Below are 67,457 nucleotides of genomic sequence, written 5' to 3' on the forward strand. Positions count from 1 at the left end.
ACTATTTATCGCAGCACTCAGTATAATAGCCAAGTCTTGGAACCAACCTAGATGTCCAACAACAGATAAATGGATCATTAAGATGTGGTATTTATACACAATGGAATACTACATGGCAGTCAGAAATGATACTATCACAGACTTTGCAGCAACATGGATGGACCTAGAACATATTATGTTAAACGAAGTAAACCAGAAGACAAAAGATAAGCACAGAATCATAGCGCTATTCTGAAGCACCTAGAACACCTTATATACAACTAATACTCAACAATCAAATAACAGGGTATAATAGGATAGAAACTCCAAACACGGTAATACTCAACGTATACTCGGGAGCAGTGCCCAAAATACATGAAAAAAGAACAACATTTGAACAACAAACTCTTGAATACGCATTATACCACAAAGAAACCAGCAACAGTAGAAAGAGCAGCATAGAGAGAACAGGTAAGTAATCAGCCTTCTACTAAAAGGCCCATAATAATCCCTTAGGGATCTTATACAGGATCACAGGTAAAGTATACCATGGGAAATCACTGACTCCAAAGGAAACATCCCATAACACTATGTTTTAATGCCTTAATCTTACTATATTTAAAATAACCTCTCAGCTTTTCTGTCCACAGGCATTCTTGGATACAAAGGGTGGACAAACTAAGATGGCATCTCGGTGCTCACTCACATGAGATACCATACCCAGCTTGCACTACGATAATGTCCTGAGAAAACTCTTTAACATACACTTTATCTCTAGGTTATATCTTCTTTTAGGATTTGAAGCATGTGACCAGTCAGACCACCAAAGCAGCAACCGTGACATACAAACTTATACTACAGGCCCTACTCATTGAACACATTCAAGCAAATTAGCATTTCCTTGTTATTATCTCCTTTCTTCTCACTACTTTTTTTTCTTTTTCTTTTCTTCTCTTTTCTTTTTTTCTTTTCTCTTCTCCCTTTCTTTCTAATGTATTTTCTCTTTTCTTCTTTCCTACCCCTTCCATATACTTTCCCCTTTCCCCCCTTTGGAAATCCAACTATCCCTTCACCCCTCAATCCCACCCAGACCTCCCACCGTGTTAAAATTCTTCACCCTTAGTTCTTAATCCATTAGGCATCAAGACTGACCTCCTACCCCAACAAACCAATACCCAGCACCCAAGCAAAAGGACACCCAGTCAAACCCACACCTCGCCCCCGCAAGAAAAGGCAACCAACTCCCCTGCGAACTCATGCTGCATGGCCCTCACTACCAAATCCCCCTACCGTGGACTGTTACTTGAAACCGGACTTAGCTCTAAAAGTATCCCCAATGCAAGAACTCCTACAAGACCTCCCTGCCGCAAATCCTTTGCCAATCTCAAGAGGGTCAGGGGGAGTGATGGAAAGGTGCCTGGGAACCCATGCACCACAAGAAAATCCCAAAAGACAATGGGGAAACCTATACTTCCAACATAGGTATAAGACCGGTATTGCACCACCTCTTTACCTGCTTTTCCCCAAAAGTAAGGTAGTCTCATGCATCACATGGTTCCTTTAATTATTTTGTTAATTCATTTTTTAAATGTTTGTTCTACATATACATATGTGAGCACATATACTTTTATTCCTAATTTTATCTTGTTTGGATGTGTGACCTGTTTCTGTTTTCTTCTCTGCCCAGCCCCAAATGCACCGACAATATAAAGTAGCACCATTTCTCCCTGCAAAGGCACACTAAAAAAAGGGGAAATCTTACATATAAAAAAGAGCTCTTATCTACTAGAGATAAGAACTCATACTTGTTTACAATACAGGGATATCTCCCACCTTGAAAATATGTTACGCGAACCCAACTTAGACCTCATGTGATTAGACACCATCCATCCAGCCTTGAACCCTGGATCCCAGACATAGAATCGACACAGTTCTTCACAACAGCTACAGGAAACAAATCCCATCCGGGACAACCTTAATACCGCTGGGCCACCAACAAGTGCCAGCTCTAATATGATATCCTGACAACAAAGAAAATGGGAACAACTTGACCTAAGAACAGGTTATCCTACCTCACCAGCTAACAATAAGACAAAATCAGAAGACTTGTCACCCTTTGATCTTTCCAAAAGCCAAGATCGCGATTTACAGATGACTGGCTGCTAGAACCATGACTGGACTGAATATATCTTGAGACCAATAAAAAGCCCTAGTCTAGAGTTTGAACTATGACCCGCACAATAACCATGATCCCCAGTTCCAAAGGTCCGGCAGAGACAATCGCATTGGAATGGGGCTTCTGGAAACACAATAAAAGACGCTGTCCTAGGTTCCATCCTAGGATCAGTGCAAAGACCAAGACCACCAACCACAGAAGATGGATTAAAATGACACTGAGGGAACAGAACTTCTAGAACCACAAAGAAAGACTTCATCATAAGTCCCACTCCTGGACCTGTGCAGATACTGAGATCTATAGATACAGAGGTCTTATTTCATCACCCAGGACGGAGCAGAAGTTTTCCAAACACCACGAAAGCACCACCGGTAGAGTAAAAGAACCTGAACGGAGTCTATAGGTAATCCCGTGACAATATACCCCAAGGGTGGAGAAACCCCATAGCGCTAAGGCCAAGTGAATTCCTTTTCAAATGACCCCAATATTTACTGTGCCAGTGCAGGAGGGGAAAAAGGCAAAAAGCACAAAACATTTTTATCTTTTATATATTTTTTCATTTATTATTTTTTTATTTTTACCTATCTACTTTTTGTCGATTTCTTTGTTTTGGTGTGGTTATTGAAGTTGTTGTCCCCATTTATATTTATATTGTTTTTTTTCTTCTTTTCTTTCTTTAGGCGCTCTGCCATGTTTTTTAACTCAAGATCATGGCTTTTTTTTTTTTTTTGTGGTGCCTATCGTTATCACTGGAGTGCTCACTGGATATTTGACTCTCTTTTTGTACTGTTGGGGTGTTTCATCTTTTTCTCCTTCATCTCTCAAACCTACGATGAGAGCCTCTAGAAGGATTCCCCCCATTTTCGGCATATTAGACTTTTACCCCCATTTATTACTTTTCTCTTCTTCAAATAAAACCACATAACTTGAAAAAAAAATGATCAGACTTAAACACCAAATCCAAAGCCAATGACAACAGAATCAATACCCAATACAACAAGCTAGACACAGAGGGGACCACTTATACTAGCAGCTTGGGGGGGGGGGTGGTTAAGGAGGATATGGGATGCATACTGGGAACGGGGGTGGAGGGAGGACAACTTTGGTGGTGGGAATTCCTGGATTCAATGTCAATATGTACCTAAAATATTACTGTGAAAGATATTAATCCACTTTGGTCAAAATAAAAATTATTATTATTATATTTAAAAAGAAAAAGTCCCTGCCAGTTTCCCCTGTCATCAAAATTTGGATGCAGGTGTGCATCTGATTCAGGGGTTATGTGAGTTGTGTGGGAGGTGCAGTGACCTAGATGAGAAAGGAAAAAAGAGGATGGCAGAAGGGCCAGAAAAAAACACTCCCCCCGGAAAAAAATAGTTGGTATTTGTTGCTTTATCTTTACTGTTAGTGGGCCACTCCAGGCAGAAGTAGGAATCAAACCCAGAGCCTCACACAACCAAGGTATGGGCTCTGCCTCTTGCATGTGCACATCCCTTACTACAGACAGCTTCTGTATTACAGCGTCAGTGTGATTTTAATGGATCCACTTCAGGAAGAGTGGGTTGCACAGACAGCTAAATATGAACTATGATGAAAATGATAAGAGCATACACGAGGCATGTATGGAAAACAGTGTTCTGATTTTAATATCTAAACTAGGGTTTTTATAAGGGGCATAATACTAGTCACAGGTGTTTAAAGAATGATCACTTTCTTTTATTGTGGGCAAAGTGAATTACAAATCTAATGATCACATTTTTCTTTGTAAAGTACAACAGAAATTTATCAATGTACATTGTTTGATCTTTAAAACAATACACATGTCTCTAGGTGGTTTGTAGTCTTAGAATAGAATATAGTTCAGTTAGGAGTCTAGAGGATAAAAGCAAGGCAAACTTTTTTTGTTTTGTTTTGTTTTGGGGCCACACCCAGCAGTGGTCAGGGGTTACTCCTGGCTCCAGGCTCAGAAATCGCTCCTGGCAGGCTCAGGGGCCCATATGGGATGCTGGGATTAGAACCAATGACCTTCTGCATGAAAGGCAAAGGCCTTACCTCCATGCTATCTCTCCAGCCCCAGTAAGGCAAACTTTTACATTTCAAAACAGTTCCTCTCAGGCCTGGCCCTAAGTGTCATACTGATGTAAATTAAGAGATTAGCAAGAAGCCAGTTTTCCTATAACAAATTTCCTTTATCTAAGAGAACAGGTTTCTAGTTTAGGGGCTAAGACTAACTTCCTAAATTCTGGTTTTGAAAAAGATAAAACTTAGATGAAAGAGGTACAGAATCATACCTAGTCAATTTAATAGCCTAGTGCTATACTGGAGTGTAAATTAGTTGGTAGATATTCAAGGTGACTAGAGGAATTCCCTGAAGCAAGGCAATTTTTTCTGTTACAAACTGCTATGTTTAGAGACAAGAAGAGAAGAAAAGGTTTTTCTGATGCTGAGTATTCCAGGTAAAGATCAATTTAATCAGGGCTATATTGACTGTAAAAATCCTTATGTTAGGATGAGAAAAGTTTGACTTATATACACAGCAGAAGGGAGTAGATAGATAGATGATAGATAGATAGATAGATAGATAGATAGATAGATAGATAGATAGATAGATAGATAGATAGATAGATAGATAGATAGATAGATAGAGATTGAGAGATAGATAGAGATATAGATATCAATTAAATGTTTGTACTAAAGAAGGCAGAATGTCAGTTTCATTAACAGAACATCTCATTCAATTATTCACACTGAAAGGGAAGACTCAATAGGCCTATTGATGAGAGATCTCTCAGGAATCTTCCAGCCATCCACACTTGAGGAAAAAGACTTTTCAATGGGCCTGCTAGTAATATTTCCTCAGGAACTTTGATCAGCTACCCACGCTAAGTGTATGAAACACACTGCTGGTCTTCTGACTGAATTCCTCTAGAAATAGTAAGATTCCTATTACGTTAATGCTGTGACAATCTCCAGTACAGAACAGCTGGTATTAAATCTGGGATTAAGAGCCAGAGAAGAAATAAAACTCTCCAGCAAGGAAGGGAAGAGGAAGAACAAGGAGGAAGAGATGTACTTGAAACACGCTGGCAAGGGTGTATACCACTGGTGGCACACACCGGATATGGGTTCATTAGCACAAGATGCAGTGCCAGTGTGTCAAGAAATACGGCAATGTAGCAGGCGACAGTGGGAACCTTGGCCGTAGGAGGCAAACATGGTGACCTAAAGAGGCTCTGTGCACTCTGGGCTAGTGGTTTCCAAACAGAATAATTGTGCAAGAAATTTACTGAGACACTTACCAAGAAGGCACTGCCCAGGAACCCAACTTCTCAGGGAAAGACCTGGGTGTCGAGACTTTCAACAGGGGTCCCCAGAGATTCTAATCATAACCTGCCAGTGTGTGGACCACTGGTATGTCACAGCGCTTGTCACGTTTTCACCCAGATTCCTAGGCCAGATCTACTGTAGCAACAACCTGAGAGACAGTATAAAATATCCAGTAGTGGGGCAGAACAGAGCTAAAAATAATTTGGAATCAGAAATGGGGATGTTGGAAGTTTTCCATAGAGAATGTAACAGATCACCAACATTAGTTACATCATCTGGACTGGAAAGGTGAGTATAGACACTGAAAGGAAATTTCTAGAAATGGAGTGGAGCCAAGACAGACAAGAAGTGAAGCTCAGCAGAGGGTCTTCAAGAAGCTTCCAGGTACCATCTCAGGAGCATCCTTGATCTGGCTCAAGACTTTCACCTGGAGCTCAAGAACTTTCCAGTTCAATTACAGTTTGGAAGGGAAAAAAAAAACTAAAATCAAAAGACTGGAATCTGGAGACTATGGCGTGATAGAAACATGATTTTTAGGAGATGAGTTGGAGAAAAAGGACGCTGAAGCACATTCAGGGAAGCAAAGGACAGTAAAGGCATTATTTCTCTTCATTTTGAAAGTGACACTGGCCTGGATTTAGCCACCACTCCTTGCCACAAAGCATGTCGAAAAATTCTTTATGATACCAGTAGATGGCGCCATGGCTCGGCTAAAATTAACACTGGGAATTTTAGTACCATGCTTAAAAAAAGAAAACAAGTGATGGGAATGTTGCACTGGTAATGGGTGGTGTTCTTTACATGACTGAAACCCAAACACAATCATGTATATAATCAAGGTGTTTAAATAAATTTAAAAAAAAGAAAAAAGAAAAAAAAAGAAAACAAGAAAAAAATGTTAAGGGAAGACTAAAAGATAATTGTGATACTGTATTAATATGTTAAGGGTTATTTCTTGTTCCAGACTCATTCTTGTCCCAGATTCATATTTCTCAGAATGTGATACTCTGCTCATTTTTGCTTCTGACCAATACACTGCATCGCCCAGCCAGATGTGCCACAGATCTTCAAACCCACAAACATTAACACTAAAGTAGGGATGTGGTTGAGAAATATTTGCTGGCTGTGAGAAGTAAGATACTTTATGAACGTTTTAGAGCTTTTATGGATTCTTTGTTGTCTTTTGGGACTCACCCAATAGTGCTCAGGTTACTGTCCCTACACTCAGGAATCACTCCTGGAGTTGTGCAGGGGAGCATATGGGATGCTGAGGATTGAACCCAGGTTGGTCACGTGCAAGGCCAATGCCCTACCTGCCACACTATTGCTGAAGACCAGCTTTTATGGACTTTGTCCACTACCCCTACATATGTCTTTGCCCCTGAACTAGACTTACATCATCTTCGTGCAATCCAGGCATACGTGCTATATACATACATAATCACCCAGGACAAATTAATTGTTCCATATTTTATTATAGTCATGTATTCCCTTTAAATGGGGGAGGGAAACTACATTTCATGAACCTTACTCACTACACCTAAGGTGCCTATTAGAAAAGTCCACCCTGGTGCCCTAAACTCATCTTGACAAGGACAATTGAGAAGAAATACCAGAGAATAAGAGGACTAATTAATAAAAGCACTCATTTGTCCAAGACTAATGTGAGTCTCTTTTTGCTTCCTGTGTTTTCCTAAAACTATACTCAAATACTGCAAGAAATCCTTATTTTGTTGGCTTGGATGGTTTGCACTGCTGGAGGTATGGTGCTTGCCCACTCCTGGCTGACGCACACAAGTGGACGGTTTTGTTTGTTCAGAGTTTGGGGCTGCACCCAGAGCCATCAGGCACTGCTCCCAGCTTAGTGTTGGGGGATCGTTCCTGGCAGTGTTCAGGGGACCATGCAGTGCTGGGGATCCAACCTGGCCCACCTGCTTGCTTAGAATGTGCTCAGCGGCGCACTTCCGGGTGTTGTCTGTCCGGTCTCTGGTCTCCAGGCCTGGTCGCATCAGCGTCTCAGCTCCGGGAGACCAGCGCGCACGCCACCACCATGGCCGGCATCAAAGCTTTGATTAGTTTGTCCTTTGAAGGAGCAATTGGGTTGATGTTTTTGATGCTTGGATGTGCCCTTCCGAAATACAAGCATCGTTGTCTCTATTGTGTTTGCCAGAGCACATCTGATTGAATGGGGAGCTTGTGCACTTGTTCTCACAGAAAATACAGTCATCTTTGCAACTATATTGGGCTTTTTCTTGGTTTTTGGAAGTAATGATGACTTCAGCTGGCAGCAGTGGTGAAAGGACCTTCTGAACTACTGTCAAGTAGACTTGTCATTTGTCAGTCATCCGTGCACACAGGAGAAGGGGCACAGCGCTGAGTGGTAGAAGCAAGCCTCTTGGGGTATTCTAGATGCTCCCTTCTCATTTTATTGTAAGCGTACTATTTTCACAGAGACTTGCCAAAGGATTAAAAGGATTTTCTGGGCCCGGAGAGATAGCACAGCGGCGTTTGCCTTGCAAGCAGCCCATCCAGGACCAAAGGTGGTTGGTTCGAATCCCGGTGTCCCATATGGTCCCCCGTGCCTGCCAGGAGCTATTTCTGAGCAGACAGCCAGGAGTAACCCCTGAGCACCGCCGGGTGTGGCCCAAAAAGAAAAAAAAAAAAAAAGGATTTTCTCTTTTGGAAAAGCTTGATTGATACATATGTAATCATATGTGCTTTTTGTGGGGTCCTGCCGAATTTAAATGTTTATGTGTTTTTCCCTGTTCCTTTTGTTTAAAGTCTATATGCAATGTTAAACATTTTTTAAATGTACTAACCATTTACATTGGTTAGAAATTTGAAATTCTGCTAGCTTGTATTACTGGACTAAAGTATATATTTTCTCTTAAAATTATTTAGCTGCCATTATTTCAAAAAGTTAGGAAATGAGTTTTCAGTCAGTCAGGATGATACCACTCCCAATTTTATGCAAACATGCAGACCGTTGGCATTCTTTATAGACTATATACTCAGAGCAAATATCACTGCATTTATACCTCAGAGGGCTCAAGTATTAATCCCCCTGCCCTCTATAAGGGTTACTGATTTTGCAAGTTAGCAGGAGTTTTGTGTATTGAGATTTTATGAAGTTGCTACAGAGCGTGCTTTTCTTCTCAATTGTTAAAACTTGTTAAACTTTAAGGATGTAAAAACAGATTTTTTCAGACGGTTTTTATTTATGTTTATTATAGAGTAGAGTGAGTTGTATTGTGGGAGGAAGTATTGAAATCCATTTTGAATCCTTTTTTTATTTATAAGTGAAGTTTTGGATTTCTCTCAGCCTTTGATGTTTTTACCATGGATAAAATGGACGTACATGGAACTACTGCTGGTGAGGGAAAGTTGTTTATTTGGGCCATATATGCCAGAAAACCTTTCCCTGCTTTCTCCTTTTAACTTATTTTATATGTTGTATATATTAGTAAAATAACTTTTTGAATATAGTTTAATAACACTTTAAATTAGAAGTGTTTAACTTACCTGAGATGTAACTGCTATGCCATACATTCAGAGCGTTCCTGCCCTGCAAGGCCTTAATACGATTAACAAGTGACTTGTTAGTCTTTCAGATAATTCACACATTAACAAGTTAAGACTTAGACCATGATCATTGTAGCTCTTTATTCTCTATGGTTATATCATATGTAATTTATAACTGCTGAAGAAAATTTCCTGTATACCTCTCAAATGTTTTGATTTTTATATCATCATGATAGAGACCAGCTATTATTTCCTTCTAAATGTGTGAACTAATGCAAAGTAGACAAATCCAACTGTATAGCAATTTTAGAGACAACCTGACCAAAAAATTCTCAGTAACCAGGCATGATCAAATGTAGTAGTTAGTTGTGTCTCATCATTATGAATACTTTTTTCAGAAGCTAATTACAAAAAATTAACAAAAGTTGGCCTGAGAATGTTTTGTTAATATTTGTTGATTCCAAATACTCACATAAAAATTGTTTTTCCTTTAGGAAAAAACGGGGCAATCAAAACAGCTATCTTTTTGTTTTATAAAGTTATTTCTCAAGAAAATGGGAACAAATTTGGGGTTTGTTCAGCTTTTAACTGAAAATGCTTAAAAGCCACAGTTTTTATTACTGAACCCTAATTGTTACTTTTGGCTGTGATTGGAAGCAGGGTAAATTATATGCATGTGGCTGAACCACTTACTCATTAGGCTCAAAATGGCTTAATAGTGTTACCATGTTGTAGACTTAAAATAGGTAGAAACAGGGACACAAGAATTCGAGTGCTGGGGATACCATTGGGAACTCGGTCCCTGTGATCTTGGGGAGTGTTTTTGCAGAAAGTGTACTTTCTTTGTTCCTTTTCTGTTTTCTGTTCTAGAATGTCAGTGCAGTGCACTACTACTGTTGTATTCACTTGACCATTCACTCTTTTTCTAACAGCTACATATTCTTTCTGTATACTAATTGCATTGGCAGCATTGTGTCTGTTAACCTTGCACACTTGCTTGACATAATGCTGTCTCAGATTTCTAGGCTACTTACTTGAGGTCTGACTTTTCCATAGAATATGCACTGAAACTGCATTGCCATTCTTCTATGGAAAGAAATTTTTTGATGCTGAAACAATAAAGATTTTAAATACCAAAAAAAAAAAAAAATAAAGAATGTGCTCAGCCCATTGGGCTGCCTCTCTGGTCACGACCTCTCTGCTGCTCTGGGCTTTGCTGAGGTGCATATTCATGCTCAGCAGAGGTCGGAACTCCAGACCCAGAGACTTCCACACCTCCTGAGTTCCTGTATTCACTAGCAGGGGTTACACCCCTCTTTGTGGTGCTTATCAGATCTGGCTGCAGTATGTCCAGAAATCAGAGACTCTGGGGTCACATTCTGGCCAAGTCAGCCACCAAGCCCGAGGATTTAAACTTGTCACCTGAGTAAATACTGTAAACTCCAGTGCTATTCCACACAACCTTCAAATCTTTAACTGTTCATGCTTCATACATATTATAAAAGGGAAGGGGTCATTTATATAACCGATTTTCATCATAATCTTTTAAATATTGAAGATTTGCAAAAAAGAAATAGAGGATTCCCAGATTTTTTTCTGTTGTAAACAATAATGAGCAAAAGTCAAATTGATAGTTATTTCAATTTCAAAGCCTATATTTAAATATTTATACTCAACTTTAAAACTTTTGGCATGGGGCTAGAGAGATAGCATGTAGGTAGGGCCTTGCTTGCAGAAAGATGGTAGTTTGAATCCTGGCATCCCATATGGTCCCCCGAGCTTGCCAGGAGCAATTTCTGAGCGTAGAGCCAAAAGTAATCACTGAGCACTGCCAGGTGTGACCAAAAACCAAAAAAAAAAAAAAAAAAAAAAAAAACTTTTGGCACGGAAGTACTATGTAGGTAAAGACTTCCCAGAACTGACTGCATTAATGATTCAGGGAAAATACTTAGAGGCAGATGGTTTGTTATTCAGGGGTCTATTTCTCAGGGGATTCAATTCCAGTGCAAAGTACCAGAGAGATGGAAGTGAACATCTCCACTAGGTCCTCTATGCTTTATTCTATGGGAGGGCAGATGGCAGCCCCTAGGCCCCATCTGCCTGCTCCTGCTCTTTTAGAAGGCCAATGAAAAACATTAATCTAGTGGCTTGAGCATCAGTTTTCAGGAGATGGGTTCCCCATGAGTACTTTATTAATGAGTCCAAGTACTGGAGATATTTTGTGCTTCCCCGGCACTCCCACTCTCTTACATGGAGTTACACAGGTCACATAGCGTTTAACATAATATTGCATCCTGTCTACTGAGCTGTCTCTGTCTCACTACTTAGAAGCAGTCCAATTTAGTACAACAGACAGGGAGTTGCCCACCAGGAGTGAGCCCTGAGCACAGAGCCAGAATCAAGCCCTGGTCACTGCCCCCAAAAGCAAGAAGCCAAACAAGACCCAAGATCAAGAGGCAGTTCAGGATCTGTAGTGAAATGGCACTCCTTCCTGCAACTTTCCACACCTTGGCTCTAACCCTCTTCGAACCTACTCCCTATCTTCCCAAAATGCATTAAAATAATTGCCTCCTGAACTGTCAATGAGGTGCTTGTGAGGAGGCTTGAGACCCTAAATAGCAAGCATGCATTTGATTCTTGGAGGCCTGAATAGTTGTTTCTAGGTTTAACAGCAATAGTGATGACATGCTTTGTAGTGCAATACTAAGAAACTCCTTGATATTAAAGTTTGGCTTTTGGGGGGCCGGAGAGATAGCACAGCGGTGTTTGCTTTGCAAGCAGCTGATCCAGGACCTAAGGTGGTTAGTTCGAATCCCGGCATCCCATGTGGTCCCCCGTGCCTGCCAGGAGCTATTTCTGAGCAGATAGCCAGGGGTAACCCCTGAGCACTGCTGGGTGTGGCCCCAAAACCAAAAACAAAGTTTGGCTTTTTTTTTTTCCTTTCAGGTACCAATTCTTATTTCATATCATGTAACTACAATTAATCAAGCATTATTTCATGGGGGGATACAAAACTGCCAGTGCTCAGAGATCAGTCCTAGTAAGGGTCAGGGGATCTTTTGGGTGCTGGGAATCAAAACTAAGTCAGCTGTGTGCAAGGCAGGCACCTTACCTCCTGTAATCTATCACTCCCATCCTTCACTGCTCTTTCTTTTTTTAGCTCATTTTCTGTGTATATGCTAAGCTATTCAGAGAAGTACAACATAGAAATATAAGAAATACCCCAAAACCATAAGATATATAGAACAGCACATAGGCAAGACACTCCAGGACATTACAGGCATCTTCAAGGAGGAAACTGCACTCTCCAAGCAAGTGAAAGCAGAGATTAACAGATGGGAATATATTAAGCTGAGAAGCTTCTGCACCTCAAAGGAAATAGTGCCCAGGATACAAGAGCCACCCACTGAGTGGGAGAAACTATTCACCCAATACCCATCAGATAAGGGGATAATCTCCAAAATATACAAGGCACTGACAGAACTTTACAAGAAAAAAACATCTAATCCCATCAAAAAATGGGGAGAAGAAATGAACAGACACTTTGACAAAAAAGAAATACAAATGGCCAAAAGACACATGAAAAAGTGCTCCACATCACTAATCATCAGGGAGATGCAAATCAAAACAACGATGAGATACCACCTCACACCACAGAGAATGGCACACATCACAAAGAATGAGAATAAACAGTGTTGGTGGGGATGTGGAGAGAAAGGAACTCTTATCCACTGCTGGTGGGAATGCCGTCTAGTTCAACCTTTATGGAAAGCGATATGGAGATTCCTCCAAAAACTTGAAATCGAGCTCCCATATGATCCAGCTATACCACTCCTAGGAATATACCCTAAGAACACAAAAATACAGTACAAAAACCCCTTCCTTACACCCATATTCATTGCAGCACTATTTACCATAGCAAGACTCTGGAAACAACCAAGATGCCCTTCAACAGATGAATGGCTAAAGAAACTGTGGTACATATACACAATGGAATATTATGCAGCTGTCAGGAGAGATGAAGTCATGAAATTTTCCTATACATGGATGTACACGGAATCTATTATGCTGAGTGAAATAAGTCAGAGAGAGAGAAAAAAACGCAGAATGGTCTCACTCATCTATGGGTTTTAAGAAAAATGAAAGACATTCTTGCAATAATAATTTTCAGACACTAAAGAGAAAAGAGCTGGAAGTTCCAGCTCACCTCAGGAAGCTCACCACAAAGAGTGATGAGTTTAGTTAGAGAAATAACTACATTCTGAACTTTCCTAATAATGAGAATATATGAGGGAAATGGAGAGCCTGTTTAGAGTACAGGCAGGGGTTAGGTGGGGAGGAGGGAGACTTGGGACATTGGTGGTGGGAATGTTGCACTGGTGATGGGTGGCGTTCTTTACAGGACTGAAACCCAAACACAATCATGTATGTAATCAAGGTGTTTAAATAAAAAAAAAAGAAATATAAGAAATAAAGCCTGTTTCACAATTCGTTTCCAACACCTAGTTATTGGGGCTAATAGACCATTTTTTGTAAATATCTCATCAGAAGTCCATACTTCTATCCCTTTATTTTTCCCTCACACCATCAAAATTAAAGTTGCCAAGATATTATTTTCTGAATTATTCATTCTATCTTTCACTCTTATTTGATGCTGTTCTCAACTGCCCCCACTTGAAACTTCAGAAGCACTGGGAAAGGTTTAGCATAATCAAACAAAAGCTTTGATTAGGTCATTGATTCAGGCATTGTACTAATTTTATTTAAATAGTGATTCATAGAACAATGATAGTCATAGACTCATGAGGTCTATCATAAAGGATGAAGAGATAGGAGACAAGTAAACATAGAACTAAATCTGTAATTGGTAACTATATTGAGCAAAAACAAGAACCAAAAAGGAGTATATGTGATTATGACACAGAAGCACCTGATTTACATAGGGATCAGTAAGAAAAGAAATATGTGGTTCAAAATTTTACAGAGGGTTAAGTGAAGATTTGTAAGAAAAAGATTTATAAGCAGAGCACAACACAGTCCTTTGGACAACAAAGAACTTTCCACATTAAGAAACTAAAAAGATGCAATAGGGTGGTGATCAATGGAGAGAAAATTAATAAGGACTTAAATATATATCTTTTCCAAAGAAACTGTTTAAACCAAAATGACTTTTTAAACACAACATGTAAGATTACTTCAAATTTCACAGTTAAATTTCAAGTCCCCAGAAAAATTATACAGATTAGCAATACTTCATTCCTAACTAGTATCATTCACATGCTTCCAACCGTGCAAATGTGATCATGATAAATGATAACTATAGCTTATAAACAATTCATCAAATGCTCTAAAATAAGTGCAGGATCCAAAGGAAGCCACTTTCATTTTGCCTTATTATAATCATGCTCTTTACAATTTTTCATAAAGTTTTGGAGCAAATTCCACAGGCCAAGTATCATGTCAGTTATTCATGTCTTGCCTCATCTCCAAATTAAAATAATTTTATCTCAGTCCAGTTGTGGTTGAGTATCTATCCCTCTGGGTATCTGCTAATTGGTTCAAATGATTAAGGAAAAAGAAAGACTAATTCTGGTCCCGACTTCCAGTTCCTTCTTCCTACCATGTATTTATGGAGAGGAGTGGATGCTTCAAAGAATGGTAAATGCTAGGCTCTAATTCAAACTAACAAAGCACTCAGAAAGGTGAGCTCCAAAAAATCTAATAAAGCCATAGAAAAATGGGGAAAAGAAATGAATAGACACTTCTCCAAGGAAGACCAAAAGATGGCCAACAGACATATGAAAACATGCTCACCTTCACTCATATTAGGTAAATCTAAATCAAGACAACAATGAGGTACCACCTTACACCAATGAGGATGGCTCACAAAAAATAACGAGATCAATCTCTGTTGGTGGGGATGTGGTAAGAAAGGAACTCTCATCCACTGCTGGTGGAAATGCTGCCTGGTCCAACCCCTATGGAAAACAGTGTAGAGAGTGCTCAGTAAACTCAGAATTGAGCTGCCATATGACCCAGCAATTGCTCTCCTGGGTATCTATCCCCAAGTCGGAAGGATATTCATCTCAAAGTATGTGTGCACTCCACTATTTATCCCTGCACTCAGTACAATAGGCAAAGATTTGAAACCAGCCTCGATGCCCAACAATAGATGAGTGGATCATGAAGATGTGTTATTTATACACAATGGAATACTACATAGCAGTTAGAAATGATACAATTGGGGATTTTGCAGCAACATGGATGGATCTACAAAAATGTTATGCTAAATGAAGTAAGCCAGAAGATGAAGTATAAATACAGAATGATAGCAATTTTCTGAGGTATTTAGAATGTAAACCATATATACATATAATACTCCAAGAATCTCCAAGCACTGTAGTTGTCAGCATTTACTGAGGAGAAGTGTTCAAAACAAGTGGAAGAGGAACAGCACAAAGCTTCGACTATCCATTATACCATAAAGAAACCAGCAACAATGGAAACAACAGTTTAGAGTGAACAGGTATATAATCAGCCTTTTACTAAAAAGGCCTATAATAATGTCTTAGGGAGTTTATACTCAGATACAGATGAAGAATATGATTGGAAACCAAAGACTCCAGTGGCAGTGTTTCCTACACTATGTTTTGGTGCCTTAATCTTACTAGGTATAAAATAACCTCTCAGCTTCTCTATCCATAGGGATTGTTGGATACAAAGGGTAGGCACCCTAATTTGACACCTCAGTGCTCAGTCATACTAAATACCATATTCAGTTTGTATTATGAAAATGTCTTGATAAAGCACACCAATATACCCTTTTTCTCTGGTTTATGTCCTTTATTAGGACCTAAAGCATATGATCATTCAGACCACTGAAATAGTCAACTGCGAACCACGAACTTATATTACAGGACCTATTCATCGAACACATTTGGGCAAATTAACATTTTCTTTCTCTCTCTTTCTCTCTTCTCCCTACTTCTTTTCTTGTCCCTTTTTTCTTCTTCCTCTTCTTCCCCCTCATCATCAATTCAATCTATGTCAAATAAAACCCACACTGATAGTTTCTCTTTAGGAAAGGAACTTCAATACATAAGATACAGTGGACAATACTACATAGGGTAGCCACCTACATAGGTAGGCCTCATTAATACATTGTTTAATACACAAGACTTGAAACCTTTGTGTATCCTAAATTGCTCCAGCCATTATCTAACCCTGAAACTTTCATTTAGCAAGGCCCAACCCCATCACTGATGAAATGCCTAGAAACTGGGAAAACCTCCCAACTCCAATGCACCAACCCAATCTCTTCTTTGATTTATTAATCTTTTTAATTTTATTTTTACTATATTTACCTATTTTTCTGTTCTCCTCTTTTATCTTTTGCTCTCCCTTCCCCTCTTTCTTAAGCTATACCTAAGCTAATTATCTTAATTCAAACAGTCCTTAAGAGCTCAGACTCATCCTATTAGGGTCAGACCTCTAACAACACCTTAATAATAGATCACTAATGTATGTTTTTAAGTGGGCATGAGTACATAGAAAGAGGACTCCACTATGAGAGCCAAACCTAAATTGTAAATAATCCATATCTATGTTGTATATAACCCCTCCTATTTACTATCCCTCCTCCCCCACTTCAGAAATCTTACTATCCCTTCACTCCAAATCCCAATCCGATATCCCGCCTTACTAATGCTCTTTACCCTTAGTTCTTAACCCATTAGGTATCAAGACTGACCTCCTTGCCCAATAAGCTATCACCCAGCTCCCAAGTGAAGGGACACCCACTCAGCTCTACATCTCGTCCCCCAGCAAGAAACTACAACCAACACTCCTACTGACTCATGCTCTGTGGCCCTCCTTCTCATCCCCAAGTATGGACTGTTGCTTGATACTGAATTTAGCTCCAGAAGGACCCCCCAGTGCAAGAACTCTACCCAAGCCCTTTCTGCCGCAAATCATTTCTGAAACTCAACAAGACCAGGATGTATGATAAAAATATGCCCTGGATTCCACCCACCACAGAATATCCCAAAATAATGGGGAAGCCTATATTTCCTTTATAAGTTTAAGACCTCTATAATACTGCCTTGTAACCAGTTTATCCCCAAATGTAAAGTATTTCTTGCATCACTTTGTTCCCTTAATTACTTTTATTAAACAAATGTGTGTGTGTTTGTCTTGTTTTTGTTTTCTTCTCTTCCTTAACTTCACCTGTTTTGGTTCTTCTTGGTACAAAAACCTACATTTTACAATACAGGGGTATCTCCCACCTTGAATATATGTCATAGACTTTATGTGATTAGACAGTGACCGTCCAACCCTGAACTCTAAATCTCATAGAACCGACACAGTTCTCTGCAATAGCTCCAGGTACCAAAGTACCCTCTGGGACATTCTTTTTTTTCTTTTTTCTATTTTTGGTTTTTCGGCCACACCCAGTGACACTCAGGGGTTACTCCTGGCTATAAGCTCAGAAATCGCTCCTGGCTTGGGGGACTATATGGCACGCCGGGGGATCGAACCACTGTCTGTCCTAGGCTAGTGTGTGCAAGGCAGATGCCTTACGACCTGTGCCTCTGCTCCGGTCCCCCTCTAGGACATTCTTAATACTGCTCTGACACCAATATGTACCAGTTTTGATATGACATCCTAACAATGAGGAAATGGCAACAATTTGATCTAAGAGCAGGTTGTCTTATCACACCACCTAATGATAATATGCAATCAGAAGACACATCATCCTTTGATCTATGCAAAAGCCAAGATCACTAACAACAGAAGATTGACTGTGACAACAATGACTGGGCAGAACTTATCCTGGGACCAATAAAAAAAATACCTAGTCTAGGCTTTGGCCTACGACCTGTACAACAATCAAGATCTCTAATTCCAGGGTGGGATGGAGGGAGATTTGGGACATGGTGGTGGGAATGTTGCACTGGTGAAGGGGGGTGTTCTTTACATGGCTGAAACCTAATCACAATCATATTTGTAATCAAGATGTTTAAATAAAGATATTATAAAAAATAAAAAATAAGAAATAAACCAATGCACTCATTCTAAATGCTGCATATAAGTGAAACAAATAAAAATGAATAATAAATAAACCAGAAGTTCTAAATTCTAAAAAAAAAAAAAAATAAGATCTCTAATTCCAGAGGTCTGACTGAGACAACTGCAGCCAAGCAGAACTTCTGGAAACATAATGAAAGACTCTATCCTAGGCTTCATGCTAGGATAGGTGGAAAAACCAAGACCACCAACCACAGAAGACTGATTAAAACAACAGTGATGAAACAGAACTTCTAGAACCGTAAAGAAAGAGTCCATCCTAGGCTCCATCCTATGACCTGTGCAAATACCAAGATCTCTAGTTACAGAGGCCTAGTTTTATCATCCATGGCTAAGCGCAAAGTTTCCAGATACCACAAAACGACGTAGGGGAGAGTAATGGAGCATGTACGGAGCCTGGAGTTATTCCCATGACAGTATGCTTCAAGGGCGAAGAAATCCTCTCTCTCTTAGGCCAAATAAATTCCCTTTCTAATTTCCCCAATATTTACTGTGCCTATGCAAAAAAAAAAAAAAAGCACAAATTAATTTTTTGTTGTTCTTTTGATTGTTTTTTTTTCATTTTTTGTTCTCTGTTTTGTTTTTTTTCAGGGCTGATGTTATTGTTTGACTGTTATCTTTATTGATGTTGTGCTTTTTGGTTTTTTGTTTATATTGTTGTTATGTTATTCTTCCTTTCTCCCTTTTTTCTCTTAAATTGACATTTATAGCCTCGGACTCCTCCCGTTTTTTGCTTGTTTGATTTTTGCCCTTCCCCTTTTTTTCCTTTGAACAGAATCACATAACTTGAACCATCCTATTCTGCCTCATAAATTGAGAGAGAAATAATGGAGGGTACCAAGACCAAACAGTCGTATGAACATTGAGTAGAAATAAAAAATGATCAGACTTAAAAACCAAATCCAAAGCCAAGACAACAGAATCGATACCCAATCTACAACAAGCTAGACACAGAAGGGACTACTTATACGAGCAGCCTGGGGGGAAAATTAGGGGAAGGTGGGATGCATGCTGGGAACAGGGATGAAAGGAGGACAACATTGGTGGTGGGAATGCCCCTGATTCAATGTCACTTTGTACCTAAAATATTACTGTGAAAGATTTGTAATCCACTTTGGTCAAAATAAAAATTATTAAAAAAATTTTTTTCTTATTATCACTTACGTTGTGTCCCATAAATTCTGATAATTTGTGTCTTCATTGTCATTAGCAAACTTGGTCTTTGGTTGTTAAGTTTTGTTTTAATTTTTGGTATTTTGGGCCACACCCCACTATGCTCAGGGCTTACTCCTGGTTCTGCATTTAGGGATCACTCTTGCAGGGCTCAGAGGGCCATACATCATACTGAGGATTGCACCTGGGTGGATGTATTGCAAGGCAGGCACCCTACCTGCTATACTCTCACTTGAACCCTGGGTTTTATTATTTTTAAGGAAGTGAAGAAAGCATCAGTGAGAATATCTTCAAATGGGTTTAACTACATAAATGGGCTCTTATGGCCATGCTAAATGGAGAAGACAAGGATTTGGGTTCTAAATAGTACATGAATCTCATGATCTTCCAAATACCTCCTGCTCTGAGTTTCTTCCTAAAAACTTTTTTCTTTTTTTTTTTTTATTGTGACTGAAGTTCATTACACAGAATTATTTACAGTACATAGTGACAATGAATGAAGGGCTTTCCCACCACCAATGTTGTCCTCCCTCCACTCCTGTTCCCAGCTTGTCTCCCACATATCCCTCCTTTACCCCCCAGAATCCTAGTGTAACTGGTCTCCACCTTACAGCTTGTTATAGGCTGGGTATCTATTCTGTTTGGTGTTCCAGTCTGGTCATTTTTACTTACACTACGTGTTCATATGACTGGTCCTGGTATCATTATTTCCCCCCCTCAATTTATGAGGCTGAATGATTCAAGTTATGCTATTCTGTTGGAGATTAAAAAAAAAGTTAAGAAAAAGAGAAGTAAAAACTTGGTATCAACTACTAAAATAGAAAAAAAATCACTGAATAATATCCACAAAAGTGAAAAAGAAAGAAAAAAGTGGAAGAAAAAAGAGAAGTAAGATAATATAAAAAAAAAAACAAACAAAAAATAAAGCAAAAAAAAACCAGAAATAGTGGTGCAGTGACAGGGCTTGGTGTTACCCCACCATTTTATTTATTTTTTTTTGTATAGGCACAGTAAGTATTGGGGAAGGAAGGAAATTCATGTGGCCTAAAAGATTCAGGGTTTCTCCACTCTTGAAACATATTGTCATGGGAACAACCACTGGCTCCATACCTTCTCATTGCCATATCCCAGGTGTTTTGTTTTTCTTTTGTTTTGTTTTGTTTGTTTGTTTTTGTGGTGTCAGGAACCTTTCCTCTCAGTTGTGGATGAGAAAATAAGGCCACTGTAGCAAGCAATCTTGGTATTTGCACAGGTCCTAGGACAAGGCCTAGGATAGAGACTTTATTGTTGATGTGTTCCATTTTTTGTATCATGTGCTCCATGTTTTTGCTCGTTCCCTAAGCCGAAGTCTAGGAAATTATGGTTCCAAAGGTTCTGCTCAGTCTCTGTTGTCAGAATTGGGCCTCTGCACTAAGAAATCTTGATTTTTGTAGGAGATCTGGGCTATAGCCCAGGGTAGGGTTTTCCTTAATGGTCTCAAGATATGTTCTGCCCAGTCACGGTTGTCAAAGTCAGTTTCCTGTAGTTAGTGCTCTTATTTTTCATAGTTCAAAGGATGATACATCTTCTGATTTCCACTTAGTGTTAGGTGATGTGATAGGACCTCCTGGTCTTAGGTCAAGTAGTCATTTCCTTGCTGTCCTCATTGTCATATTAACACTGGCACAAGTATATCTCCCAACGGAGCTTAGTTCCTGGTGTTGTTGCAGGGGGTTGTTTCAGTTCTATGTCTGGGATCTGGGATTTGAGAATGAACTAACACTGTCCAATCTCGTGGAAACTGAGTTATATCCACATGACCTATGTCCAGGATGGGAGGCACCCTTGTATAAAAAGTGTGAGTTCTTGTCCTTAGAAGATAAGATCTTGTGTCTGAGTCCATGATTTCCCCTTATTTACTGTGCCTATATGAAAACATATGGTGTCCTTTTGTATTGCTGGTGCTATTCTGGATAAGGATGACAGGCTACACACACAGTATCTGTGGTGTGGTCCTAGCTTTTGTCCCAGGCAAGACGTTTTCTTAGATTTTGTACAAAGCAGCACCAAAACTGGTGAGGGTAGAGAAAATATGTATATAAATAGAATAGATAGAAGAAATTGAGATATAAACAAAAGAAAGGAAATTGAGAAAAAGAAGGAAAAAAAGGTATTTGAAGAAAGAAAGTAATGGGGGAGGCTAGCTGTATGTTTAGGAATACATATCTTAAGATACACTATTATAAAGGTATTAAGCTTACATAGGCAATATAGGCCTCCCAATTAGGTCTTCTGAGATATTCTTGTGGGGAGTGAAAGCCAAGGAACTTCTTCGTATCACAGACTTTGGTTTAGAGTTTAAGATATGATTTGCGGCATTTCAGAGTCCTGTAGTGTCCTTGAGTTGGGGGTTTTGCTGCAGCTGAATCTGGTATCATGCAACTGTCCACGATTTGATGGGGGTGAGAGGGGTCACAAGCTTGAGTCAGGAGGCTTATTGGTTGTGGTTTCTTGCTGAGACACAAGATGAGGGATTGAGAGGGTGTCTTTCATTGAGGAGCTGGATGGTGGTCTGTTGGGAAGGAGGTCAGTCTTGGTGCCTAACAGGTTAAAAACTGAGGATAAAGAGGGTTAAATAAGGGGGAGATAACAAATCCGGGTTGGGATATGGGGGGGGGTAGAAAGGTCTCTGGGTGTGGAAAGGCAATATAGAAGAGGGGCTATATACATTGTATAGATGAAATATTTAGGATAAGGCTCGGCAGTCAGAGAGGACAACTGTGTAACGTTCACTTAGACACTGACTTCAGAGATCAATTTGAGTGCTATCCTCCATATATAGGATATTCCATTTCCTTTCCTATAAATAGTCAAGAATTAGAATATTTGAAAATGGTTATCAGTAAAAAAAAAAAAAAGAAAAAAAAAGGACACCCCTGCAGAGGGGCTGCTATGGTTGAGATAAATCTGCTTTGCCTAGCTGTCCTATCCTATCCCCCAAGGCCCAGGTTACCAGATGTGGCCATGAAGACCATTCTGGCGTAGGGGAATCTGGCCTCCTGGACTAACTGGCAGTCCGGGGGGGTTCTTTGGCTAGCTGTCCAGCCCAGTGCCCACCACATACCAGTGCAAGGGGCAAACTCCTGGCATGTGTCCCTAAAAACTTCTTGAAGTGCCAGACAACCTCTGTTGGCTTTAAAATACTTCTGAAAAATAAAAAAACACCTTCCTCTAAACTTGGAGAAGCCTGGCCATGCAACAAATATGAGTCAAAGAAAGCCTTTCCTACCTCTTGTCCTTCTCTGAAGTTGTATAATAAGGAATCACCTAGAAGAGGAAGCATGATTAAGACAAAACTGCTTCCCATGACCCTGGTGGACCTCAATTGAGAGACAGGGGAGAGTCCTGAGATTAAGAATCCAAAACTTCGGGGCCCGAGAGATCGCATAAATGTAGGGCATTTGCCTTTTATGCAGAGGGACGGTGGTTCGAATCCAGGCATCACATATGGTCCACTGTGCCTGCCAGGGGCGATTTCTGAGCATAGAGCCAGGAGGAACCCCTGAGCGCTGCCGGGTGTAACCCAAAAAAAAAAAAAATCCAAAACTTTGATATTCTACTTGGAAGAAATTAGTGTTTCTAATTAGGGTAGAAAACAAGGAATCCCAACAAATCTTCACCTAAAAAAAAATTTAAAAAAAGAGTAAATTTAAAAATATCATTTGAGGGGCCGGGCGGTGGCGCTAGAGGTAAGGTGCCTGCCTTGCCTGCGCTAGCCTTGGACGGACCGTGGTTCGATCCCCCGGTGTCCCATATGGTCCCCCAAGCCAGGAGCAACTTCTGAGCGCATAGCCAGGAATAACCCCTGAGTGTTACTGGGTGTGGCCCAAAAACCAAAAAAAAAAAAAAAAAAAAAAAGCATTTGAGAGAAAATAATTAAAAAATCATTGCATGCCAAAGAACCCAATTTGATAGAAATGACTGCACAATTGATTGAGAGTTAAAGCAGATGTGTTGGGGGGGGGTGGTTGTTGTTGTTGTTATTATTGGGCCACACCCGGTGAAGCTCAGGCTATGTGCTCAGAAATTGCTCCTGGCTCCAGGGACCATGTGGGGACACCAGGGAGTGAACCTAGGTCCATCCTGGGTGAGCTGCATGCAAGACAAAAGCCCTACCACTGAGCTATCACTCCAGCCCCTAAAGCAGATGTTAAGGTATCACAGAGAGCTGGATTTATCTATAAAGCCCCAAGCACAATACCAAACTCAGCTGACAGCCCTGGTTTGCTCAGATCAGAACTTCATACTCCTAACAACCATCTGAATAGTGTGGATGTAGTTCTGGCTAAGGATCTTGCCTTGCAAGAGTGAAGCCCTAAGTTTGATCCCTAGCACCACAAAAGGGAGGAGGGAAAAGGGAAAATTGAGTTGTATTTGCTGCTCTTTATTTTCAACTTTTGTTAAAAACCTACTGGAATTGTGTGTGTATTTAATTCCTGGAAACCTAGTGGGAGTTGAGCAATAGGAAATTAAAAGGCAAATAGCATCACTTTGTGGGAAGGCACACATGACTGAGACAGTGAGCCCTGCCCCCATGACCCACACCCCACCCTCCTACTCAGGCAGACTGTCCTCTACTTCCTCCCAAAAGCAAAGGCTCATTTTTCAATGAGGATATCTTTTACAAGAGTCCCATAATTTAGATTTTCTTTAATTGAGTATAACAATGATCACAAATTAACTTTTATTGACCTCAATATTGATGATTCCTTTTGCACTTGAGGTTGGAACTAACAAAAGGAAGTAAGGGGGTAGGTTGGAGTGGTGAGTTGGAAACTGGAGACATTGGTAGAGGGATGGTCACACTGGTGGTGGGATTAGTGTTGGGACATTTACTGTTTGAAACAATTCTAATATGAACAACTGAGCAAATCAGTGTTATAATAAAAATATTTTTAAAGTATTTAAATAATAATATTATATCCTTAAGGGAAATAAGAAGGGGCTGTGAGAGTGTCATTTAATTCAATATGACCAGTGTCCTTATAGAAAAGAGGAAATAGCCAGACATATAGGGAAAAACTCAGGTGAACCTACAAAGAGTCATACTACAAGCCCAGGAGAGAATCCTAAAACAGTTATATCCTAGCTCTCAGAAGAAGTCCTGCCCAGATCAACATGACTTCTACCTTTTAGCCTCCAGAAGTATATGTCAGTGTATAGCTGCTGTTGAAACTACCCCGTTTTTAATGCTTTGTGACACCATCTCCAGGAAAAAAGTCTCTAAGTGAGGACCAGCAAGCAAGAAGAATCACGTGGAGCCAGGGCCAGATGGGAGACTTTATAGAAACACAGTATCTATTATTGGAACTGACTTAATGCTTGACTCATGTCAAGAGATCTGCTAACCTGTGTATTCATGTTGCAGCAAAGTGCTTATGAACCTCCCACCAGCCATTCTGTCCTTACCACTGAATAAAACCAAGTCTTTGGTCTGTGTGGATTAGCATGACTCCATCTCATGCAAGAATGTCCTTTTCCTATTTTCAGATTACTGTTTGTCTCCCTGAACAGGTTTGATACCAGAGACACATCATCAGGTTCTGGAAGATATTCCTTGCATGATACGATCCAAGGTCCCTTCACCACACAATTACAATTTCTGTGAGCTTATTTGTGACAAATAAAAAAGAAGCATTTAAATATTAAAATTGTCTGGGACTAAGTATGCGGCTCAATTATTGTAAACACAAGTGCAAGACACCGGGTTTGAGTTCTAACTCTGCATGCTATACCCCCAGTAGCAACTGGTGTGGTCCCAAGTAATAACTTTTATAGAACTGCCCAGTAATATCACAAACCAAGTTAAACAAAGTAAGTTTTAGTTATTCAGAAATGTTCTATCTCATTTTTAATTTTTGATGACCAGGGTCTTTCCTGCCACAAAATACTCATGAGAACTTTTTGTAGAAGCAAATATGGAATTCAATCTGTTTGGTTCTTTTTCTGGGACTGAAGAAATTAAATCAAAAGACTGTTTCTCTCACATGACTGACCCTATGACATTTCCATACAATTATATCTTTGGATCAATCTCTGGAATATGGTTCCCTTGAGTAAAAGCATACTTGAGCAAGGTGTTTTATCTTTGAATTTAAAAAAGGTAACACAAACCTAGGTTGTGATTTCTTCTAAGCTATCCAGCTTCCTGCATTCTTTGATCATGTTGCTGAGCAAGAGAATTAGTCAGAGTTGAAATCCTTAGATTCAATGGCAGCAAAGATCTTAAGAGTTCACAGATGGATGTGTACTCTGACAAGTGCTGCCCAAACAACAACCATCATACCCTCAGGTGCCCAATATTTCCTTCAAGGTCCTGTCAATTCCGGAGTTAGGGGAACTGTCCAGTTGGCATGCTCTTTGAAGATATTCCTCGAAGAAGCAGGGTCAGATTGAGGGGAGAGAACTGCCTGTGGATAATAAAGAGGCTCTTTTGTATGTTTGTATGATGCGCCCAAATGGCTGCTCTCCTTGATCTTACAACAGAAACCATCTTTATGAGCAGGACCCCAAACACAAGATGAGGGCCATAAAAATAAACTGGCACATTCAACTTCTTAAAAATTTAAACCTTCTGAACTTACTATGAAGAGACCCATTCACAGAAATGGATATGGATGATCAACATGAAAAAAAGGCTTGGTTTCACTCAATTTAAAAATGGAAATCAAAGTTCATGTTTTATTTATTAGGTTAGTGACTGGCATTCCCCCTTTTTATATACAATAAGCCCAGTTCTGTGCTAAATGATGAGAGTAGACCTTTTATAGGACTTTTCTGGATAGAAGAGTACATTGAAAAAATGTTAAAAGCAGCTTGGCACTATTTCTGATGCATTGCATCATCTTGGAAAATATTGGTCATTGTCTATCTGAATATTGCATCTGTTCCTTAATTCACTTTTCTTTTTCTAGGTTGTACAACATTTTTTATAGTGACAATGAATGAGGGGCATTCCCACCACCAGTGTTGTCCTCCCTCCACCCCTGTTCCCTGCATGCATCCCACATCTCCCTCCTTTACCTCCGCAATGCTAGTGCAACTGTTCCCCCCTTATACAGCTTGTTGTAAATTAGGTATTGATTCTGTACAACATAATTTTTTAAAAAGGTGTCCAACATGAGGTAATATATATATACATAGTATGCTTTTATTATCACAATCAATAATACATCACTTCATATTGCTACCATTTGAGATGTATGGTGAGACATTTAAGATCTTCCCTTGTATTATTCAAGTCTACAGGACATAATTTTTCATTGCACACATCATGTCATAACTGTTGCATATTGTAACTGAGAGTCTGAGCAATATCTCCCCAGCTCTCCCCCACTCAGACCCTGGAAACCCCTGCTTGACCCTGGTTCTAGGAGTTCTACATACAGGATTTCTTTTTCTGAATTCTCTCAATTGTCATCATGCCCTCTAGATTCATCCATGTGGTCACCAATAACATGCCTCTCTTTCTTTACAGCTGGCAGTCTCTTTATACACCTGTCACCTTTGTCCATTCATTTATAAATGAATACCTATAGTATTTCTGTTGTTGGCTGTTATGACTAATAAACACAGAAGTTTAGATATCTCTTTGAGATACTATCGTCTCATTTCTCCTGGAGCTTTATATCCAGAAATGAGACTGTTGGGTCATGTGTTAGATTCATTTTTAATTTAGGAAGAGTGGTTACCTCAATATTTCTTCTTGTAATAACTATATCAGTCAACAATTACAACTGTGTATCCTGTCACTCACACTTCTCCTTTGCCTTTTGGGTTAAGTATCATGCCACAGTTTAATGTGTTTCCCATTTATATTTCTCCAGTGAATAATGAGGTTGAACCTATTTTTTTCAAGTACCCACTGACCATCTTTATGTCATCTTCAAGAAATGTCAGTTTCATTCATTTATATTTTTGAAAATCAGGCTATTGATATTTTCTATCTCCATAATTTTGAACTATAAACAGATTCCTTAAACAGGGATCTAAAATCTTTAAACTGCAAACTATAAAGAAATGTTCAGCATAGCAGGACTGGCAACAGTGAAAACCTGAAAATTATGTAAGCTGTTTTCACTTATTGTTTCCCAGTCTGAAGCCAACATTCTGTGGTTTGTAATATTTAAACTGTTTGTAATATTTAAATTTTTATTGTGCAAATCCCTTTGTCAGATATATGGTACCTGACTACAGGGATGCTAAAGAGAAACTGGAGAGATGGAGGAGAGAGTAAGCACCGGATTCCTTCCTAATTTTCTCTCTCCATTTCTGTGATCATCATCCCAGTAATGATTCATCCCTCTGACAGGAACAAAAGGTGGTAGTTTTCACTTTTGTTTTATATTCCCAGAGCACCTCCTTCAAAACATTACATTTCTGATCAACCCAGTTCCTTCTCCTGAATTTCTATTCTGCTAGGTGCTTCCTGCCATCTTATTGTTGTGTTATCTTTATGTCTTTCGGTCCTCCACTATTACTTAGACAATGCTTTCATTCAATTTAACAGATATGTTGATGGTCTGTCAACAGTAGAATGGGGTAAAATATAATATATACTCAACATGGAATATAAAACAAAAAACTGAGCATCATATATTGGGAGATGTGACTCACATGGCAGATCACACTCCTAGCACGTGTGAAGCTCAGTCTGATCCCTTGTATCACTAGGCTCCCACCAACATAGTTGGACATGTCCTGGTGGATATCTCCAAAGGGTAGACAAAGACTGAATGGTGAAGCAAGAAGGATAAGATTTTTTAAAAAGTCAGAAGATAACCTCAGACCCAAGCTCGATAGGGAGTGGCTCAAAGCTCCAAGCTCTGCTGGATATGGATCCTATAAAAAAAAATATAGAGGATGAATTTTATTACTAAAAGATATGGAAGAATGAGGAGCAAAAGATGTCAAAAAAGTATGTGAAAAATCTGATGTAATGACTGATTATTTTATTAGTACAAAAAAAGATAAAAACAGATCAAAAACAAGTAAGTCATGCCATGAAGCTAATTTTTTAGTCCCAGTTCTACCACTTTCTAAGGATTTTTCTTTATTTTTTAATGCAAAACTTAAACCTTTTTATGTTAAATAGATTTTTTTGCTACTAAAGATTTAAAATTATCTTAAAGATAAATTTTATTTGGGGGGGACAGAAACACAGACGCTCTATTATATATTATCCACTGGGCATGGTTCTATTTCTTCTCTTTTCATAAATTCCACCAAAAAAGTCATTAAAAGATGATAAAGTGTAGGGGCTGGAGCGTTGGCACAAGCAGTAGGGCATTTGCTTTGCACGCGCTGTCCTAGGATGGACGGCCGTTTAATCCCCTGGCATCTCATATGTCCTCCAAGCCAGGAGCGATTTCTACGCGCATAGCCAGGAGTAAATTCTGAGCATCACCGGGTGTCGGGTGTGGCCCAAAAACCAAAAAAAAGAAAAAAAAGATGATAAAGTGTAAAGTGAAATGGACAACATCAGAGGAGAAGTATTTCAGCAATGTTAGTAGAAAAGAGATGAAGCTGGGTAAGTAATTTAGCAGTGGCACCTAAGTAGCTACAGGGAAAGATCTCAGTAAATTTGCCAGTTTGTTCTCAAAGAGGCTCAAGATATAAGAGCTCTCATGGAAAATAGGCAGAGAGAGGCCTAAAGGAGAAACCAGAGCCCAACCTGCAAGTTTGTAGATGAAGCAATTGCAAGTCTTGGTCTTTTCCCCTCCTCACACATTGAAGACTAGAAATTAAATCTGAGAACACTGGACTCATGAAATCAGAGAATAGAGACAGGCATAGAAAGCTGAAAATAGAGGAAAGGATTAAGTGAAAATGTGAATACTGAAAGCTTAGGCTTTCAGCTGCTTTTTCTACTTTACTTTCAGAAGAAAAAAAATTAGCCAACTCCCTCGATTTAGCCCCAGTTCATGTTGATTTTATAAATATATGTGAAATGGTGTCATCAAGCAGTTGACAAAGATGTTGCAATATTTGGGGAAAAATACATAGGAGTTTCTCAGCAAAGCTAGCAAATGAAAAACAAAACAAAACAATTGTTCAGCACAGGAGAAGTATTACATGAGAAAGAGGGTTAGTAGAATACCATCTGGCTTTATGTGTGTACATGATATTTATACAGTCATAAAACACAAAGTAAGTGTTGATTTAGTACTAAGTTTTCAAGTAGCTATACTGGAGGGTCAGGAAAGGAGAGTGGTGAGACATGATAGAATGCTAGCAGAGAAAAATAAATAAGATTGAAAAGATGAAGACAAAAATGTTAAATCTCTGAATACTTATTGTTTTCACTTACTAAATGGGAGTTATTTTAGGGCTTTTAAAAGCAATGTTATTGGGGCCAGAGCAATAGTACAGTGGGTAGGGCATTTGCCCTGCACAAGACCAACCTAGGACTGACCTGGGTTTGATCCCTGGTATCCCATATGATCCCTGATCCTGCCAGAAGTGATTTCTGAACACCGCCAGGTATGGCCCAAAAACAATAAAGCAACTTTATTTAGTTGTTATTTGCCTATCTTAAAATTCACACATTGTGGGACCAGAGAGATAGCATGGAGGTAGTGCGTTTGCCTTGCATGGAGAAGAACAATGGTTCAAATCCCTGCATCCCATATGGTTCCCTGAGCCTGCCAGTAGTGATTTCTGAGCGTAGAGCCAGGAGTAAAATCTGAGCACTGCTGGGTGTGACCCAAAAACTAAAAAAAAAAAAAAAAAAAATTCACACATTGTAAGATTACAACAATTTTTAGTAAATATGTAGGGTTGTAGGACAACCACCATAATCCAATCTTAAAACATTTTCCTCTCCCCAAAACATGCCTGGTCTTGGCTGACAGTAACTGTCATTCCTACTGTTTGTTCCAAACAAGCACAATGCATTTTTCCTTTATAGAGTTATCTCTTCTCTTGTGATGCCAAGGTAGACTGATCTTTTCTTAGTATTTCTTATAAAGTAAAACCACATACTATTTAGTCTTCCATATCTGATTTTTCCACCTAATAGAGCTTTAGGATTCAACATTATGATTGTGTATACACATTTTATTGCTCTTTACTCCTTTTTCTTGCTGAGTAGTATTCCACTACTGTATAAACTGTATACATCTGTATAAACAGATGTTGCATTTTGTTTGCCCATTGATTAGTTGATAGACAGCTGGTTGTTTCCACTTTTGTGTTTAATACAAATTATAAATAACACTGTTAAAATATTAATGTGTAAATTTTTGGTGTGAATACAAGTCACCAATTCTCTAATTGCAGAATCTTATAGCAATTTGATATTAAACTTTTTGAGAAAGCACCAAAGTTTTTCTAAGGTAGCTGCACTATTTTTGCATTTTCACAAGCATTGCATAAGAGATATAATTTTACACATCCTTACAAAAACAGTATTGTTAGTATTTTTGTTGTTATTGTGGCTCTTTTAGTGTGTATATAATAAAATATCACTGTGACACTGGTGTATTTTCATAATGAGTAGTGATGCTGAGAGTCCCTTCATGAGCTTACTCTTATTCACTTTTTTAAAATATCTTTTCATGAGGCCAGAGAGATAGCATGGAGGTAGGGCATTTGCCTTGCATGCAGGATGGTAGTTTGAATCTCAGCATCCCATATGGTCCCCCAAGCCTGCCAAGAGCAATTTCTGAGCATAGAGATAGGAGTAACCCCTGAGCGCTGCCGGGTGTAACCCCCCACCAAAAAAAAAAATATATATATATATATCTTCATATATCTTGCCTATTTTTCTTTATAACACCAGCAATGCTCAGCATTTACTCCTGGCTCTGGGCTCAGAGATCATCCCTGGCTTTTGGAAATGTAGCAAGGGAAACAACAATTCGTAGCACTTTTCAACTTTTCTGATGCAAAAATTTCACCACAATTATTTTGAGATTGTTGAATATTTCTCTATTGATTTTTAAAATATTTATAAATATATCATAATAAAGGTAATTGCTTCCAATGGTGTTGATTGATGGTCTCTGTGTAGTTACCTGCCCTGAACACCACCAAAGTGACCAAGACACCCCAAAACCCTTGCTACAATGTCATATGCCAGAAGCCACTAGCTCTAGTACCCAGCTTCTTAAACTGTGGCCACAACCCCATATGAGATCACATATCTGAGCATGGATCTTGTTTGAGGGAGGATTTAGGGGGGTTGGGTTTGTCTGTTTGTTTGAGATTTACCCAAGTGTAAGGACCTAAAAAAATTAGTACACAAAGACCTTTCTGAACTTTTCTGTACAAAATATCCAATCTTATCATCAGAGTGGTTCAATTCCACCTTTCAGGCATGCAAATGTTTTGGTGCTAGAGAGATAGCACAGCGTTAGGGCATTTGCCTTGCAGGAAGCCAATCCAGGACAGAAGGTGGTTCAAATCCCGGCATCCCATATGGTCCTCTGTGTCTGCCAGGAGCGATTTCTGAGCACAGAACCAGGAGTAATCCCTGAGCGCTGCTGGGTGTGATCCAACCCTCCCCCCAAAAAAAGTATATACCTGGGACGAGTGGTAGCACAGCGATAGGGTGTTTGCCTTGTATGCAGCTGACCCAGGATAAACCTGGGTTCAATTTCCAGCATCCCATAAGGCTCCTGAGCCAGAAGCAATTTCTGAGCACAGGGCCAGGAGTAACTCTTAAAACCTCCCAGTGTCGCCTAAAAAAACTAAAAAACAACAACAAAAAAAGTGTATCCTTTGGGCTGAAGCGATACAAAGGGAGGGCATTTTCCTTATTGTCCTTACATGCCAGATTTGATTCCTGGCATCCCAGATGGTCCCCCGAGGCCATCAAGAGTGATTCTTGAGTGTAGAGTCAGGAGCAAACCCTGAGCATTGCCAGATGTGGCTCAAAAACAAGCAAAGAAAAATTTGTATACCTTCTTTATATACCTATATATAGGGACATTTGTGGAGAGAAGACACTAGTGTCCATGTTGAAACATTGTGTATCTGAAACTCAATCATGAATAACTTTGTAATTTCATTGTGAAAATAAAATAAAGATACCTAAGTCTTAGGAAGTCAAAACTCAAAGATCCAAAATCCTGAGGAAGTAAGAACTCTTGAAGATACTGTATTAATATATAAAACCCCTTTTCCTAAAAGCCAATTGAAATCCGATTTTCTCTGACTTGCAATAAAAGCATCTTCTCTGGTTTAACATCTTTCTGCCCTGGGTTGTTTTTATTTTACTTTGTTTCATCTTTTCTGTGTCATTCAGCCATTCACAGTTTATCTGGACTTTAGGAGCATCCACCACAGCCATGGAGACTAGCAAGTTCAGCTATGAGCAGGCTCCCATCAGCAGCCTCTCAGCAGAGGTGAACCAGTATGGGCTACATCATTGCACAAAACTTAAGGACATCAGAACAATGCATGTGCTAATTACCTGGACTCCCTGCAGATCACTATGGGGAAGGCAGGGAGGCACCCTCAGGTAAGAAATTCCTAGCCTTGAGGGGCCTGGAGAGATAGCACAGCAGCGTTTGCCTTGCAAGCAGCCGATTCAGGATCAAAGGTGGTTGGTTTGAATCCCAGTGTCCCATATGGTCCCCCGTGCCTGCCAGGAGCTATTTCTGAGCAGACAGTCAGGAGTAACCCCTGAGCATCGCCGGGTGTGGCCCAAAAACCAAAAAAAAAAAAAAAAAAAGAAATTCCTAGGCTTGAAAACCAGCCTCAGCTCTTCTAACCTGTTATGGTATGAACCCATATTCTTAAAGAGAATCAGGTATTTAGTAGCACTTGCTCATTGTCCTTTCCTACCTTTTTAACAACTTCATTGCAATTCTTCTCCACAGCTCTATTGGTCATATCTGTTCCCTACGCATCAGCATTTACCCAGTTTTGGGAGCCACATAATAATGCCAACCCTCCCCTCAATTTCGTTTCTTCTATTTGGCTGTGATGACTGAGTTGTAGGTACTTTCCCTTTTAGCTGTACTCTTTAGGGTGGGAATGGAGTGTGCACACCATGTTGCAGTGCTCCCAAGCTCTGCCCTTCCAGAAAGGTGCTCAATGGGGCTCACCGTCATATTCTGGTTGCAGTGCTTGCCAGTTTTCTGTCAGGCTCAAACAATGCTCTCCAGAGGTTACACTGCTGGAACCAGTGCTTTGAGAAGCTGAATTCTTCTTTTTGGGTTCATAGACACACCTGAATGTGGTTAATCAAAATCACTGAGATACCAAGGACCACAGAAGACACAGCTGCCAGACAACCACAGCAGAGCTACTGGGCTTGGGCTGGGCACAAGGATCATAGTAGTTCCATGGAAGGCACTCTTGGCCTCATGTTTGCAAGTATTGCTGAGCCATCTCCTTGTGCCCAGTAATTAAATAATTAATTAATTAATTTCACAAAAATTGAGCCATCTGTTGAAATCCCTGGTGGCAAAATCAGACAAATAATGAAACTCTAGAGCCCACAAGAGTATTGTGTTGACTCTCTGTAGTACACAGCACTGTCTAGAATTGTCTTCAAAGGACAGAGTTTATGGAGCATTTTATATTTTGTTCTTCAATTCTATGAGGGAAGGACTCAAAGGACATTATCAGATTGGAAAGTAATGGGACTGAAAATGTTCTCTCTTGAGAAGAAATGCCTTAGGAGACAGACGCTGTCTCAAATATCTGGGCATCTGGAACTGGTCAAAGAAACCAGATGCATCTCATAATGTTTATTAAGAGAACTGGGAATGCTGAAAAACAAAATTCATCAAAATGCATTCTAGAAGTCTAATGGGCTTTTTAAAAAGGATGAGTGATTTGAGCAACATCCCATCTAACTAATACAAAAGCAATGCAAAGAGCTCTTCAAACTACAAGGTTGTGGGAGTAAAAAAAAGATGGGAAAGGAATCCTGTTTGCTAAATTCAACTCCCCTTTGGGAAGACAAAGGTCTTGTCAGGCATATCACCTTACTTGTGCTCAGAAGGAATCTCCAGATCTGGAGACTGAAAGTACAATTGAATTATTGTAATTACTCTTGAATTATCAAAATCTGACTGTTGACTTATCATGACTTATCATGACTTTGAATTATCAAAAAATTACTCTTGAATTATCTAATTGAATTAATTTTAATGGAGTGTAGCCTACATGATTCCAATTGTTTTATTAAAATCAGGAACAAGGGACACCATGTCAGTCTGGATTTAATCAAAATTAAATCCAGAAAGATTTAATTTTTTCATAAGGAAAGACATTTCCAATAATTATCATCTTTCCCAAATGTTTCTACCTTGTAAAGTAGTAAGCTCTCATCCGTTAAAATTTTCAAGCTAAAGTGGATGACAATCAATCATATATGGGAGGCGATCATTCCTGATTTGAACTGATAAGATAGCTTAAGTACAGATATATTTTTCAATTCTGAAATGTGTCTCCACGGAATGTCCATTAGTAAAATTTTAATGTTGCTCTTGAACTTTCATGTACTTACAAACCACCTTGAGAGATAGTTAAAGCACCTAGCCATGGTCCCCTGGCCTCTGAAATTCTAATTCAGTACTTTCAAGATAGATTTTTTTTTTTTTTTTTTTTTTTTTTGATTTTGATTTTTGGGCCACACCCGGCAGTGCTCAGGGGTTACTCCTGGCTGTCTGCTCAGAAATAGCTCCTGGCAGGCACGGTGGACCACATGGGACACCAGGATTCGAACCAACCACCTTTGGTCCTGGATCGGCTGCTTGCAAGGCAAACACTGCTGTGCTATCTCTCCGGGCCCAGATTTTTGTTTTTCTAATAAGCTCCATAATGATCCTGATTCTGTGATTCTGGGAACCATGTTTTATATAGCTCTTCGAATCCTAATCATTTATTAGGTATTTTTGAAAAGATGAAAGAAAATTAAAAGGCTCTGGCAAGCAAAAAGGGAAATGAGAAGTAATGTGCACTTGGCATTCATGTAAGGAAATAAAACCATGTAATGACTACTTCAAAGGGAAGAATGCTTCCAAAATATAGGACACATCTACCCAACAGTATAAAAACATTTGGAGAAGAAATTAATTGGTACATATAGCTGTGGGTGCTCGTTTCTAGCCATACTGAATTCCATCAAAGTCTTCTTTTAAACATTTGATTCAGTTATTCTTAGGTGGTATGACTTGAAAACTTCCTATCTGGGGCTCATGAATCCAAATACATATTCTAGTTATCTCCAACAACCTTATCTGCAGTTCTACTAAGACCAGAGGGGGAACTTATCACTTACAAGTAAAGGTTAGGACAAAAAAATACAACTCCATGGGCTAGAGAGATAGCACAGTGGGTAGTGAGATTGCCTTGCACAGAGAGGACCAAGGTTCTATCTCTGGCACCACATATAGTCCTTGAATGCAGTGCCAGGAATAAGCCCTTAGCACCACCTGGTATGGTCCCAAAACAAAAACAAACAACCCTCCCCAAAATGCAAGTCCATTTGCAAATGCCTTTAGTTCTGAGGTAGAAACTTAAAAATACTAACAATATTAACTCCTAAATGGCAAATTCAAAGGAAACCTCTATCTACCATCCCAAATTCATATCAAATTGTACCCCCATCTCCAAGTCTACTGATGTCATCATCAGACTGAGCACAGCTTCTAGTCTCCTGTTCAGTTCTCTTTAGACATGGCTTACAGTCTGACTTGCAAATGTTCTTTGTTCTCTCCATGTGGGCTCAGTCACCCAGTGGCTCAAACAAGGAAGCATAATGCAAAGAATTACTTGTTTCTGATAAGTGAGTACAGGTAAGATCAGGTATAAGGAAACCAGGAGATATCCTAGGATTGATATAAAGTTACCCCCCCCCCAAAAAAAGACAAAGTGGGAGGGCCAACCCCTTTCTCTACAAAGATGGAGTTCAACTACTTGTTTCTGATCCATGAGTACAGTGCGATCAGGTATAAGAAAACCAGGAAACCCTATGACTAAGAGAAAATTACAAAACAAAAGAAGACAAAGTGGGAGGGTGGACCCCTTTCTCTAACAAGCTGGAGTTTAGACTCTGCAGAATGTAAGAGTTCAGTTCTCTAGATAACAGAAAAGCTCATTGGTCTTTCTGAGAGCCAACTGGAGTCACTTATAGAGCAGTAAACATCCATCCAGAATGTTTGCTGAGAATAACTGGTCAGTAAACAGAAGTACAAGAATGCAAAGATAAAGACCCCGGGGAGCAGGCTGACATCAGGGACTGGAAAAGGGAATCAATAGCTCAGTGTCCCCACAATCCACATTTGGATCTGTAGAAAGCCTTGGAATAGTTTCTATATCGAAGAGGCTATGATGGAATGTTTCTGCCCAATAGAAGTCATGAAATTTTCCTATACATGGATGTACATGGAATCTATTATGCTGAGTGAAATAAGTCAGAGGGAGAGAGATAGATGCAGAATAGTCTCCCTCATCTGTGGGTTTTAAGAAAAATAAAAGACATGTTCACAATAATTCCCAGAGACAAAAGAGAGGAGGGCTAGAAGGTCCAGCTCACAACATGTAGCTCACCAAAAAGAGTGATGAGTACAGTTAGAGAAATAACTACAATGAGAACTATCATAACAATGTGAATGAATGAGGGAAGTAGAAAGCCTGTCTCATGTGCAGGTGGGGGTGGGGTGGGAGAAGGGAAATTTGGGACATTGGTGATGGGAATGTTGCACTGGTGAAGGGGGGTATTCTTTACATGACTGAAACCCTACTACAATCATATTTGTAATCAAGGTGTTTAAATAAAGATATTAATAAAAATATAGCTTCATAATAAAGAAGCAAGTAACCCAATGAAAAACTGGGCAAAATGAAAAAAAAAAACATTAAAAAAAAAAGAAGTCAACTTTGGAACTGAGAGATAACAAACTGATAATGCATTTCTGAGATTCCTAAACCAAAGGTTCTATTTAGATTAAGACTTTATCTGTGTATTCTGTGCTGACACCTAATTTTTATTCATGGGCTTCCACTTCCCAAACATTGCACTTTCCACTTAGCAAGAAAACCTATAGTAAACAAATCCTTGGTAAACAGTAAGAATTCCCAATTGACTGATCTTTTCTCTTATTTTTTTGTTGTAGTAAAATGGACAAGCTGATCCTAATATTCATATGGGAATATAAGGAGCCTTAAATAGCACAACTTCCTGACTTCAAAATTGACTACAAAGTCATCAGAATCCAAAACATGGGGTAAAGGCATGAGAACAGCAATAGAGATTCATGAGATAAATGGACAATTCAGAAACAAATTTTTGATCAACTGATTTTTTTACATAAGTGCTATCAACATTCATTGGGGATATAGACTACCTTTCCAATAAAATGATGTTGAAACAATGGAATATCTACATACAAAAGCAATAATCTGACTTCTACCTGGTAAGTGAGCAGGCACCAGAGACTTTCTTCACAGAATTTTTAGAGCTTTTTTTTATCACCCCTTCCCTTTGCCTTTCCTTAATAACCAGGAGTAACCCCTGAGTGTCACTGGGTATGGTCCAAAAACCAAAAAAAAAAAAAGGACATTGAATAAAAGACATTCCTGAGGACCTGCTGTAAATTATTTTAACAATCACATGCAAGCATGTATTTTATGTAAATTAATATTCTATGTGAATTCTTCTGTAATTTTTTAAAGAAATTTTTACTAATTTGACAATTTGGGCCTTTTAATTCTACATATACTTGTACATACTTTGCATAGAAAAATTCCTTTATATAAAGTTAAAATACAGGAAACTAAGAAAAGCACAATCTATTTCTGTCAACCATCTCCTGGGACTCTGTTCCCAATTTAAGCAGTTACTTAGAATTGAGCAATTGCACTGGTTTTTTTTTTTTCCTATTAGTTATCATTTTAAAAACTCATAGCACTTAAAAAGAAGTAGAAATTATATCAAACCTCCTTGAAAAACAGGAGATATGCTTCAATCTACTATATTTGGATTTAAGTATATATTTAGACTATCCTAGGGAGTTGAGTGCTTTGTAGTCTGAACACATGTTGCTTTTCGGTGAGTCATCTTAAGAAGCCATTTTTTTTATTCTATTTCTTTTTGTGGCTTTCCTTTGGTTTTTGGGTCGTACCCTATGGTGCCCAGAGGTTACTCCTGGATCTGCCCTCTGAAATCACTCCTGGCAAGCTCTGGGGACCATATGAGATGCCAGGGATCGAACCCAGGTCCATCCTGGATCAACAGCGTGCAAGTCAAATGCCCTACCACCGTGCTATCATTCCAGCACCATGGCTTTCAAATTTATACAAACAAACAAACAAAACACATGGGACTATGAAAAATTTAGAAGAGGAAGAAAGAACCTTGGCATACTCAGCTCCATGTGAGTTTGTTCAACTGTATGGTCATCCCAAAAGAAGATGGTTGAGTTCCAAAACCTCCCTCCACCACTGCTGTCTTTCCTGTGGAGGCCCATGATACTTCACTACCTGACCCCACACATTCATTTCAGTTGTTGTTTTGGTCCAAATTTTTATGATATTTTGTTGTGTTATTGGCATGGTATGATTTTCTGTTTGCCACACAGTTCAAAAATTGAGCAGAATGGCAAAGTAATCAGGTGGCATTGGGATCCTCATTTGTCTTCTTATGCACGACCAGCTCTAAGCCTAGAATCTCAGTGAACAAACCTTTTCAGTTTGTGTGAACAAACCCTTTGGCATAAAAGACCTACTCTATGCCATTTCAACACCAGCAGGTGATGAGCTACAATTCACCAACTGATGCCCACTGGAAATATTAAGCACCCATTCCAGGAACAAAATGTGCATGAGAAGCTTAGGACTTTACCACCTGAGTTATCAAAACCTTCCCGAAATGGGAATTTCTAGGGCACAAGATGGATCTGAAGATGATGTACTTTTATAGAGCAATAAAGCAAAGACATCTTCTATGAAGGGCACTGAGGACAAATAAAGATAATGAAGCCAATGATAGAAGAACAGACTCTTTGATCACAGAAATTAAATTTTGTAAGTAATATTTTACAATAATTTTATTGTAATATTTTATTAATAATAATTTACAATAATTGTGTACAGTAATGCTTTTACTGTATTCTACATCAGTAAAGTTTCATAAGTATAATAGTTTGAGTATAATGCACAACTCAATAACAACTTGTGTGTTACTTTTTTCCCAGACCAGAAAAATATTCACTAAACTATTTTTAAAAAATGGGACTTGATTTGAATTCACTTTCTTTTTCTTTTTCTTTTAACTCATTTTCCTTTCTTTTTTTTTAAATATGGAACGCTTCACAAATTTGCATGTCATCCTTGCACAGGGACCATGCTAATCTTCTCTGTATCGTTCCAATTTGAGTATATATGCTGCCGAAGCGAGCACTCATTTTCAATACCGTATATCATGAGTGTTCTGTGAATTGTTACATTGCACCGAAGACTGTGTAGTACAAGATAATTTTAAATAATACTAGCATAATTCTTTAAAGCATTATATATGAAACCTTTGCAAAAATATTTGGAAGAAAAATTGAAAAAGGTATGCTATAAAATATGATGCTTATTTACTCTGAAGTGCATTATTATGTCGGTAAATGTCTTTCTTCAGTATCAGAAGTGTATTTCCTAGATATTTGTGTCTGAATGTCACTGAGTAAAACTGATATCAAATCTAGTCATTTCTCAAGCTCTCCAAATCATTCTAAAATAGGAAAAGAGCTCGAAATGACACCTCTTTTCCTTTGGTAGTTCCAACTACATTTTGTGCCATTCATTTAGATTATAACTTAAGTCACATATTAATAAAAAAATTATAACCAACTCTTTTCTTCTGTCCTACAATTACAACTAAACAATTGTAATTCCAATTCCTCCCTTCCCTTCAATTAGTGTGTGGGTATCTTCCATCATTGAGTGTGTATTAAATTATATCTAAAACTAAATAATAATAAACATTTTCACAAAAGGTATCCAATGGAAAACCCCAAGCTGGAGATCAAAATCTTCTGAAATCAAAATATAAATCCAAATATAAAATATTAAAAAATAAAATATATTAAGGTTCCCAAGCCAGAAGCAAAATGTTATTAAGTCAAAGGCAGCTACTCCCTAGAAACAGAAAACCAGCTGGGCAGAAGAAAAACAAGGAGGCTTCTTCAAGGCCACCCCCACAATGGCTGTCCTCCTGCTCCCAGTTTGCCCAATGGAGTCCAGCTTACTGCTAAAGCAAGAGGAGCACATGGCAATATGGAAAACCACGGAGTCAGCCAAGTTCCACCCACGTCAGTTACTCTCCTCAGCAGTGCTATGACAGCCCACAGAAAGCAAGCTCAATGTATCAGTGAGATGAAAGCCAGGGGCTGCTTCTCTCAGAATTGTTAGGTACGTGGCAGAGACTCAACCAACCCACAGAGCATCTGAGCAAAGTATCAAGAGGCTTCAAAAGCATGATGAAAATGTACATTTCCCGAGGAAAGGAAACTGAAGGCGAAAAAGAAAAAAGTTTTCCTAATAATAAGAGAAGAAAGGAACAAATGATGTGAAGGGAAAACTAATATGAGAAATTTATTTCGAAGGGGTTTAAAGAAAATAAATGGAGTGAGGATGTCAACAAAATGAAAAACATGTCTCTCCAGACTCACTGGTGAATGAGTTGTTGTGGTGTGGGGTTTTCTGGAGACCAGAACATTTATCCTTTAACTAGTACACATTTTAAGAATAAATATATGCAACTTGGACATAAACATTTCTAACATTTATTATATGTTACTTTGACTTTTTTGTTTTCATGACTAGTAATTTCTTTTCCTTTCCCTTTGTTGCTAATATGGTTGCTGTGATAACCAGGGGTTGCACAGACTTTGTCTCACACTTAGTTTCCAGTGCTTGCCAGGGCTCATTCTTGGTTGTAGTACTAGAGTCCTACAACTAATAGTAGTACTAGAGTACTAGAGTCAGGGGATCACAATCAAGGTTTTGGTACATCTAGAGATCAAAATAACAAATAGCAATACAGCAGGGATAGCACTTGTCTTGTGGGACCATGCCAGAGGTTGAAATCTCTGCTTCATTCCTATAAGGCCTCTACTACTGAGTAATGCCTGGGTTCTATATTAACTTCTCAAATGTTATTACTCTAAAAAGTTTGTGTGAAAGAGTGATGAGTGCAGATAGAGAAAGAACTACATTGAGAACTATCATAACAATGTGAATGAATGAGGGAAGTAGAAAGCCTGTCTAGATACAGGCAGGAGTGGGGTGAGGAGGAGAGAGATTTGGGACATTGGTGATGGGAAAGTTGCACTGATGAAGGGGGGTTTCTTTACACGACTGAAACCCAACTACAATCATGTTTGTAATCAAGGTGTTTAAATAAAGATGTTAATTAAAAAATAGTTTTGTGAAAACATAAACAAACTAAAAAAGTTGTGAAATGATTTACAAACTTCAATCTGAGATCCAGCGTTTGATGGACTCAAAAGTCATCTATGAAGCATCACAAAATAATGGAGAAAATATTCCAATTCATCAGGTCAGGAGCAAGTCCAGAATTCTGGTCTTTTTTTGCCTTCTTGGGTGATTTTGACTTATATCCAGTTTCACAAAGCAAGTGGGTAAGAGGAAGAACATTTACCTCACCATTATATATTAGGTACTGTAGCTTTATTTCTTTTTGTTTGGTTGGTTTTGTTTTTCTTTGGGGGGCACACATGGTGACGCTCAGGGGTTACTCTTGGCTATGCGCTCAGAAATTGCTTCTGGCTTGGGGGACCATATGGGACGCAGGGGGATAGAACCAAGGTCCGTCCTAGGCTAGTGTGCGCAAGGCAGACAGACGCCTTATGCCCTGTGCCACTGCTCCAGCCCCTAGGTAACTTTATTTCTAATAGTTGTACAGGAATTCCACATATATATGTATATGTATATATATATATAAAAGAAAAGCATGATTTGTTGAAGCACTCATATATTCATTCATATTTAAATACAGAGGCCAAATATATCATTATGATACAATGAGCCCACCCAAAAATAAGAGGACACCATGAAAATCTATCACTAGACAGTGATAGCCTATGTTAGCCAGGTTTCTCTGGAGGACATACAGCATCTAATGTGAATCCTAAAGCTGAGATACTAGCCATATGGGAGATGGGAAGAGGAGAAAAAGAATATGCCAGCTGCTCTCCCTACAAGCATACATACATAAAGTATTAGAAGTCAACGACAGAGCAGAGAATGGCAATATAGAGCTTTTACACTCAGGAGAAATCTACCAAAGGTACAATGTGGGATTGTCACATAAGACTGGCATAGAAGTAGGAAATTTGACTAAATAGAGATCCCATTAGGATAAGAAAGTAAAGAGAAGAGGTAACTTAGAAGTCAATCCATGGAAGCATTCCAGGCAAAAGTTACTGAGCACTTGAGAGAAAACTCTGAAAATTAAAATGGAAAGAAAAATAAATTTGAGGAAATGGAAGTAAAAAAAAAAGACAAGAATGTTTGATTAAATAGGGTTGAAAAAAAGGATGGAAAAGGAAACAAAAGAGGAAAGAAGTTAAAAATAACCCCATCCCCAGACTACCTTAAGCTGGCACTTTATCATTTCTAAGTGTCATTAATAAAATAATTCCAAGAGAAACAAAAAGTGTTTTAAAGATACAACATGAAACTAAAAATCATCTACAGATCTAAAGAAATCCTGTGAATGGTATGTATGTACATTATTATCTGACAAAAGGGCAATAAGTCAACACATATAAGCAACTTAAAACACTTAACAACAATGAACCTGATTGGAAGATTAGAATGTTACTTCAATTTAAAAAAAAGAAAAGTTGATGAGTATTTTGTTGATTACTGATGCACATGTCTCTCATTTGTGAAGCCCCAAACCGCATGGTTCTTAGATGGCCTTTCAAAGAACCTCAAACCCACACCCCACAGTCACTGACATGTAAACTTATACGCCCAGCTTCATAGATTCTCCACTAATGTCAGAAGAGATGCAGCCAAATCATTAAAATTCATGCTGGCCCTCTGGCTGAAAACTCTGGGACACCCCCCTGGAGGGAGCTAGACAGAGTTCCTTTTTCTGGTATATATTGTATGCTCCAACAGGGCATACAAATCCCAGATATTGTCACGTCAATGGCCCAACTTCACTGTTTCACAACTAAGGCAATAGAGATTCCAAGCCAACAAAAATTTCAGGTATAATACATACACACACACACACACACACACACACACACACACACACACACACACACACACACACACACCACAGACAAAGCTCCCTCTCTCCAGGTACTGCCTGAAGCCCTGGCAACCACACCCACATCCCACAATCACTACCCTGTAAACTCATCCACCGAGTTCTATAGATCCAGAGTTCCTAACTGAGAAGCCACATAAGACACCTCCAAATTCCAAACAGTCAGGGCCAGAGTAGTAGCATAGCAGTAGGATGTTTGCCTTGTATACAGCTGACCCAGGACAGACACGGGTTCGATCCCCAGAGCCCCATATGGTCCCCCAAGCCAGGCATGATTTCTGAGCCAGGAGTAACCCGTGAGCACTGCCAGGTGTGGCCAAAAAAAAAAAAAAAAAAAGGAGAAAAATAAAACAAATTCCAAACAACCCAATAGGAGCACATCAAATTAGAGGAGATACTAGCATTGAAGTCAACTAAACTCAATAAACAAAAACAACACTGAAGGCTCAACTAGCAACAAAACAGCTTAGTAAATGACAATGACTTATAAACACCATTGTGAGATTTAACAATTTTTCTCTTCCTGAAATATTTTTCGATAACCTTATTAGCCATTTAGTGGTAACAAACAATATAATATGAATCATGTTGTGTCTGCTAAGGGAACAGGCTTGAGCGATGGGTAGGAAACTAGGGACAATGGTGGAAAGTGATCATACTGTTTGTGGGGTTGGCATTGTATTATTAAATGCCCAAAACAACTGTATTATGAACAATTTTGTAAACCCTGATGTTCAAATAAAGTATGTTTTGGCCCACCCCCCAAATAAAGTTGTTGGATTCTTTTTGGTTTTGGTTTTTGGGTCACACCCAGCAGCGCTCAGGGATTCCTCCTGGCAATATGCTCAGAAATCGCTCCTGGCAGGCTCAGGGACCATATGGGATGCCATGATTCGAACCACTATCCTTCTGCATACAAGGCAAATGCCCTACCTCCATGCTATCTCTCTGGCCCCTAAATAAAGTATTTTTAAGAAAGCAAAACTAAACCTCCTCTTTGCTTAAGTCAAATAAACCAATAAGAGCCTGGAACTTTGTTTGGTTTTTGTTTTGGCGCCACACGGGTGGCACTCAGGGATTATTCCTGGTTAAGCAGGCTCAGGGGGACCATAGAGTATATGTTGGAATTGAACCCAGGTCAGCCACATGCAAGAGTAACACCCTACCCACTGTGCTAGTACTCTGGCCCAAGAACCTTAAATTCTAGGTTTATAAACCTTTCCAATACTGATACTAGAATGATAGCCTCAAAGCCTCTCAAGGTTTGCCCTTATGCTGAGTGAATCTGGACACTTCAAATTGACATCTCTGTACCCACTAGAGGGTATTATTAAGGTTTCTCTTTTGACATTAACTTACCATCTGTAACAGCTACTGCTGACAGAAGTACAGAAGTACTCTCTGCTCTTAAATTTGTTTTATCAAATGTTTACTAAAAGAATGGGAGTTAAGTAACCAAATGATTCCTCTTTCTTCTGAAGTCCATAGTAGTTTGTAATTCCCTACGACCCTTTCCTCATTCCACAAAGCTTATTCTTAGTTGTATGGCTTTCTATGCCTTTTTAGAGTTCAAGCACCTGAGAATCAGAAGGGGTTCTCAGTATTTTCTGTGCCTCTTCACATCCATCACACAATCTTTTTGCAAACACAAAGTAAACACTACAGAGGTATCACTTTGCACCAAGATCTCTAGAAGAGTCAATTGATTATGTGTCAACACACTTAGAGGAATCAGCAGTTTTTCTAAAGTAATATAAAAAATAATACTCGTTGGCAGTCCTCCAGAGGCACGGATGCTTGGTTCCTTGTTCTAATTGTGCTCTGACTAGATAAGACTATTCAAGGTTTATACATAAAAGAACAAAACACATTAATGCAGAAAACACTAAAAATATCCAGGTACAAATAAAGAGGCAATCACTATGATGGGGAGCAACTATCAAAAAATAAATATAATCCCCAAGTTCTTTTTTTTTTTTTTTGGTTTTTGGGCCACACCCATTTGATGCTCAGGGGCTACTCCTGGCTATGCGCTCAGAAATCGCTCCTGGCTTGGGGGGACCATATGGGACACCGGGGGATCGAACCGCGGTCCGTCCTACACTAGCGCTTGCAAGGCAGACACCTTACCTCTAGCGCCACCTTCCCGGCTCCCCAAGTTCTTATTTCAGAAAATTTTTCATAGTTAAATGTGATTGTTCTCAGAATATCAAAAACACATGATCCTTTAAATAAATCTCACTTGTGTAATTTAAAGACATGTCTCAATTCTTAATTTTTATCTTATCTACTTATTTAGCCTTTCAGATGAGCAAGCTAAAGCTATAATAGCATGGTGATGGTACCAGAATTGTGTCCTTAAGAGACATATTTATCTGCTTAACCACAATTAAATTTATGAGGCCTATACATGCTTCAACAGAACTTTAAATTTTTCTATCACACCGCCTCTTACATTTATAAAAATTTTTGTTGTTTTGGGGGCCACTGCTGTCATACACCTGGAAATATCTTTATTTTTTCCTTCACTTTTTCTGAGTTAATTAGCACAAGTACCCTTAATTACGTCAATCCTGACCCTCAGGTGATTTATGTTAAACTCTGATAATAAAAGTGGCAGGAAAAGCAGAAAGAAGCTCGATTGACTCCGTAAGAAGATCTAGAAGCTATTTGGTAATCCCTAGCCAAAATATACTTTTTCATGACACTATCTGATTTCTTATGTGAAACTACAAGCTGAGACACCACATGTTGTTGCTCAAACAGGGAAATGAAAATTTCCGAACAATGAGTAACAAATTTCTCAGAAAATGAATAAACAGGTATAGCCATGTCAGCCCTCTCTCGCTGCACTGAATGTGCTATACCCTCTATTGTAGTATTAACTTACATGACCCTCCTTCTGAGTTGCTTCACACTGTTCTGGGTTATTACCAACATTCTTCAAGACAAACTGAACATGGCATATCCATTAAAATTTTTCTCTTGCACATGCCCCAAGAAGGGAAGAGTGCTTTTACTGTAAAAGCACTGTGAAGAGTTCTTACTCTAAAAACTTTCCTAAGGCTGGTACTGGAACTAGTGGGATAAGTGAAATTGCTTTAAAGATTTTTGACATTGTGCAGAATACAAGAGAAAAGAGTTCTCACTCAAACGATTCTCCCAAAGTCAATACAGGACCTGGCAGAATGAGCGATGCAGAGACACATAAGCCATTGCTGGCAATCCAAGTCTTAGATACTGTTAAATAGTTCCTTTTCGAACCATTCACTGTTTTGAACATTTCAACGTTTGAAATGGCTATGGATTCATTAACAGAAATGACACTTAAATGCAGAGGAAGCATCTATACTTGGGGAATGTAGATTGGGAACACAGTCTGGAAGCATTGCTGACACAGGAAATAATCCACGCAGGTAAAGAAAATAAAACACAAGCTATCTGCAAGCAGGCAAAAGGGCACCAGAAGACAGATAGGAAAGCTGTGGGGCCAAAACCAGAAGTCTCTGAGCTGAGGTCTTTATTAGGAAGAGTAGGACGACCCCCATGATGGAGAACAGGTAGGGGTAGGGGACCAGTTCAGAGGTTCTTCCTGTCCAGGTGGGACAAGCACATGTTAAGAATATCCTGATTAGAGTGAGAACTGGTTACTCAAGCATCTCCCCCTTATTCATTTCATTAAAAATGCAGAAATATGAGATTAAATAAAATAAAGCATGTTCCAAAGTTCTCAGTAAACAGTGGGAACCCCTATCTCAAGGCTAAAAGGTGGAAGTATTTTTTATAGCTGCAGTAAAAGCTGGGGAAATAAAAGACCTTTAGCCTAAGAGCAGGTGTCCTACCCATGAAGCATCTGGTGATAAGATCAAATACAGGCTTCAGGAAGTCTAAGTTTGTCTAACCCCAGGGTCTTTCTTCTAGGTCCCAGGAAAAGTTCTCCTTATCACAGTTGTCACAATCAGATTCTGGAATTAGAGATCTTGAGTTTACACAGGTCCTATGTCAGTGTCAGGGCATCACAAAGTATGTCCTGATTTCATTTCACTATCAGGTATGTGGCATGGAAAACCTGCCCTGGATGAAGTCATTGTAGATTCCAAGTCATCATCAGGGTAGCATAGGAGCTCACCCTGGTGCAAGTTGGTGCCAGCGCAACACAAAAGCCTACTGTGATTGTAGGTTGATTCCTGGTAATGGTGCAAAAACTCATTTCAGTTCCAAATGGTGATCCAAGGTTCAGGGGTGAATGGCCAATGTCTGAGCAACTGGAGCCTAAGTAAAGTCATTATGACAAATGTTCAGGGTTAAAGGCCCCCCTGTGACATAAAAAATTTTAAAGTCCCTATACCTAATCAATAGGAGCTTCTCTCTATGCCTTAGATTTACCCCCATTTTATTGTGTCTATGCATAAAATGAACAATGTCAGAGGATACAATTGGGGCATAAGGGGGTAATAATAACAAGCTAAACAATACCTATTACACGGACTAGCAACAAAATAGTTCTCAGGAGAAAACATATCTCCTAAATTTCCTACTAAACAAGTCCAGAAGGGGGCTAATCTATACCTCAATAAGAAAGTACACATAAAATATATATATATATATTAAAGAAATACACCTGAATAACTATATATGTCCCCTTAAGTCTTTTTAATAAGTCCAAGGGGCTAGAATCCGGAACATAGCTTCAGTCAGAGACATGATCTTATGACAGATTGAAGTCATGAATCAGGATATGTCCTTGAGCCAAGACTCTCTCAAAAGCTGAATTTGATTGCAAGCAGCTGTCCATGGCAATGACAGGTGGCTGGGATGAGGGTGAGGGTAAAAAGATTAAATAGGGAGGATAACAAATCTGGGATGAGAGAATGAAGGGAAACAATAGTAAGGGATTTTTAGAGTGGAGGCAGGGTTGAAGGAAGGAGGAAGGGCTATATACAACATAAACAGACATTATATACAGTACAGGCAGAAATTAGACTGACATAAAGGTAGCCTATCACACACATAAACCTAGACATTGTAGATTGATCAATAAGTGACAGCTGTCAAACTGACTCTTTTGGAAATGGGTCAAAGTGCTTCAAAAATATAAAGTCGACAATTAAGATGGAAAAATCTTCCAATTCCTAGGAATCAATGCTGGAAAACTTATGTGTGTGTGTGTGGGGGGGCAAACCCCACGGCACTCAGGAGTTACTCCTGGCTCTGAGCTCAGACATCGCTCATGGCAGACTCAGGGGACCATGAGATGCGGGGAATCGAATCCAGGTCCGTCCTGGGTCACCCACATACAAGGCAATACTGTGCACAGGCTTTTTTTAATTGACCTAGAGAGCCCATGTTCAGCCCATATAAGCTGGGGGTTAGTTATCTTCCTCATGAGAGGGAGCAGGGTAGCCAGATCTCTAATCTCTCTGATGAATTATTGCAGGGAAGGGGTAGAGAATATTCTTAAGGAGCCACTTTCAGACTCAGTGTCTGAGGAAGCTGTGGCTGGCTCATTTTTGGTATGTGTTTCATCAGGTATATTCATCTCAGCAATTGATTATTCCTCTGGCCTAGTGCCAACAGTGGGTGCGAGTTACTGGCCTCAGGGTTTTTGGCTTGAGTACATGCCACTACTGGGAAGGCACTTATATTTTCCAAAGTAGGATATGTTTCTGAAGGTTTGGCCTGTACATCCCGTAGCACACAGTACTAAAAATTACAATGCCTGCTTGGAGAAATACCAGAAAGACTAATATGCACATTTCTTTTGGACCTTGGAGCATTCCCCTCCTGTATCTTTTTAGATTTGCACTAAGAGAGATAGTGTCACTGTTTACAACCAAGCTAACCATATGGCCACAGCTGACCACAGATTCTTCGAGTGGATTTTTGGTGATTCTGATCAGCAGTCTCAGGAGATCATCACCACCCTGATTGCTCTTCACTGAAAAGTTACCTCAGCAGATTATCATTATCTGATATTTTCCTCATCCATGAGTCTTTTTAACAAATAGAAGAGGGGAAATTGTCATACATTTGTCAAATCACTTTACCTTTACCTTTCATCTTTTCTGAGTTAATTAGCACAAGTACCTTTAATTATATCAACCTCAGGTGATTTATGTTAAACTGGCTAAATAACAGTGGTAGGGAAAGTAGCAGAGAAAGAAGCTTGATTGACAGTAAGACCCACGAAGCTGCTTGACAAACCCTGGCCAAAGTATACTTTTTCCAGTGACTCTGACTTATTGTACAAAACTACAAGCTGAAACCACACAGATCACATCTTATGGCTTACCCCTGGCTCTACCGGGGATCACTCCTGGTAGGAAGAGGAGTCGGACCATATGTGATGCTGGGAATTAAACAAAGGTGGCTGTGTGCAAAGCAAGCACTCTATCCACACTGAATTTTCCCTAAAACCCTGTTTTTAAATTTTTTATAGCAAAGTTCAATTGAATAGTTAAGCGGATCTGAGTGGTCAGCAATACAAGGCTTCCTCTTGTGGTTCAAAATAATCATCCTTGGGTGGCTAACTGAAACACACATTTTATTTAGGAATATTAATGTGAATTTTGAACTGTCTAGTTCTAACTGCTTATTATGCTAATCAAAGAATTCATTGCCAGAGATTTCACATAAACTACCCCAATTTCTGCATTCTTAGTAACAGAAATAGTTGTTTCTTCTTATATTGTAGTTTAAAGCTTGTATAATTCTCCTTTGGTAAGTGATTTTTTAAAAGCCAAGAAGGTTTATGAAAACCAAAGGTAGATTCTCGTATATGGCTAAAAACAAAACAAAACAAAACAAAAAACCTTTGGGCTAACACAACTTAAAAGACCATGCAGGGGTAGCTTACTTTGGGAAGTGACTCACTAAAAATGTTCAACTCTCAGTCTCAGAACCACCTTTTCTGTTAGTTCAACTGCATTCTTAGGCTCTAAGAAAGTCTCCTAAAGTTCCAAACTAATGTCATCGCATTCCAATCCCACGGTCAATAATTTGTTTATGGGGCCGGAGAGATAGCATGGAGGTAAGGCGTTTGCCTTTCATGCAGGAGGTCATCGGTTCGAATCCCGGCGCCCCATATGGTCCCCCGTGCCTGCCAGGAGCAATTTCTGAGCCTGGAGCCAGGAATAACCCCTGAGCACTGCCGGGTGTGACCCAAAAACCAAAAATAAATAAATAAATAATTTGTTTTATAATGCAAACAAAAGCCTGGTTTTGAGTCCCAGTGACCTTGATTTATCTAACTTGCAGTCAGGGGTCTCAAACTCGCGGCCCGTGGGCATTTGCGGCTCTCCCTACAACATTTTGTGGCCCTGCCCTAGAGGAATCTTTTTTTGTTTTGTTTTGTTTTAGTTGTTTGGGTCACATCCCCCAATGTTCAAGGCTTACTAGTGACTTTGCACTCAAGGATCTCCCCGACTTTGCCTCCTGCGGCCCCCAGGTAAATTGAGTTTGAGACCCCTGACTTGGTGAAGCCAATCAAATTACTATGGCCATGGAAGGTAAAAAGGTTTAAATTCATTTGACTTCCTTTGTGAAGAAGCCTGGAAATAAGGACTGGAGTCATATTTACTGAACTTGTAGATTAGAAGAGAAATGGTTAAGAAAAAGAAAACAGGGGCCAGAGAGGTGGCACAAGCAGTAAGGTGTCTGCCTTGCCCACTAGCCTAGGGCGGACCGCGGTTAGATACCCTGGCGTCCCATGTGGTCCCCCAAGCCAGGAGTGATTTCTGAGCGCATAGCCAGGAATAACCCCTGAGTGTCAGTCACCAGGTATGGCCCCCCAAAACAAACAAACAACAACAAGGAGAAAACAGAGCTAGGATACTATCAACACAAGAAGTAGGTACAATAACAAATTACAAAACCCACAAACATATTATATCATAAATAACAGTTGAAAGAAGAAAGACAAAGAAGATAAAAAAAATGTCTTTTAATAAACATACAAGACTCTCTCTCTCTCTCTCTCTCTCTCTCTCTCTCTCTCTCTCTCTCTCTCTCAAAAAGATCTATTCCTTTCTAGAAAGAATTAGAACTGACAGGAGATAAGTACACAGATACATTTCAGTCAATGGGAAAAAACTTTCTAACAATTAGAGATCAAAGTTGAACAGGTGCCATCACAGAGTAATGAGCTTCCTTCCCAGAGTTGAGAAAACTTCGAACAGAATGTGGATGCCCCATCCGTCAAAAATGATTTAGAAAGGATCCCTACTTGGGGCAGTTGAAAGCTGCTCTAAACTCGAATTCCTTCCAACTCTAAGATTCTAAATTATTGAAAACAACATGAATAAAAGATCCAAACCCACCCAAGAACTAAATTATTCAACAAAGGGTAATAGAACTCCCAATTATGAAGTGAAATATACCAGACTTTGGGTGCCAGCCATGCCATTTTAATGTAGATCTTTATAAACAATACTTTTCATTACACTCTTAAATTTTATAAGGAAACACAATACCCCAAGAAACTTTTTAAAAGTTCAATCCAGGTTTGACCTATATGTCACATTTCACTTCTGTCTTATTTGTCCCTTAAGTAAACAGAACTGAGTTCTGTATTATTCTTTTTAGCTTCCAGTTTCTGGAATGCAAGATATGAGTGGGCTGCCTCTACCAGCCAGCACTTAACATTATAGTACATATGTTTGTACTGCTAAAACAAAACTTCAGTGTTATCATTTTAGACCATACACATTTGTGTTGGTAAATTATCATGTATACTCAGGCATAGCCCGCTTAGGTTCTTTCACTTTTCATTGAAGTTCCACCTTGAATATATGTGTATGTATACATATATGTATATATGTGTATGTATACATATATACATATACGTATATATGTATATATATTTAGTTAGATGCCACACCCAGTGACGCTCAGGGGTTACTCTTGGCTCTGAGCTCAGAAATTGCTCCTGGCTTGGGGGACCATATGGGACGCAGGGGGACTGAACTGAACCGGGTTCTGTCCTAGGCCAGCCGCATGCAAAGCAAACACACTACCACTGTGCCACTGCTCTGGCCCCTACCTTGAATATTTTTATGCAAATATATTTTTTCTCTTTTGAATTATTTCCTAAGCCTGAGGTTGGTGAGCCAATGGGTATGGATATTTTTGTGGTTTTGAATGTATGCACTGTCAAAAGAATTCTATCGGTTTGCAAACTATAAAAACAAATTACTTCCCTGGGCAGTGTCTACATTAGATTTATTCAACATTTAAAATTTTACGTTAGTCATTTCAATTTTGTTCTTTAACAACAAGGAGATTAGAAATGAATTTCAGGGCTTAGAATGTACCTCAGTGATAGAGCACATGCTCCCCTGACTGAAAGAAGCCCTGTCTATGACCCCCGAAACACACACACACACACACACACACACACACACACACACACAGAAAGAATCTTTAAGAAAGTCAAATGTCTCCCCCTTTTCTCAATCAGAATGAATTCTGGGAAAGCTTGGGAACATTAAAAAAGCACTGGTTCCTCATCTCTTTCTGACAGAGCTTACTTAAAGTGAAGGGACAGTAATGGAAATGAGGAACTTCATTTTCCTTTTATGTGTCATCTCATTCACATGGATCATCCAGAAGCTAAGTTTTCCTTAGGATTTTTGTTCAGATTCTAAATATCTCAAAAAAATTACCTATACCAAGGGTTCTAATAAAGCATAAAGAATCAAACTTGTCCCCCAAAATCTGATAAAGTAAAAGTTTAAAGCACAGGAAGCATAAAATAAAGCAACAAAGTATGTCAAAAATCCAATGAAAACATTGAGTTTGGCATGACTTCCTCAAATAATATTTGTTTTTCTTGTATTCCATTGCCAAATGAGTGCAGATAATTCTGATTTGTTCACTTTTTCTTTTGGAAAAATGTAGAAGGGTAGATGAGAATTAAAACTAAGATGTTAAGATTGTATATATGGCTCAGCAGTAGAGAACATACCTCTATGTGTGAGGCTGCGTTTTTCCCCTGCCTAAAGAGAACATCAAAGTTATGGAAGTGAGAAATTTAAATTTTTCATTCTCATAGCAACTGCACAAGACACATTCACGCAGGCCTCTCCAAATACAGTATCTATCTCTTGCCACTTACAAATCCTAGGAAAACACAAGGTAAATAAACTACAAACATTTTGAGATATACATGCTTTATTGCCTAGATAACAAGTCTTATACTTCACATGGGAAATTGGCAGCAATGATTTCATACATATTCAACACATATATGCATATAATTTTACTTTGCAATAGTAGGAAACCTCTCCTTCCTGTAAGATGTGCCTGTGTTATTTGTGATACAATCAGAATGTCTTTTATTTAAATGGTACTAGAGCTTTTTAAAGAAGTCATTCCCTAAATCTCCAGGAAAAATCAAGGACTCTAGCAGTTCAAAGAGAAATTCCTTGACTAAATAAAAAGCAGACAATAAAAAAAAAAATTTTTAAAAAAACAGAAAAAGAAAGATTCGGATTTCAGTCCTAGGGAGGGATCAGAGGATTATGGCAACCCTGCGAAAGTCCTCAGACCACTGAACACACTATAACTCAAAAGAGAACAAAACAGCATCATGGACCTAACCGAAGTCTAATACCTAGTTGTATCCAACAAATAGCTGCTAAATAATTGAATGAATATATTTAAAGAATCAAAAGCCTGTATATCCAAGAGACCAGAGTATATACTCCAAAGGACTTCTATAACACTTGAGTTGAACAAAGCTAAGTTCTGCATTACTTTTTCCTGCCTCTTTCTCTCTATATACATGTATCCATATATATATATATATATATATATATATATATATATATATACACACATATAGATTTATGTATATATATATATATGTTTTCAGTACCACCTAAGACCTCATGCATATGATTTTGCTCATGCTTATCCTGATTGAAGAATGTGTAATGCTAAACTTACCAGTTATCTAAGACAACAGAAAGGTAAGTTAAAAACGCCAGTTATATTTATATAACCTGAACGTTTTATTTTTTAAATATATAAGGTTACTCTAGAAGAGCCAAAGCAAAATTTCAAGAATAACATTAGAGGGAAAACAATATGGACATCAGAGAATGTTTTGTGGTCCCATGCAAACATGTAATTGATTATACATATGTACTAAATATTTTCCTCTGGGCTTTTTGTTTGTTTTATTATGGAACACTTCATAAATTTGCGTGTCATCCTTGTCATCTTCTTTGTACCGTTTCAATTTTGGTATATGTGCTGCCGAAGCGAGCACTCCTCTGGGGTTTTAATAACATAAGAAAGTAGTGGGGGGTCATTTTCTAATTGTATATGTGGAGACATATTTTCTAGTTTCTATAGTCCAGACTAGCAAACACCAGAAGCAGACTATGGAAATAAGGTTTTAATTTCCTAATGAACCTGCCTTCTTGCATAGGCTGAGTTTCTTCCCTGGCACTGCCCCAGCCCAGTTCTGCTGGTGAGATCTCAACAACACTAACCACCACCACACAAAAGGAAGTGGAGGAAGTACAACTTCACACAGATGGCTGAAGACATTTTAATAAAAGATCCCAAATAGCTCCTTATGACTGGGTGCATTTAATTCTCATTAACATCTAACCTGATACCTATGTTATCTACGTAAGTCAATCATAATTTTGACATTGAAGCACTCTTCAACTCCCTTTACCAAATGTGTAAGAGTGCTTGCTTTGGAGTTTCCAACGCCATCAGTGAAGCCCGTTCTGACATTATATACCAGAAAATAGATCAGGGATCTCTCAGGGTAAGGGCTCAGCCCATAAGACTGTCTTCGCCTCACTACCCTCGACCGCCACGCACAAGTTACCGCCACCAGCTGCCCCAATGTAAGTCCAGTTTATTAAATATACTACTGAGCCTGGCTTTAAATTAAAGATTCTCATGGCCCTCTGTCCAGGTTGTATTCATTTGCTGGAGCAGCCCAAAGAACTAAGAGAAGCATTACCTTACTTTCTCCTGTTTGTTTTAGATATAATAAATGATGCTCACAAAAAGCTAGCTGAAGAGCAGGAAGGACGTAGAGCTTCTCCACAGAGTGCCACTCACTATACCCCAGCAGCCCCACATGATCACCAGGCCTTATCAGCCCTGTCGTTTAAGGTTTCTTTGGAAGCCTCACTCCATAGACATGATCATTTAATACACTAGTCATCGACCTCTTTTTAGGGATAGGATCCTCGGGGTCTGGGTCACTCCTGGCTCTGTACACAGGAATTACTTCTGATGGTACTTAAGTTATCATGTGGGATGCTGGATAGGGATCAAACCCCAAGTCAGCCACATGCAAGGCAAGCACCCTACTCACAGTACTATGGCTCTAGCCAAACTCCAGCCTCTCTTGCCCTCCCTGATGTTTGGGGAAAGAGGACAGAAATTGTTCACCTCTAATCATGGTGTGATTATTCATACTAGCCCTTATTTATAGGTTACCTGAGAGCGTCCAAAGTTTCATCCCTAACATAATCACAGTATCACATAATCCAATAACATCACAGGGGGTAGGAGGAAGAACAAAAAATTAGATTGTTCCCCCTTACCACCACTGACCAAGAAAGTCATATTCCTACCCACTTAGAAATACACACAATTGAAAACTCCACCACGAGTGTGAAGACTTGAACAATGAACACACTGAGAAACACTGACAGGAACACAAAGGTGCTTTCCTTGAAGGGGAGGGAAGTTCTATGGCACTTGCTGCCATTCACAGCTGGACACAGTGGTGCAGGCACAGGCTGACTAAAGCCTGTTTCTCTTACACACATACATGCACACTCCACACACCATTCTCTCTCCCTGAAGACATGCTAGCACACAGACCTTCTGGTTCACACATGCCCTGCCCTACACTGTCCTACAGTCCGTCTCGATCTCTGCAATACTCAGCCATTCTCTCACACACACCAGCTAACACACACAATTGCAGAGTCCCTCTCACCCTGTACAATGTTCCCCTCCCACAGCTAATGTCCAATCTAGTGAGTCTGCGAGACAGTCTGCTAACGTGATCTCAATTCTCTGACTTGAACGCACACACACACAGTCGATTTAGACTTGCAATCTCTCTCCCCTCCACACCAAGCCTGCCTCTGATCGCCCAGAAGCCCTCAAGTTCAGTCTTTCATCTTAAAACCAGTCCCGCACACAGAGTAGCCAATGTCCAACCTCAAGCTCTTAAATTCTTTCCCTCGAGCCCCAATAAGTGCGCATGCGCACACCAATACAGTCCTTTTCCTCTTCACGTCCGCACAAATCCTGCCTCGTGCCGCCTAAAAGTCACCGTCGGCTCACGTCGCGTGTCGGTCTCACACACCGCGTCTGTCGGCGTTCAATCTCACGCGCACAATTTCTTTTCCATAACCGCACTCATTCTTTTTCCTCACACACGTGCACACGACTTCCTGACACGCGTGCGCGCACGCGCACACACACCTCGCACGCAGGCGCACTCCCACCAGGGTCCGCCTCCAAGCGCCCGATTGGCTTGTCATAGCCCCGCCCCGCGCCCCCGATTGGCCGCCTCCAGCGCCGCCCCACGCACCGGATTGGCCCCGCCCCCAAGCGACCGCCGCCTCCCATAGCCCCGCCCCACGCTCCCGATTGGCCGCCACCAGCTCCGCCCCGCGCCCCCTATTGGATGCTCCCGTAGCCCCGCCCCGCGCCCCCGGTTGGCCGCGCCTCCTCTTCCCGGGCCGGCGCGCGCTGACAGGAGGGGCGGGGCGGGCCGGCCGGCCGTACTTCTGGAGCCAGTGCCCGAGCGAACGGCGGCCCGCGGGGGCCTGACGCTGCCTGCGGCCGGCCTGGGCGGCGGGATGTGCTCGGCCCGGGAGCTGCGCGGCGGCGGCGGCGGCGGCGGCGAGGAGCGCGACGAGGACAGAGCCTCGGCGTCAGAGCGGACCGGGCGGGAGTCCGGGGCCGGCGGGGCGCGGCGCGGGCAGGTGAGCGCGGCGGCGAGGAGCGGGCGGAGCCGGGCGGCGATGGCCGGCGCAGGGAAGCGGCCGCGGCTTCTCGGGCAGCGGCGGGTGGGGCGCGGAGGCGAGCCGTTCGGCCGGTCCGGGGCCGAGTGGGGTCCCGGGCGCCCTCCCGGCCCCGCCTGGGCCCCCGAGGGCGAGGGACCGGTCGAGTCGGCGGTGGCGGCTGCGGGGCGCGTGGCCCGCCCGCTGTCGAGCCCTTCCGCGGGGCGCCGGCTGGGAGCGCGTGCGAGGGCGGGACGCGGACTCTGGCGAGCGCGGGGGAGCCGGCTAGTCCCCCCACCGACCCGGCAGAGCCGGACAGAGCCGGGAGGGGCAGGGCGTGCGCCCGGCACGCAGGACGGTGCTTCGGGTCCGCGCGGCAGCGCGGCGTCAGCCCGAGCCTGCCGGGCGCGCTGCCAGGGCCTGAGGCCGCCGGTGGGACCCCGCAAGCCGCACACCGAGCGCCACCGAGCAGCACGGCGCGAGCGGACCCAGCCTGCTCCCGGCGCCCGGCACACACTTGGGGCCGTCTCCGCCCGGCGCGCTCACAGTCCGCCTGCACGTCGCGCCGCGCCGCGCCGCGCCGCGCCGCGCCTCGCACTGGAGCCCGCCTCGAGGAGGCGAGCGAGGCACGGGGCGCCTTCCGCCAACGCCCGCGTCTGGGCGTGCCGTCCCGCATCTGCATCTTCGTGGCGCCCCATCTCTGTGATGGACGCCTCCAGGATTTCTTTCCCGGTGCTCTGGCCGGGACTCAGTGGTTCAGAGGCTTCGTTTCCTTCCACTGTACAGGGAAAGGGGGGGAAACGAAAAAGTGGCCCCCTGAGTGGGAGGCCTTAGGGATGTGCTTTGGGGCTCATGAAAGTCTTCTCTTTTCCTTTTCTTTTCGTTTTAGTCACACCCGGTAATGCCCAGGACTTCTTCTTTACGCTCAGGAATTATTCCTGGCGGTGCTTGCGGGACCGTCCAGGGTACTGGGGATAGAACTCGGGGTGGCCACGCGCAAGTCAAATGCCCTACTACTCTCTTTCACTATATGGTGCCCTTATACTGCCTTTAAACTGCTTGTGATGGACTTGACATCATCACTTAGTTCTAAATGAAATTGCTTAATAGTTCAGAGAAAAGGGGCCGGAGAGATAGCACAGCGGCATTTGCCTTACAAACAGCCAACCCCGGACCTAAGGTCCTTGGTTCGAATCCCGGCGTCCCATAGGGTCCCCCGTGCCTGCCAGGAGCTATTATTTCTGAGCAGAGAGCCCCTGAGCACTGCCGGGTGTGGCACCCCCCCAAAAAAAATAGTACAGAGAAAAAGGAAGAAATGAAACATGTCATATATATCCTTGCAAACAGATACCACCTTTTTTTTTTTCATTGCTCGTCATGGAAATTCATTTTCTTATATTCCATTGAAAATATCCCTGTCATTTTATATTTAGCCCAAATTATTTACATTATCAAAGCCTACAGTAAAATTATACCTGAAATACCTATTTCCTAACAAAATAGTCTTTATTAAAAGGTGAAACTTTTTCTGTTTTACACCCAGCATATATAATAAAAAATATATATAAATATAAATATATACACTTGGCGTTTGGGGGCCACACCTAGTGGCGCTCCGGTTATTCCTGGCTCTTCGCTCCTGCCAGGCTCAGGGCCATACGGGATGCCGGGGATCAAACCAGGGTTGGTCCTAGGCTGGCTGTGAGCAAGGCAAATGCGCTACCGCTGAAATATCACTCCACACCAGAAGCCAAATATTTTTAACAAGAAAAAAAGTGCAACCCAACACACTGGTTTAAAAAGTTACCTTTAATGACAAAATACTCGTCGGTAATATTATAAAGGCTTGTTTTCTAACTTTCATTTTCTGGCCCACTCAGTACAACTTGAACATTTAAACCACTGCCTTGCACTGAGCTAATGACAATGGGAGAGATGAAGATATTTAAGGGAAGGAAATGAAACTAAGTGTAAGACATATACTGAGGAGTCATTGTGTTTTGTTTCTCTTTAGAGACATAGGATGTGTGTTTAGTTTTTAAGAAAACATACTCCATGAGTGTAATATTTTTCAAAAACTGGAACTTAAACTGAATTACTCCATAGAAACAATGATATAAACAAACATAGAATCAAAGCCAATTAGCTGGAAATGAGGCAGAGGCCATCTTCCTGCTATCCTTTCTGCTTAGCATGATCATCCCGTATTCCCGATCTAAGTAGCCCTGTGGGTGTAGAGAAAGAGCCGCCAGATGGAGACAAGACTCCTTCCCATCTGGACCTAAAGTGGCCACAGTGTGCTCCTTAGCTAATGGCCCTGCGGCAACTGACACTGATCGCTGTCTGCCTCTACTTTACCCTATTAAATTCCTTCTAGTTCCATTTCACAGTGCTTTGCTTTTTGGATAAAAGTAGAAGTCTTCCTTTATTTACTCCCCAGATTAAGAACTACTTTACTTCTTCCTCAAAGGCTCATATCTATCTCAGCCTCGAGGCCCTTGGATTCCCTCAATTATCTAAACCTATTAGGGCTCATTATGATGATGATGATGCGTGATCAGAAGGCATCTATGCTTGGATATCTATTTCCTGTTGTCTTGAAGCACTGTTACAGGCCTTTAAGGGAAACATCATCAATTTTGCTAATGATAGTTGGTCAGAAGAGTCTTCTCTATCTGAGAGAAAACTTAAGGTGCTTTTGTGACTAAACTTCTAGCCTGAATTTGTCTGGGAAGGATAAATGATAAAGGAGGCCTGATTAGAACCAAATATCATGGGAAAGGAGGATTTGAAGGAATGGATTAAGTCTTCTTAGATATAGTAACTATTGCTTGAAATGGAAGTCCTGCCTCTAAGAACAATAGCAAGGGAGAAATGCAAGAGATGTGGGAAGGAGGCAGCACCTCTCCCCTGTGAAAGATCCAGGTAAATTCATTCTACCTACCTGCAGGAACTTTATGTCAGAGTCTTTGCCCTGCTGCTCCACAAGACAATTAAACCTCCCCAGTCCACATCCCCAGCTGAAATTTCCAAATGGTCCTACATACCTACAGCACCTAGAGTACCTTAACATTTAGATGGACTTTAGAATTATTTATCTTTAGCTTTAAGGTTTGTATTACTATAAAAGTAATGTTTACCTCAGAGCATATGAAAACAACATAAGAAGAAAAAAGCATTTTGAAGTCCCTCTCCCAATAACATTGCCATGAAATAACCAAAGATTTGGCACAGCTATATTCATGTATCTCTCTGTGCATATGCACACATCTAGAGATATATTTTCACACATCTTAAATAGTATTTGAAATCGGCATCATTTTTCCATGTTAACAAACATTATTTATAAAAATTATTTGTAGGGTTGCATAATAGTCCTTTCCTCTAATACTACTCATTTTAAATTGTTCCAAACTTCCCTTTAGAATAATGAAAAACTTTGCTTAGAGACATCCTGTAAAAGATTCCTAGAAGTGGAAGAACTCCCTTAGTGAGTCAGATTCTTTCAAGCCTCATGAAACATCCTCACGAACCTTGTCAAGGATGGTTGCTCAAAAGCACCTCTGGCAGTGGCATATATAGGGAAGCCAAATAGAAACCATCCATGACAGCAGTGAAAAATAGAATTTAAAGATTAACTGTTGCCAATTCAGTAGGCAAAAATTCTCTTCTTGTTGTAAGATACTTCTGGAAAGTTTTATTAAACCATTAATATAATGTGGACCCTTTAAAATAATAACTTTGTACCATTTTCTTTGAACATTATTATAAAACGCTAATTACATTGATTATAAGTATTTTCAAGACTGAAGAAATAGTATTGTGAGCAAGGTGCTTGCATGATGCTGGCCCAGGTCCAATCCCCAGCAACCCATATGGTGTCCTGAGTTCTGCCAGGAGTGACTCCTGAGTGAGGAGTAAGCCCTGTGAAAGGCCCAAAACCAAATATATATATTTTTTTCTGACTTCTATTTGCTTTATAACTTTTGTGATGATTTAAAATTAGAAGCACTTTAAATGTTTATTAGGTAAATGACATTTTTTAACGTCATATACACAAAGCACATTCTCATACACCACCACTATAGTGTATAGCATATATGTATGTGTGGTACGAGTGTATGTATTTGGAGCATTCTAATCCTACAGTTAATTAAATAGCCACCAATATTTTTTTTGTGTTTGTGTTTTGGGCACACATTCAGGGGTGCTCGAGTTACTCCTAGCTCTGCATTCAGAAATCACTACTGGCAGGCTTGGAGGATCAAACCTGGGTCAGCTGAGTGCAAGGCAAATATCCTACCCACTGTGCTATTGCTCCATCCCCATCCACCGATATTTTCAGATGTGCAAGTTTAACTGGTTTTTATTTCTATATATTTAATCTCTTAAGTATAAGTTGATGTATTGTGCAAGATGTGGATCTAAAATTTTATTTACCTTTCCGAAAACGTATTATTTTGTATACTAATCAGTATCTCTTAGACGTCATTCTTTGTGTTTTTAAGTATATAACCATCTAATATATAAGAAAGATTGATTTTGCTTCCTTTTAAATGGTAAGACTTCACTTCTATTTCTTGCCTTTTCCAGTGCCTAGAACTTTCTGACCAATGCTGGTTCAGAGATATTTAAATAAATTAATTAAAAACAGAGACATTTGCCAGAGTATGGAGGCATGAGATGATCCGTTTAAGAGAAAGAAACTGTAGTAAAGAGGGGTCCAATGCTTCTTCTTTGTTCTATCATTAAATATATGACTAAGAGGGGCCAGACAAATAGTATAGCATAGCAGGTAAGGTATTTGCCTTACACATGGCCAGCCCCAGTTCTGTTCCTAGCACCATACCCTGCACCATCCTCTGGAGTAATTCTTGAGCAAAGTCTCAAGTAAGCCTTCAGGGCTACTTGAGCACAAATTTGAATAACAATATGTACTCTAGATTCAGAGCACCTAGATTTTATTCCTAACTCTCCTACCTGATAACCTAACTTTGAGCAAGTCAACTAGCCTCTTTAAGCTTCAGTGTCTTTTACATAAAAGGAATAAGCCAGTAGCATTCTGGGGTTATTGTTACATTGGAATGACTAACAGGTCTCTTGCTTTTACTTCTGGATTGTTCCATGCAGTAAAGTAGAGGACCAGGAAGATAAAGAATGTAAAGGTAAGTGATTAAGAGTCTGATAAAAGTCATGTTCAATTTGATTTTACTATGAGGCATCAAGACAGACATACTGAATATACAAATAGACAATAGGAAGAATGGCGTAGATTTAAACTCAAGCACAGAGAAATAACAAAACTAGGCAAAAAATGTTTATAAAAGTATGTGCCATTTGAATTAGTTTAATAAAGGAGAATCTAGCAGTAATTTGGCAAGGTTATTTTATATAATTTATGATTATTATATATTAAAAACTGATTTATTTAATGTAATCCCCATAGCACTTAACCTTGCTCATGGTGGGCATTTCATTTTTGTTGTTTGGGGGGGGCCACACCTGGTGGTGATCAGGGGTTACTCTGGCTCTACACTCAGAATTGCTCCTGGAAGGCTTGTGGACCATATGGAATGCTAGGGATCTAACCTTGGGTCGGCTGCCTGCCTACCAGGCTTTTCTTTGAGTTAGGGATTACACATTCCTGGAGATCAGTAGTAGGAGATTGGTTCCACTTAGAAAGGATGTGGCACCAAGAAGCAGAGTGTGGTTTCCTGAAAGTAAGCAGCTGCCAGTCTAACAGCAACCAGGGCTGAGTATGCTTGCCACAAAGTCATCCTGTATAAATGGCAAGAATACTTAAGAATTTAACTACAGAGGCCGGAGCAGTGACAGCAAGCGGCAAGGCATCTGCCTTGCCCGTGCTAGCCTAGAACGGACCGTGGTTCGATCCCCTAGCATCCCATATGGTCCCCCAAGCCAGGAGTGATTTGAGCACATGGCCAGGAGTAACTCCTGAGTGTCACTGGTGTGGCCCCCCCCAAAGAAAATAATGTAACTACGTTCTTTATTACAGTAAAACAGAAAACATGCACTTGCATTCTATCCACATTCACCTAAAACAAAAACAACTAGTATAGTTTATCTGTATACCATAAAATAGGCTGGAGAGAGCATTAGGCACTTGCCTTGCATGCAGCCAACTCAGCTATGATCCCCTGGGACCCCCCATATGTTCCCACGAGAGCACTGCTGAGAGTAATCTTTGAGTGTAGAGCCAGAAGTAAGCCTTAAGCATAACTGGGTGTGGCCCACAAAGCAAAAATAAATATTATTATGTAGGTTCTTGAAGATTTCTTCTATAATGTCATGTATTACAAACCCACATACTTTATACACAAGATGAGATTCCTACAGATTCTTAGGCTGCATAAATAATGAACAGCAGTTAAACAGTTTTCCTGACTTAGTCCAAATGATTGAACAATAACTGACTAGGCATTTTATTTAATAAGAATATGACTTCTAAAAATAGATGTAGAGGAGAATTGGCAGAGTAGTTGCAGTGAAATGAAATTCAGTATTTGGGTGGAGATTTTTCAGTCAGAAGCCTTCAGGAAATAACTCCAGATTTTCAGTCATTACTCTTCAGAAGCCCTCAAAATGAGTCACAATTTTCAATCATTTATCTTCCTCCTCCTTTGTCTCTCTTCATAATTCTATGCAATCAAATTTGACATTATATTGAAAGGCAGATTTTTTATGGTCAGTGAAGCACAGTCTACTACATTGAAAAAGCTCAGGAATCAGGGTTATGGTTCAATGGTAGAGTACATGCCACAGATATATGCAAGGCCTGGGTTCCACTCCTGGCACTTGATTTAAAAAATGGTTTTCACGGGGCTGGCGAGGTGGCACTAGAGGTAAGGTGTCTGCCTTGCAAGCGCTAGCCAAGGAAGGACTACGGTTCAATCCCCTGGCATCCCATATGGTACCCCCAAGTCAGGGGCAATTTCTGAGTGCTTAGCCAGGAGTAACCCCTGAGCATCAAACAAGCATGGCCCAAAAAACCAAAAAAAAAAAAAAAAAATGGTTTTCACTGCTCTGGCTTACTCCAGCATTTTAAATACATGGCTATACCCTGGTAATCAGGGGTATTCCCACCACCAGTATTATCCTTCCTCCAATACTGTTCCCAGCATCCCCCTCCTTTGCCCACCCCCAGACTGTTAGTATAACTGGTCCCCTCTGTGATAGCTTATTGAAGATTGGGTATCGATTCTGTTATTGACTTTGGGTTTAGGTGTTTAAGTCTGATCATTTTTTTATTTTTACTCAGTGTTCATACAACTGTTTGATTCTGGTACCATCCATTTTTTTCCCCTCAATTTATGAGGTAGAACAAGATGATTCAAGTTATATGGTTCTGTTTGAAAAGAAAAAGAAAAGGAGGAAAAAAGAAAAAAAAACAAAAACAAAAATATAAAAAACAAAACCAACAATCAAAAAACGAGGAGTCTATCTAGAGGTTATAAATATCAATTTAAAAAGAAGAAAGGGAAAAAAAGAAGAAAATCATAACAAAAAGACAAAAAAAACTGAAAAAAAATCAACAACAACAACAACCAAATAGATAAAACACAAAAAGAAGCAAAAATCAAACAAAAGCCTGAAACCAGCAACTACAAAAAGCACCACAGCAACAAATACAACAACCAAATATTAACCATGAGACTAAAAGAAAGAGAAAGAAAGAAAGAAAAGAAAAGAGGAAGGAAAGCTGGTGTGTCAAGGTTTTTGTTTGTTTGTTTTTGATTTTTTGCATAGGCATAGTATAATATTGGGAAAATTAGAAAGGGAAGTCCGTTAGCCTGAAAGATACAGGGTTTCTTCGCCCTAGAAGCATACTGGCATGGGAATAACTACAGGCTCTGTATACGCTCCTTTTCACACCCCAAGGAATTTTTTTGGTGCCAGGAAACTTTCTGCTTAGTTGTGGCTGATAGTATCAGGCCTCTAACTAGAGTTCTTGGTATTTGCACAAGTCATAGGATGAAGCCCAGAAATGTGTCTTTCTTTACAGTTCTAGCAGTTCTGTTTTATCACTGTTGTTGTAATCAGTCTTCTGTAATTGGTGGTCTTGGTTTTTCCACCGATTCTAGGACGAGCCTATTATAGAGTCCTTCATTGTGTTTCCAGAAGATCTGCTCTGTCACAGTTGTCAAAGTCGGACCTCTAGAATTAGAGATCTTAGTTGTTGTTCAGATCATAGGCCAAAGCCTAGACTAGGGTTTTTTTATTGGCCCCAGGATAAGTCTGCCCAGTCATGGTTGTCAAGGTCAGTCTTCTGTAGTTAGCGATCTCGGTTTTTATACAGATCAAAGGATGACATGTCTTCTGATATCATCTTAATTGTTAGGTGATTAGATAGAATAACCTGCTCTTAGATCAAGTTGTTGCCATTTCCTTGTTGTCAGGATGTCATATCAAAACTGACACAAGTTGGTCCTAAAATGGTATTAGGAATTTCCCAGGGGTAGTTTGGTTCCTGGTGCTGTTGCAGGGAACTGTGTTCATTCTATGCCTGGGCTCTAGGCTTGGGATTGGACAGTCACTGTCAGATCACATGGAATCTAAGTTGGATCCACATGACACATGTTCAGGGTGGGAGGTGCCCCTGTATTATAAAATGTATAGGTTCTTATCTTTAGTAGATAAGAGCTTGTTTCTATACATAAGATTGCCCCTTTTTTTGATATGCCTTTCAAAAAGGAATGGTGCCATGTTATATTGCTGGTGCATTTGAGGGTAAGATGTCAGGCTACATAATCTCTGTGCCCTGGTTTTGACCTGAGCTTTTATCCTAGGCAAGACTTTTTCTTGTAGGTTTCATACTAAGCAGAACCAAAACAGGTGAAGTTAAAGAGAAAAAGGTTATATGTGTGTGTGTGTGTGTGTGTGTGTGTGTGTATACATAATAGAAGAAATAAATAAAAATAAATTAAAAAATAATTGGAGAAAAATACAGTGATGTTAGAGGCTACCTTATATTTGGGGATAAGCAGACTCAGAGTTATTATTATAGAGGTATTAAACATATAAAGGAAATACAGGCTTCACTGTTGTCTTTTGAGATATTCTTGTGGGAGGTGAAATCCAGGGCACATTTTCTTCACCCTGGTCCTGTTGAGTTTGATAAATGATTTGCAGCAAAAAGGGATCAGGTGGAGTCCTTGCTCTGGAGGAAGGACAGTAGCATCCATATTTGGGCGGGGGGTGGGGGTGAGAACAAGGGCCACATAGCATAAGTCAGCAGGAATGTTGGTTGTAGTTTCTTCGCATTGGGAGCCGGGTGATGGCTTGTTGGGGCAAGAGGTCAGTCTCCGTATCTAATGAGTTAAGAACTGAGGGTCAAAAGAGATAAATAATGAGAGATATCGGATCATGATATCTGAAACAGATGAAAGGATTTTAGAAGGATTTCTGAAGGGGGGAGGAGGGATAGTATATAGAAGGAGCTATATACACTTTAGGCATGGATTGTTTACAGTTTCAGTTTGGCACTCAGAGGGGAGTCCACTGTTAAACTCATGCCCACATAAATATAGACATTAGTGATTAAGTTGTTGTTTTACCAATTGGTCAGTAAACTGTAAAATTTTACCAATTGTAAAAATGTAGGTCTTACCAAATGCCTATATCGATCAGCATTTTTTTTACAGGTCTTTAAAATTCTTTTCTTTCTTTTTTTTTTATAAAATTTTTATTTTGAACATAGTGGCTTACATATTGTTGACAATAATATTTTAGGTACATATTTACATAAAATTAGGGGGATTCCCATCACGGATTTGTTCTCCCTACACCTTGTGCCTTGCAGGAGCAGCCACAAGAACAGCAGCCCTTGTAACCCAGCATGCAGCCATCAAAGCAACGAGACAACAAATTAAAAAGGATT

At 40.0% G+C, this 67,457-nt stretch overlaps 1 non-coding gene and 2 pseudogenes across 1 annotated transcript; 1 reads left to right on the forward strand and 2 right to left on the reverse strand.

Annotated features, from left to right (window-relative positions):
- Positions 1–7,466: 7,466 nt before the first annotated feature.
- On the forward strand, positions 7,467–7,963 carry LOC126027944 (leptin receptor overlapping transcript-like 1; annotated as a pseudogene).
- A 31,595-nt stretch (positions 7,964–39,558) lies between these two features.
- On the reverse strand, positions 39,559–39,665 carry LOC126029076 (U6 spliceosomal RNA). Its single transcript, XR_007502733.1, has one exon. It is a non-coding gene; the product is annotated as a U6 spliceosomal RNA (small nuclear RNA).
- A 15,076-nt stretch (positions 39,666–54,741) lies between these two features.
- On the reverse strand, positions 54,742–54,834 carry LOC126029275 (uncharacterized; annotated as a pseudogene).
- Between the last annotated feature and the right edge of the window lie 12,623 nt (positions 54,835–67,457).

Source organism: Suncus etruscus, chromosome 14 (assembly GCF_024139225.1).
Source record: "Suncus etruscus isolate mSunEtr1 chromosome 14, mSunEtr1.pri.cur, whole genome shotgun sequence".
NCBI lineage: Eukaryota > Metazoa > Chordata > Mammalia > Eulipotyphla > Soricidae > Suncus > Suncus etruscus.